The sequence below is a fragment of the Jatropha curcas genome, unplaced genomic scaffold, assembly GCF_041381405.1.
Source record: "Jatropha curcas cultivar XTBG-Jc1 unplaced genomic scaffold, XTBG_Jcur_1.0 HiC_scaffold_691_pilon, whole genome shotgun sequence".
In the NCBI taxonomy this organism is placed as follows: domain Eukaryota; kingdom Viridiplantae; phylum Streptophyta; class Magnoliopsida; order Malpighiales; family Euphorbiaceae; genus Jatropha; species Jatropha curcas.
This window is the reverse complement of record NW_028322523.1, coordinates 1-67,953: the sequence shown is the minus strand read 5'-3', so window position 1 is coordinate 67,953 and position 67,953 is coordinate 1. Positions and strand designations below refer to the sequence as shown.

General features: G+C 35.8%; 1 protein-coding gene and 1 pseudogene across 8 annotated transcripts; both read left to right on the top strand.

The window, feature by feature from the left end:
* The first annotated feature begins 50,747 nt into the window (after window positions 1-50,747).
* On the top strand, window positions 50,748-56,006 carry LOC149491746 (uncharacterized). 8 transcript variants are annotated; one of them, XM_089717064.1, is made up of 5 exons: window positions 50,748-50,902; window positions 51,672-52,300; window positions 54,275-54,335; window positions 54,539-54,615; window positions 55,675-56,006. In XM_089717064.1, exons 2-5 carry the CDS (start codon window positions 51,692-51,694, stop codon window positions 55,942-55,944), a joined length of 1,017 nt encoding a protein of 338 aa, XP_089573190.1. In that variant the 5' UTR covers window positions 50,748-50,902; window positions 51,672-51,691; the 3' UTR covers window positions 55,945-56,006. The 8 variants fall into 8 exon arrangements, 7 of the variants coding, with proteins under 7 accessions (XP_089573190.1, XP_089573191.1, XP_089573194.1 ...); XM_089717065.1 differs by having other exon boundaries at window positions 50,749-50,902; window positions 55,709-55,765; XR_016319291.1 differs by having other exon boundaries at window positions 50,750-50,902; window positions 54,525-54,615; window positions 55,675-55,782.
* A 10,391-nt stretch (window positions 56,007-66,397) lies between these two features.
* Window positions 66,398-67,246, top strand: LOC149491745 (uncharacterized; annotated as a pseudogene).
* The last annotated feature ends 707 nt before the right edge of the window (window positions 67,247-67,953 follow it).

The following is a 67,953-nucleotide window of genomic DNA, read 5'->3' as shown; positions in this document are numbered from 1 at the left end:
CCACCGGAACAGTCCGTTTGTCGCCTAAATACAGCCTCGGGCCTCCTATTTTCCACACACAGTCTGTATTGACGGACGCTCCCTTCTCCCTCTCGCTCCTTGCGATTCTTTACTGCTTTTTTTGCATTTTAATTTAGCTTTTATTGCTTTCTTTCTTTGTTAAGTGGTCATTAAAATTAAATTAATTAATTTCCCTTAACGAGGAGCTTAACCTGGAGTTAAGAAGTGGCCGTCGACTAAATCAGGTACACAAAACTAAACTCTGTCTTTTTAATTTTAGCATTTCATGCATGCTTCTTTTCTACTCCTCTTAAATTCTATAACTGCATAAATGCATTCATACCATTAACTAGGCAAATAAATTGTCTCAATTAAATAAATTTAAGCTAAATACCACGGTTAATTAATGATCGTGGTATTAAAGCTTAAATTCGACAATATTGGCTAAAAGCCTAGTTAATCAATAACTATGGTGAAATTGTCTTTATTTCGAACAAGTTTTGGCTTAAGTCTAATTAATCAATAATTGTGACCAAAAGGCCCTAATTAAACACTTTTTCTTATTATGGCAATAATTGCCTATAATTCAATTTAATTAATCACTTTAGGCAAACAAATTGCCCATAAGTGAAAATTAATCTTTTTAAAACGACCCATCGCTTAAATCAAAAATTTGGCTAAAAGCCTTTGATTAATCACTTTAGGCAAACAATTGCCTATAAGTGAAGATTAACCTTTTTTTTTTGTAGCGACAAATCGCTTAAATTTCGTTTGGCACAATGCCTTAAAAATCATCTTTTGGCAAGAATAAGCCCAAATTAAATTCTTTTGGCTAAAAGCCTCAAAATCAACATTTTGGCACCAAGTGCCTAAATCCTTCAACCTTTTTGGCAAAATGCCTAAACAAAATGCACAAAGCATACACACACTCATGCATAAAGCATCCCATTCAAAGCCCTCTAAAAGAGGCCTATCGAACTACGTTGACTTTGATCTTCCATTCAAACGGAAGTACGTAGGCACGTTCGGGATCTAACCCCGGGCGGCAAGTCGAATCACATAAACATCTTTTTCATTGGTCTAAATTATTTCATCTTCCTTGCAAAACATTCATTCTTAGGTTAGTTTCATCAGCATGACATAGTCTCGGGATCCACCTCGGGTTCGAAGACCATGCCTTAGACATTGGGCTAATTAATCTAGTAACTAGGTTAATTAAAATTGGAGTCACTTAGGGTTTTTCCTAGTTTACCCTAAAACAATTAAACAAGGTGGCGACTCATACATTCACGTGCATTTCTTCCTTTAGTCACATGCATTCACATGCCTATGATTTTGGGGAGGGGTTCACAGTTTGGCGACTTCTGGGGAGAGTAATGCAATCATTTTGCATAAAGTGGACTACTATTGTTGTGTAAACTAACCTGTCCTTCTTTAGGGCATTATTTTACAATACTTTGTTTTGCAGGGTACCTTAGCACAAATCAAGTATTCTTTCTTTAAGAATACGAGATGAGGAATTTAAACTCAAGTTGTACAAATTGATTAAGACATTTTAATTTGTTGATTTATTTGCACGAATTGAGAATCCTTTTCTCCATTGCATAAAAAATGAATTTCAAATGAATTTCTTCTCTCTCTGTTCAAACTTCTGAGTCTGGATAGCAAGTAGCGCTGATCGGCAGGTCTCCTTGATTATGTCGACGGACAGCCAAAGCGTCCTCCCTGTTGCCGCAAACCATCCCTAATCCTTTTGGGGATGGCCTATGGGCATGCGTACCGTTGGACCCACGCGAAACTCTTTGTTTCACATGTGGTTAGGTATATCCATGCTCAAGGCTCAAGGGTCCCTTTATAAGCCTATTCTCTATTTGTGTCATAGCCTATAGAACCTATCCTTTAGGACTGTATGCACCCAATGATGAAAATCATATCATAAACAGATTATGGTGTGTTGTTGTGCGCATTCATGGCATATCATAAACATTTGGGTAAACACAAAGAAGCAGAAAACACCTTTTATCTTCAATCATGCACAGTTGGACAAAGAGTCAATCTACCTCATATCACTCCCATGATACACCAAACACTATACCTAATCCAACTACCCTTATCCTTACAGGTGCCCACTGTTCAAGTGCCCACACACCTACAGTGCTATCACCAACTTCACCAGCTTCACCAGCTACACCGGTTACACCTACGACTCCTGCAATTTACCTTCACCAATGGCATCACTGTCTGACATCCAAAACCTCATTGAACAACTGGAGGCTAGAATGGAGGCCAGAATGAATGAGGCATTGGCCGCTCAAAGGGCTGCCCTGATAGCTGAATTGGGGAATGGTAATGGTAACGGAAATGGGGCCTCGGCCGGAGGAAGTGGGCCTGCCGCTTCCAATCAGGGTCCTGCTGCTGCTGAACCTACAAACCCTGCCTTGAACTTGGATGACGTACCCTCCAAAACTGCTTCTGAGCTGGAAGCTCAGAGAATGAGAGAGAAGCTAGAGCTTTTAGAAAGGTCAATCACTGCCCTCAAGACCCATAAGGAAGTGGTGGACATGGACTCCTTGTCTTTGTTCCCTGAAGCCAGATTACCAACTAAGTTCAAAATGCCCAACATGGACAAGTTTGATGGAACCACTTGTCCTAAAACTCACCTGAAGATGTATGTGGGTGCCCTTAACCCATTCGGATTGAGCAGTGAGCTCCTTGCTCAGTTGTTCCAACAATCTCTCACCGGTGCTGCATTGAGATGGTTTGTCAGCTTAGATCGGTCTAAGATGAAGACCTGGGAGGATATCTGTAATGCATTTAATTCCCAGTATCACTACAACATGGAGGTGGATGTTACCCGAAGGGAATTAGAGACTACTAAGCAGAAAAATAATGAACCTTTTTCCTCGTTCCTTACGAGGTGGAGGGCCAAGGCCGCCCAAATGATTAACCGGCCTTCAGAACAAGAACAGGTAGACATAATAATAAAGAATCTGCAACCTGTCTACCAACAACGGTTACAAACCCAGTACTTGCCAACGTTTCAGTCGCTCATTGCTACTGCTACGAAGGTAGAAGACCTGATCCAAATGGGGCAACTGAAAGACGACGCAGGAACCTCTAAGTACAAGAAACCCAGCCAAGCTGGCAAAGTCCACGAAGTGGCAAGCATTACCCCCACTAACCCGTTACGTGTGGGGAACATGAGAAATGGCAGCCAGTCAAGAAGAACATACACTGATCTCGGGATGCCAATCCTTTTGGTTTTCCGAGAAGCTGTCAAAGCAAATTACATCAAGCCTTTGGAAGCAAGGCCCCCACCAAATCCTTTACCAAGGAATTACAAAGCAGATGAATACTGTGAATACCATCAGGGGTACGGGCATAAGACTGAAGCGTGTTGGACACTTAGGAACCGCATACAAGATCTGGTGGACAATGGCTCAATCATCCCGAGAAGTAAACCAAACATTAGTACTAACCCCTTACCAAATCATGGGGTAAATGCTATTATAGATGACCAGGAACTGATCGATCCTTTCGAACTGTTCCTAGAGATGAATAACATATGTGTCCTGGATCTGAACGACCTAAGTGAAGAGGTCGATGCTATTACCAGGAGCGGGAGACAGTATGAGCCACTGGTTTTGGATAAAATCCACAACAAGCCCTACCAGAGGGCAGAGGAGCCAAAAGAGGACCCGGTACTCTTACAATTGAAAAAGACACAAGCTAGGGTATCAATCTGGGAACTGTTGGCAGCATCCTTTCCTCATTGCCAAGCTCTTTGCAAGGCTTTGAGCCAATTACAGACGTCAGTGGAGGTTAGCCCTGAAGTACTAGTCTCCACCCTCACCCAGTCATCCAAAGTACGAAGCATCGGGTTTTCTGATGAGGACCTGCCTAAAGAGGGAGGCAGTCATAATAATGCTCTGTATGTCACGGTCCAGGACCAGAGACAAAACGGTGCCCATGGTTCTCATTGACAATGGGTCAGCTCTGAATGTCTGTCCACCTAAGGGTAGCCAGCTGCTTAGGGTTGGAGGAAACAGACTTCACTCCATCAGATCAAATAGTGAAAGCAATCGACAGTACCCGGAGGGAAGTATTGGGGGTTGCCACACTGAAATTAACAGTTGGGCCAACTGTGATGGAAGTTCCGTTTCAGGTAATTGATGTACCAACTAGCTTTAATCTGCTTCTAGGTAGACCATGGATACACCACACCAAGGCAATACCCTCGTCCTTGCACCAAAAGGTCAAGTTTCCCTATGAAGATAAAGTTGTCACCATCCAAGGGGATGACTACAATCAGCTGAAAAAGCCAAAGGGCCAGCCTCTCTTTGAGGTCAGTCCTGAAACTGCCAATCTACCTCTCTCAGGATTTCAGTATGACACCGTGCAATGCATAGAGGGAAATCCTGCCAATTCTCGAATTCTCTTTGATTTCGGGACAGTACAGATAAACTGCATAGTGCCTCTGATGCTGAAGATGTCCTACCTGCCAGGAATGATTATGGCAAGGTCAGGAAAAACATACCCCGCACTGCAGGCCTAGGAGTGTCCGGTAAATGAAGGAACTTATGGACTGGGTTATGAGCCTACCGAGGAAGACCCGCGCTGAAAGGATAAGGCGAAGGAAGAAGGGAGGCATACAAATGCGGCCATATCATCTGACTTTGAATGGCTATTTCTGTAAACCGGGAGAAACAATTCCTTATTGTGGCTTCCCGGAGCCATTCCCCTGCCCGACTGCTAAGAAGATGCTGCCTGGGTTAGAAGTATTTGCCGATGTCTGGGGCAACGGGCCCGAAACCATCACTACACTGGAAATCGAAGACTTCATGTAGCCTAGTCTCTTTGATGAGGTTGCAGTCATCACAGGAAATGACGGGAATCAAGATCTGCTCAGCCTGATCAAGCCGAACAGAGGGCCTCTTACCAATTGGTACGTCGAGGAGGAGCGCACTGCTGATAAACCCCTTCCCGAGTCAAACCTAGCACCAGAGTCCATAGTCAAGTCCTGTATTGAGTCCGAGTCTGAGTCGAAAACCGAGTCAAGAACCAGTTCCACTTCTGAGTCGTCAGTGTCGGATCTAGAAGATCCAGATGTCAAATTCGATGTAACCTTTGAAGACGATTCCGTCATATGTAATAAAGGCCTGCAAATTCTTGATTACCCCGTGTGTTTATTTTTCCAAGCATTTCCAAGCAAAAATAATCAGATAAATGAAGTAAAAAATGAAAAAGTAAAAATAATAATCGGCAAAGAAGAAAATGAACACACATACATTGCATCTGATTGCATGAACAGGGAACAGGTCAGTGACTGTTTGAAGAAATTTGCTGATTGTTTTATGTGGAGGGCCAGTGACATCACGGGAATTGACCCAGCAATAGTGGTGCACAAAATTCCAGTATATCCAGAGGCTAAGCCAGTGAAGCAAAAGCTAAGGAGGCTAAAGACGGAGTGGTCCTTGAAGATCAAGGAGGAAGTAGCTAAGCAATTGGAAAACAAGTTCATAGAACCCATTGCCTACCCGACCTGGTTAGCAAACATAGTGCCAGGTCCTAAGAAGGATGGAAAGGTGCGAATGTGTGTGGATTACCGGGACTTGAACAAAGCATGTCCGAAGGACGATTTTCCCCTGCCACATATCGATCTATTGGTGGACCGAATGGCTGGACATGAGATGGTCTCCTTGACTGATCTCGCAGTCGGATATAACCAAATAATGATGCATCCGCCAGACAAAGAGAAGACGGCATTCATCACAGAATGGGGGACTTACTGTTACAGGGTTATGCCTTTTGGGCTCAAAAATGCCGGGGCAACTTACCAAAGAATGGCAACGACCATCTTCCACGATATGATTCACAAAGAGGTAGAAGTGTATGTGGATGATATGGTGGTTAAATAAAAAACAACTGAAGACCATACAACAGCACTTGAGAAGTTCTTCTTTAGACTTCGAAAGTACAACCTAAAGCTCAATCCAGCAAAGTGCCTCTTTGGAGCTACATCTGGAGTGTTTCTGGGGCATTTGGTCAGTCACAAGGGCATAGAAATTGATCCGTCGAAAGCCAAGGCCATTTTAGGAATGCCAGCACCACGGACCGAGAAGGAAGTGCGAGGTTTTCTGGGTAGGCTACAATACATCAGTCGGTTCATCAATCAGTTGGCTGATACTTGTGGTCCTATTTTCAAACTACTCAGGAAAGGGAGTAGCGGTCAAATGGAACGAGGATTGTCAGAAAGCTTTTGATCAAGTCAAGCAATACCTGCTATCCCCACCAGTTTTACAACCACCAAGGCTAGGAAAGCCTTTGCTATTGTACCTATCAGTGACAGAAGAAGCTATGGGTGCAATGTTAGCTCAGCAAGCAGAAGATACAAGGGTAGAAAATGCCGTGTATTACCTCAGCAAGAGGATGCTAGAATACGAATTGAAATATAATAAAATAGAGAAGCTGTGTTTGGCTCTAGTCTGGGCATGTACAAAGCTGCAGCATTACCTCTCATCTTACACTACGCACGTTATTTCTGAATCGAACCCCTTGAAATTCCTTATGGAGAGGCCGGTTCTAGACTGTAAGATGGCTAAGTGGGTGTCAGTGCTCGCAGCCTATGACCTGAAATTTGTACAAAGAAAGGCAGTGAAGGGCGGAGCCTTAGCTGATCAATTAGCGGAATTACCGGTCGAAGACCAAATGCCGGAGGTGGAATTTCCCGATGAGGACTTGTTAAGCTTGGAAAGCGAAGCCTGGGAGATGTACTTCGATGGGGCTTCGAACTATCATGGAAATGGGGTTGGAGTTGTATTCAAAACTCCCTGTGGAGAATACATCCCAATTGCAGTTAAACTAGATTTCGCTTGCACCAACAACGAAGCCGAATATGAAGCTTGCATCAAGGGGTTAGAAGCGGCCCTTGAAAGGAAATAAAATTCCTCAGGGTTTTCGGAGATTCCAACCTAATAGTCTCCCAAGCCCTAAGGAAATGGAAGATTAAAGAAGAACGTTTGGTTCCTTACCTACAACGTTTGGACGAATTGGCTCAGCAGTTTGAGGAGTTATCGTTCCACTACCTGCCGCGAGCCAAGAATCAGTTTGCCGATGCCCTAGCTACTTTGGCCTCCATGGTTAATGTAGAGGGAGACCAAGTCATTCGACCTCTGACAGTCCGGCTACAGAAACAGCCAGCACATGTTATGAATTTGGTGGATGACAAGCCTTGGTACTGGGATATACAGAATTATCTTCAGGGTGAAGCCTATCCGGGGGGATCCACTAAAACTGATCAACGGACATTGAGACAGTTAGCATCTAGATATTTCCTTACTGAGGGAATTCTGTACAAAAGAAGTTGGAATGGCTTGCACCTGAGGTGCGTTGACGAAGAAGAGGCTCAAACCATCATGGATTCCTTACATAATGGGGAATCTGGTCCACACATGCATGGGATGGCCCTGGCTCGGAAAATTATGAACCTGGGTTATTACTGGTCAACTATGAACGAAGATTGCGTGAGACACACACGGAAATGCCACGAGTGTCAAATCTACGCTAAACTGCAAAGGCAGCCTCCGGTCAATCTGAATCCCATAGCCTCACCATGGCCTTTCGCAACTTGGGGCATAGACGTAATTGGAAAGATCCATCCGAAGGCCTCTAATGGCCACCAATTTATCCTGGTTGCTGTTGATTATTTCACAAAGTGGATCGAGGCAGCCTCCTATTCGGTTTTGAATGCCAAGAAGGCAGCACAGTTCGTTCGTACCAACATCCTTTGTCGGTATGGAACACCATTCGAGATTATCACTGATAATGGATCTCATTTTCAAAATGAGTTTTCAGACTTGCTGAAGCGAAAGAAGATCCAGCATCATAAGTCCTCTCCCTACCGTCCACAAACAAACGGGGCCGTTGAGGCTGCAAACAAGGCCATAAAAGTCATTTTGCAGAAGACGGTGCAGAAGCATAGGGCATGGCACGAACAGTTACCATTTGCCTTGTGGGGATATAGGACCTCCATCAGAGCGCCCACCGGGGCAACCCCGTATTCCTTAGTGTATGGTATGGAAGCAGTGCTGCCTATTGAGCTGGAAGTTCAGTCGGCAAGAATCATCCGAGAAAGCCGGATCAGCGAAGCAGATTGGGCTGAGAATTATCATATGCAACTCTTGGGTATGGACGAAAAGCGATTGCAAGCAATCCACCAGATTCAAGTTTATCAAAGGAGGATAGCGCGGCATTTTAATAAGAAGGTTAAAAATTGGAAACTCGAAGAAGGTTGTTTGGTTCTGAAAGAAATTAGACAGCCAATCATAGACCCACGTGGGAAGTTCCGTCCTCATTGGGCTGGGCCCTATGTGTTGAAGAAGATATTATCCGGCGGAGCCGTCGTCTTGACTGATTTAGATGGTTTGGAATTTACAAATCCATGTAATTTAGATCAGTTGAAAAGATATTATGTGTGATCATTGCATGATGTAAATGAACTACATTAGGCCTGATTCTCTTTGGAAAAAAGAAATTATATATCGGAGATATGTAGGCAACCCTCATTGGGTGCGGTCTAAGCATTAGTAAAAAAAAATCATCATTTCACAAATTTCATGCTTCTTTGCCAAAAAAAAAAAGGAGAAAAGGAAAATAAGAAAAAACCCGCTAAGTTGAAAACCCGAAAGGGCGACTTAGGCAAAAGTCGTGGCCCGCTAAGCTGAAAACCCGAAAGGGCAGCTTAGGCAAAAGTGGGTAGCTCGCTAAGCTGAAAACCCGAAAGGGCGGCTTAGGCAAAAATTAGAGCTTAAATAAATAAAGTTGGAAAATGCTTGGAAAGCTAAACAACATTCTCAATTTAAGCAATAAAGTCAAGAAAGTGAAAGAATCCAAAATAAAGCTAAGTCCAAGACAAAAGTATAAAACATACATCCAAAATCCAAAATTCCAAATAAAGGTCAAACAACAATGAAAGTCCAAAAAGCCTATAGAAGTCTAGGCATCCCGTCGCCTCCGCGGGGCGGCATCCTCTGAGTCTCCTATCTGCCCAGCCTCGCCGGTCTGAGGAGCCAACACAATCTCCTCACCAGTCCCAACCTCATCCTCAGCATCAGCCTGAACCCAACCTTCGAGTACACTCAGCAGTGCAGTCCTCCTTGGTCTCTCAATTGGCCAGACAGTAGTAATGAACCAAGCCCGATACTCAGGAGAAGTCTAAACACTGGCAGGGTTAGGCAAAGGCCTAACCATTTGATGATCTCTTACCCAAGCCGTAAGGACAGCTCGGGTAACACCTGGAGTGATGGCCGAATCAGCTGAAAAGTCATCCATAACCGGAACAGTTTGATCTATCCCCATTTGTCTCAAAACGTGCAAAGCGCAGTACCAAGTACAATGGGTGAGGCCCAGAAGATAAACCCGAGAATGGCGAAAGCTGACCTGGATGAAACGGGTAACATTGTACCAAGGAACGAACCACAATATCTCATCGGGGCCCAACTCAATCAGCCATGAAGTCCATGCATCAATAGAAGGGCGTGTGATCAAGATCCTCCGGGTACGATACTGAGAAGGATTGTAGGGTAAAAGAGTAGGAGCGGCAACCACTTGGAGATGGTCCCTCAACCATACCTGAGTAATGGATCCTTTCTGTTACAATGAAATAATAAAAGGAAAAGGAAATGGGAAAGATAGTAAGGGGAAATACCTGGAGGATGATGGGAGAGACTGTCCATTCCTCAAACCCTAAAGCAGCCCTGTCGAGGCTCCTAATAGTCTCTGCCAGTACGAGACCACCGATGCAACCCATGTCTTCCATTTGCCAAACCATGGGGCAAAGGCACAGATCCCCGAAGCCTGGGTCCCGGTTAAACAAGAAGCCAGCCAACAAACAGAAAACTAAAGCCCGCATCCTCAGCCTCATCCGGTCTGGGTCATCTGGTTGAGCCTCTGAGAACTCATCAATCAAGGGCAGCAGGATCGCTTTCTGGTCATTAACGATCATAGCTCTAGCTTGGGGCCGGCTGAATCGAAACAGGGTCTCAAACGATCTAATATACCCAGCTTTTATCTCATGCCTGACCAAAGGGGCATTAGGGTCACATCCCACAATGGCACAAAACTCCTCAAAAAGAGGGCACATCTCTTCCATCATGGCCCCGAACCGGAAAACGTGGGCCTCAGGGTCCCAAAATCTAATGCAGGCCCTCAAAAAATCCCAATCAATTACCACACCTCTGAGAGTAATGGCAGGAGAAAGACCGTACCTCCCCAGATTGATCTTTTCAACTTTGGAGAGACTCCTAGTCCAGCTATGCATGCTATGGTTATAGAAGGGATTCATTGTTCTTTTCTTTTTTTTGTTTTATGTTATCTTTCCTAAAAAGAAAAATGATAAATAAATAAAAATAATGAAAGACTAAAAAAAAAATAAAAATAAAAATAAAGAAAAAAATAATAAAAAAATAAAAAAAAAATAAAAACTGACCGAAATTGGATTTTCTGGCACAGAATTCGAGAAGAGAAGAGTTCAAAAAAAAAAAAAAAAGGCTGAAATCCAGCTTTTATAGAAGGAAATTCAGAATCGGTGGCCCGGCCCGGCGGCCCAGCCGCCGAGCCAGTGGCTCGACCCGGTGGCCCGGCCGCCGGGTCAGCGACCAAGCCGCCGAGCCGGCGGCCCGGAATGGCGGCTCAGCCGCCGAGCCGGCGGCCCGGAATGGCGGCTCAGCCGCCGAGCCGGCGGCCCAGCCCGGCGGCCAGCCGACGGCCCAGCCCGGCGGCCAGCCGCCGGCAACAACAAAAAAAAAAAAAAAAAAAAAAAAAAAAAAGAGAGAAACTGAAATAAAATCCTTTTTGTTTTTTTTTTTTTTTTTCTCTTTTCCTCTCAGACCTAATAAACCATGCATACATTTTTTTTTAATACTAATCAAGTTTTTTTAGTGCTGATCAAGTGCAGGTACAAAAGTTCAGTACAAGATACATATCAAGTGCAGGTACAGACAAAAGTTCAGTACAGAAATAAAAGGTAGAGCAGATGCTATCAGTGGCGGGGCCTCCTCCTCCTCTGATCATCAAAGGCCATCTGAGTCCAGGCCACAGCCACTTCTTGCTGCAATCCAAGAATCAGCTCCATCATCTGATTAACCAACCCGACAGGAACCTGAAAGTTATACAGAGAAAGACACGAGTCAATATCAAAGCTCTTACAAATCCTTTTTGTGAGAGATGTATCAGGTTTTACCTCAGTAATGTCCTCGGAAGGAAGAGCCAGGCGATCCACATTCTCCAGGGAGACTTCTCGAGTAGCTGGAGGGCCGTCGGGTACAAAGTGGGAAATACTGTAGGGTAGGCGGAGCTTAACCAGATCCGGATGAAGCGGCCCGGTAGCCTCCAGAATGGCCCGGGGAGCCCTAGAATGGCCCGCCGATCGGCTAGGCCCGGCCTGCGAAGAGCCACCAACCGGAGTAGAAGAAGTAGGATCAGTCACAGGCCTCCTCCTTGGAGTCCTAGTTGAGGGACCCGAAGCTCGGGAAGAACGAGTGCCGAACGGCTGAGAAGGAGCCGGTCCTTGGAAATCATCAAGACGAGATCCAATGGGCTGCATTAAAGTAATGCGGCAGAATTCATCATAATCTCCCTCCATAATGAACTCCAAGTATGGAATGCCCTCGGTATGAGTAGCAGTGAGCACCATCTGTTTGCCCGCTCGCATGTCAGTGGGAGGGGGATAAGGGACAGAACGGCAGCCTCTTATTTGGATGTCCACTCTTTCGCCCAAGTAATATCGTCGTAAGAATGGATGCGACAGAACCACCCTCCGCTGAGTCAAAGTGTCTGACCGCTGGAAGCCAGAATCAGCCAGAATCCAGCTCTGTAGATAGGCAGTCATTGGCCCCGCTTCAACCTACAAGATTTTTATGTTAATAAATCATTTTTTATTTAACATATCTAAAATCATTAAAGCACATACCAGTTCCAAAGAGCATGTATCAAAGAAGGCTCTCAGCTCCTTCAGCGATTTCTTGCGCCGAGCAGCGTGAAGACGCGATTTGTACCATCTCCAAGCCAGAGGTGCCAGCCCTAATTCAAGGTCAGGCTGAAGCAGCTCGAGGCGAGTGTAAGAAAAGTATTCGAATGCCCAAGTCTGTGTAAAAGAAGAAAGGGAAGAAAAAAAAGAAGAGTCAGTGAAAAAAAGAAAAATCCAGATGTAGGAAAAGGAGAATGTTCCTTACATTACCTCCCAGAAGTAGTAAGTCCCGCTGAGTTTGCAGTGACCTCGACTCAGAGCACACATATCATCATACATGCGGCTCAGAATAGCACCGGCCCAGTCATACTCCTTTAAATGGGCCAGATTCTCCAAACTCTTCAAGATAGAGGGGTTAAATCTCTCTTTTCTGTTGGACCAGAAGGTCGAAGCAAATAATAGCAGCAAGGTAAATCTGGCTACCTGAGTAGCCGTCATCTCTCCCCGCCCAAATCTAGCATAGATGTCAGGGGCCTGGAGGGATAACCAGCGCCTAGAAACGCTCAACGCGGGAGAAACCGTGCCAGACTCGACAATCCGGGGCAGGTCCAGCCCAATCAACTCCAACATTCGGTCAGAGGGGATCTCAGACCTCCAATCATCATACAGCTCAATCGGTCGAACTCCGAAAGGGATTCCGGAAATCACAGAAAAATCCGTAGGGGTCATTGTCAGCTCGCCCCAAGAAAAGTGGAAGGTGTTGGTAGTGTCCCACCACCTCTCGGCCAAAGCACCCAATAATTCCTTGTGATTGTTCCGAGCCATGTCAAGGTGTCTTAGATAACCCAGATAAGACGGGCGGATAATTGCACCCACCGGGTGGCTGTAATCAAGAATTTCGGGCGGAATTCCAGCTATTGAACTCTCGCCGACATCCAACTTAATACGACAATCCTAAAAGGTAAAATAACCTGAGAGTTACTCCTCGGTCCCTTACTAAGGGTAATATCTTAGTGCTTTCCTAGCATGCATACTGATAAAGATAATAAGCAAAAAATTACCATTTTGGCCCAAGGCCCAATAAAATTCATTGTTTGGCCTAAGGCCCAAAAAATTACAATTTTGGCCTAAGGCCCAAAAAATCACAATTTGGCCCAAGGCCCAAAAAATTCACATTTGGCCTAAGGCCCAATAAAATTCATTTGGCCTAAGGCCCAAAAAATCACATTTTGGCCTAAGGCCCAAAAAAAATCACAATTTGGCCCAAGGCCCCAAAAAATTCACATTTGGCCTAAAGCCCAATAAAATTCATTGTTTGGCCTAAGGCCCAAAAAATCACATTTTGGCCTAAGGCCCAAAAAAATCACATTTGGCCTAAGGCCCAATAAAATTCCCCTTTGGCCTAAGGCCCAAAAAGTCACAATTTGGCCTAAGGCCCAACAAAAAATTCACATTTTGGCCCAAGGCCCAAATAAACAAATGAGAAATGAGCTTACCTGGGCAAAGATGCCGGTCACGGAGGCGTGGGTATCCGCTTCCACCGCCAGATTGGCATCGTCAAGGGAGATCCCCAGAGACTCCAGAAAGTCTTCATCACTGCTATAGCCTGCCATGGTGAGAAAGTTGAGAGAATTGGAAGTTTGGAATGAATGAAAAATGAATTCTTCAGCTATTTATAAGGAAAAGGCTAAAAGGCGGGTCTTCCGGACGCGTCTGATTTTCGCCTCCAAAATTTGGTCTTCAAACAACCACCGACGACCATAAATCATTTTTATGGTTGCCGGTGGGGGGCAACTGTGAACACTCAAATTTTGAGGCTCAAAAGCCTGTTTTCTTCCGGACTGCGAACAGTCCGGCCGGACCGGAGGCCTTTCGGAAAGTTCACCGGAAATATGCCAATATGGTACTTGAAACGTCCGGAAAATTACGAGGATCACGGAACTGGTCTCGGAATATTTTTTGGAGGTCCGGAACTCCCGGAAAAGCCCCCGGAGTGAACTTGCCTGCCCCGGTGGCTCAGCCACCGGAGCCAGCCGCCGACCCTGCGGCCCAGCCGCCGAAGGACCGGCGGCTCGGCTGCGGAAAGGCCGCCGAGTCGGCGGCCCATCCCGGCGGCCCAGCCGCTGGGAAGGCCACCGACCCGGCGGCCTATCTGGGCGACCCAGCCGCCGGGCAGGCCGCCGACGGACCGACGGCCCGGCCGCCGGGCGGGCCGCCGAGACCCGGCGGCCCGGCCGCCGGGAGGGCCGCCGATCCGGCGGCCCAGCCGGCGGCTCGGCCGCCGAGACCCGGCGACCCGACCGCCGGAAGGGCCGCCGGGAGGGCCGCCGATCCTGCGGCCCGGCCGCTGAGACTTGGCGGCCAAGCCGCCGGGCGGGCCGCCAAGCCGGCGGTCCATCCGGCGACCCGGCCACCGGAAACAGTCCGTTTTGCGCCTATAAATACAGGCCTCGGGCCTCCTGTTTTCCACACACAGTCTGTATTGACGGACGCTCCTTCTCCCTCTCGCTCCTTGCGATTCTTTACTGCTTTTTTTGCATTTTAATTTAGCTTTTATTGCTTTCTTTCTTTGTTAAGTGGTCATTAAAATTAAATTAATTAATTTCCCTTAACGAGGAGCTTAACCTGGAGTTAAGAAGTGGCCGTCGACTAAATCAGGTACACAAAACTAAACTCTGTCTTTTTTAATTTTAGCATTTCATGCATGCTTCTTTTCTACTCCTCTTAAATTCTATAACTGCATAAATGCATTCATACCATTAACTAGGCAAATAAATTGCCTCAATTAAATAAATTTAAGCTAAATACCCGGTTAATTAATGATCGTGGTATTAAAGCTTAAATTCGACAATATTGGCTAAAAGTCTAGTTAATCAATAACTATGGTGAAATTGCCTTTATTTCGAACAAGTTTTGGCTTAAGTCTAATTAATCAATAATTGTGACCAAAAGGCCCTAATTAAACACTTTTTCTTATTATGGCAATAAATTGCCTATAATTCAATTTAATTAATCACTTTAGGCAAACAAATTGCCCATAAGTGAAAATTAATCTTTTTAAAACGACCCATCGCTTAAATCAAAAATTTGGCTAAAAGCCTTTGATTAATCACTTTAGGCAAACAAATTGCCTATAAGTGAAGATTAACCTTTTTTTTTTTGTAGCGACAAATCGCTTAAATTAAATTTCTTTGGCTAAAAGCCTTCAAACAATTTTTTGGCAAATAAACTGCCTTAAATCAATCAACTTTGGCGACAATCGCCCAATTAGCATCATTTGGCAAATAATTGCCTAAACCAATGTTTTGGCTTTAAAAGCCTTAAAACAATTTCGTTTTGGCACCAATGCCTTAAAAATCAATCTTTTGGCAAGAATAAGCCCAAATGAAATTCTTTTGGCTAAAAGCCTCAAAATCAACATTTTGGCACCAAGTGCCTAAATCCTTCAACCTTTTTGGCAAAATGCCTAAACAAAATGCACAAAGCATACACACACTCATGCATAAAGCATCCCATTCAAAGCCCTCTAAAAGAGGCCTATCGAACTACGTTGACTTTGATCTTCCATTCAAACGGAAGTACGTAGGCACGTTCGGGATCTAACCCCGGGCGGCAAGTCGAATCACATAAACATCTTTTTCATTGGTCTAAATTATTTCATCTTCCTTGCAAAACATTCATTTTTAAGTTAGTTTCATCAGCATGACATAGTCTCGGGATCCTCCTCGGGTTCGAAGACCATGCCTTAGACATTGGGCTAATTAATCTAGTAACTAGGTTAATTAAAATTGGAGTCACTTAGGGTTTTTCCTAGTTTACCCTAAAACAATTAAACAAGGTGGCGACTCATACATTCACGTGCATTTCTTCCTTTAGTCACATGCATTCACACGCCCATGACGTTTTGGGGAGGGGTTCACAATAACAACCTCTTTTGAAAAACAGTTCTATTTTCTAAATGATTTTCTAATCTGAAAAACTGTTTTTCCTGTGCTTATATTTTCATTTCTGTCTGTCTATTTAGATTCTGTAATCTTTAGTAGACAGGTTTCTATTTGATAAACAGTTGTGTAATAGCTTAGGTGAGAAGCTATTGTGAAAGAGGTTATCAAGCAACCTTCTCCGTGAGAGAGATTCTAATGTCTTGAATTGAGTTTCTGTACTCTGCCAAAAATAGAAAGAGTTGAGGTCAACTAGAACCTTTGGAAAATCTAGTGGGATAAAGGGTAGATCTAGGTGTTGATCTATTGCTTTGTACTGTTTGTTTGTCTCTTACCCTTGAAAAGAGATAACATAGTTGAGGATCTCAAGATGAGCTTGGAGAGTGGATGTAAGCGAGTTAGTGCCGAACCACTATAAATCACTGTGTTGATCTTTTTAATTTCTGAAGTTTTGCTTGATACTATTTTATTCACTCTCCTTTTTATACTTCAGAAATGCTAAAGTTGTTAATGGTTTCAATGTTCTAAAACTGAAATAAGTCTTATCTTCTCTTAAAATTAGAACTCTGGAATTCTGATAAGTGAATATACTAAGTTCTAAACTATTCTTCTATTTACAGTATATTTCACTACTTGGGTTTCTAATCAGTTTTCTAAACTTGATTAAAGCTTTGTGAAGCAATTCTGATTTCGATAATTGTCTTTCACACAGTCTTATATGATTTTCTAAACTTTATGAGGAAGTTCTAATCACAATAGATTTCCATCATAAAGCTATTCTAATGTTAAATAAGATATTGTGGAGCAGTTCTAGCTGCACTTCGCAAAGTCTTTTTATTTTCTATAAATAGAACATTGTGAAGTAGTTTTAATGAATAACTTACTTTCACAAGCTTATTACATTTCCGCTGCACTTAAAATTCTAGTTTTGTTTTCTTTTTTAAAGCTAAAATTTATATTTTTAGAAAACCCAATTCACCCCCCTCTTGGGTTGTGCCATACATATACGGGACCCACATTCTCTAACTCGACCTTTGTTCTAAATCTTTATGAGTTTACTTTTCCTCCTTGATTGAACCAAAATTCGAGGACGAATTTTTCTAAGGGGGAAAGCTTGAAATGACCTGAAATTCTATTTTCAAAATCGATCAAGTTAAATTTAATTTTAAAAGTCACATAAATGTTGTCCCTTGAATCAAACCATTTTAACCGGATCAATTCATATAAACCAAATGAATCCAAATAACTCAAACCTATAATGAACCCAAACCAACTTTCTAAGGAACTTCATAAAAATCAAGAAAAGAATTTAAATAATAATAATAATAATAATAATAAAAGAAAGAAGAACCTAAACTACTAGCACGTGAACCCCCCTTTGCATTTTTTATTATTTCTTTCTTTCTTTCCTTAGTTTTCTTTTCTTCATTTCTTTTCCTTTTCATTTTATTTCATTTCTTTCTCTTTCTTTTCTTTACTTGCACTATGTCTCTCCTTTCTCTTTCATGGTTCATTGTCTGTCACCGATCAACGCAAAACCCTTAACTCCAGCCAACGAAACTGACTCTCTCCCTCTCTCTCACTCTTTTGACTTCATTTAGTAGTTCATCGAGCCTTTACTTGCTTAAGTGTTGTTGTGCGATTATGGTAACCTCTCCAACCAACTCCAATGTTTTTTGTGACTCCTTCCATCTCCGTAGGCAATATTCCTCTCCTTGATGATTATAAAAGGCTACTTTGCTTAATTTGTGAGTTAATTAGAAGTTTGGAAATGATTTGAACCTAGATCTCCATTAGATAAAATTTGGGATATTGATTAAATTAGGCGTGATTAGTAGAAATTGATTTCGAATATGGATTCTACATAAAATTTAGATTGAAATGATGATTTTTCCCAATTCCACTTTACTGCCTCCCCCCCCCCTCCGGCCACGTCGATGGCGGCAGCGGGGCCTGCGGTGACTCCGATGAATGGAGTTCCCAAGAAGCAGAATCTTGCACTTTTCGCAAAGAATATGAATATATAATTGCTTTTGTAATGCAACTTAATTTGACCTTTGAATAATTATTTGGCACAAATTTAAAATTTTGACTTTAAAGCCAAAAAATTGCATAAAGTTGGCTAAGCAAGCTTTAATTGATCTTAGAAAAATATAATCAATTAGCTATCCAATTAATTATGCTTTGTTAGTAGTAAATTAGACTTTTTATATAGATTGGTCAATAATAGAATATTTTAGTCTTTTATAGTTAGATTAGTTAGTTATTAAAGTAGATATATTTAAATAGCAACAAATTGGATTATTAGAATAGAGTAACATAAATAGAATATTTTAGTATTTTTAAGAATAAACTAGTTATGACTAGTGTATGATATTTATGTTAATTGAAATTTAATTGGTTATTGATTTAGAATGTCACATCCATATTTTCTAAACATGTCATTAGCATGTATTAAATCGTTTTAAAGTCTAATTACATATTATTATGATTTAATTATGTTTTGGTGAATTACAGTTTCATAAGGGCATTTTAATAATTTACCATATATAGAGACTGTCTTTTGATAACAAAATGCAGTTTATGTTAGACACTCAGAATTTATATGATGCATGTGTGTAGTGTCAAATTCTAGACATTGGATTGAAAAAGACCAAATTAAATATACACATTTATGTAATAAAGACAAAATTGGTGTGTGCACCTATATATTCTTTACCCAATGGTTTAAGACTAAAGATTTATGCTTTAACTACCATGCAAAGACCAAAGGATATTATTTTAAAAAGATTCTTTTGTACAAGAGTTAAACCACCAATACTCAATGGACAATACCCTTATTCACATTATTAACCTATGGACTAAAGTTTAATACACTCTTTTACCCAAAGGAAATCACTCACCACTCACATCACTCCCCATACCCTACGCCAGCTCTCTTCTCCCTCTCTCTTTTCCTTCTTCTTTCTTTCTTCTTCTTTCTTTTACTCTGTTAATGACCAAATCTCACACACACCCTTTCCTTCATTAAACTTCATATTTTCTCTTAAAAATCAAGTATATTAGAGGATAAATTACCCCCTTAAGCTTGGATTTAGAGTATATTTCTCAAGATTCAGACTCAAAAGTAAGATTCTTACACATTTTTACTTCTTTGTCTTTCTTTATCTTCAAACCCTTGTTCATTTTCATTCTCCATGGCTAGTCTTGCATAAAACATGCCATTTGCATCTTTTTAGTATAAAAATATTTTCATTTTCATTTTTAATTTAAAGCTCCTCATTTTTCCTTGATTTAGAGGGAGAGATCTCCAAATCCTAGAGAAAGGAGAAGATTGGAGGATAAAAAATTTGAGGTTTGTGGTTATTTCCCTTATTTTAGATATTCTAGGAATTTATGTTTGATTTCTTTGTTTCCATGCTTTAAGACTTAATTTTTGAGTTATAAATAAGTTGATCTATGCTTTAAATGTTCAATATTTGTAAATATGTGCATTGTGTAAAATTTTAGTGCATGGGTGTTGATTTGGCCGAACCTAATAATGACTTTTCTTAAAAATTTAAGCTAGTTTTTAGGAATTTGGTGCTTAAATCTACATGTATGAATGCTGTAAATGTTAAATATGAATTTTTGTGAAATTTAAATACAGGAGAAGATGGTGAGGGGACTTTAGTCACTCATGATGCAGATTGTTGTCATGTTAGAGATGCAGATACCGAGTGGATAGTAGACTCCAGTGCTTCATACCACTGTGTTCCAAAAAGGGAATACTTTTCCACTTATAAAGCAGGAGATTTTGGCACTATTAAAATGGGAAATAATAGTGTCTCGCAAGTGGTGGGAATCGGTGATATCTGCATAAAGACAAGTGTCGGGTGCACATTAACACTTAAAAATGTGCGACATATTCCTGATCTTCGGTTGAACCTGTTATCTGTGAGTGTACTGGACAAGGAAGGCTATCACCATCATACAGGTGGCGGTAATTGGAAACTCACCAAAGGGTCTTTGGTGGTGGCGAGAGGAAAATTATGTTGCTCGCTGTATAAGACGCATGCAATAATATGTGCGGGTCAACTAAATACAGTTGCAGATGATGCTTCACCAAATTTATGGCATAGGCGGCTGGCGCACGTTAGTGAGAAAGGGTTGAATATGTTGGCTAAGAAGTCCCTCATACCATTAGCCAAAGGTAAAATAAACCCTTGTGATTATTGTTTATTTGGGAAGCAACATCGGATCTCATTTTTGAAAAGCTCTAGAAGGAGAGACAACAAGTTGGAGTTGGTACATTCTGACGTATGTGGTCCCATGGAAGTAGAATCACTTGGAGGAAGTAGGTATTTTCTTACCTTCATTGATGATTTCTCACGAAAAATATGGATATATTTGTTGTGCACAAAAGACCAAGTATTCAAGCACTTTCAGCAATTCCACGCGATGGTGGAAAGGGAGACTGGAGTGGCATTGAAGTGTTTGCGCATGGATAATGGTGGTGAATATATCTCCAAGGAGTTTAGAGATTATTGTAGTCAGCACGGTATCAGGCTAAAAAGATAGTTCCTGGTACGCCTCAACACAACAGCGTTGCTGAATGGATGAATCGCACCATTATTGAGAGAGTTAGATCCATGCTCAAAATGGCCAACTTACCTAAGCCATTTTGGGGAGAAGCTGTCAATACTGCTGTCTACCTAATCAACCGACTACCTTCAGAACCATTGGATTTTGATATCCCAGAGAAAGTCTGGACAGGTAGAAATATTTCATACTCTCACCTGAGGGTATTTGGCTACTAGGCATTTATGCATGTTCCGAAGGAGCAGAGATCAAAGCTTGACGACAAGTCAGTTTCTTGCACTTTTGTTGGTTACGAAGACGAAGAGTTTGGCTACAGGTTATGGGACCCAGTGAAAAAGAAAGTTGTCCGGAGCCGAGACGTAGTATTCCACGAGAATGAGATCGTGGCAAATATAACTTGTGAAAAATCCACAAGTGATGGTGTTATTGATATTACACCAGGAAGCATTCCTACAGATAATGCCATAGGAGGAGGAATGCCAAAATCAAAACGAGAAGAAGAAAAAGAGCCAATCGTAGGGGATCAAGAGACAATTGTAGATGATAACAGTGATGCAGAGGGTGTTGAGCAGGGCGAGCCAGAGAACCCCATTACACCAGAAGGAGTTGAACCTCAGTTAAGAAGGTCAACCAGAGAGCGCCAACCATCTACAAGGTACCCTAGTTCTGATTACATTTTGATTACTGATGAGGGGGAGCCAGAGAGCTTCCAAGATGTGCAATCTTGAAAAGATAAAGATTGTTGGACAAAAGCCATGCAAGAAGAGATGTATTCTTTGAAAAAGAATAACACATATGAGTTGGTGAAACTTCCAAAAGGGAAGAGAACACTTAAGAACAAATGGGTGTACAAACTGAAGAAAGATGATGGCAACTTAGTGAGATACAAAGCTTGATTGGTCGTCAAAGGCTTTACTCAAAAGAAAGGTATTAACTTTGATGAGATTTCTTCACTAGTTGTGAAAATGAGTTCTATTCGAGTTGTGCTAGGTCTTGTAGCCAATTTGAATATTGAGTTAGAGCAGCTTGATGTAAAGACCGCATTCTTGCATGGGGATCTAGAAGAAGAAATCTATATGGAACAACCAGAAGGTTTCAAGGTCAAGGGAAAAGAGGACATGGTTTGTCGCTTGAAGAAGAGATTGTACGGGTTGAAACAAGCGCCGCGACAATGGTATAAAAAGTTTGATTCTTTCATGGTGAATCAAGGCTACAAAAGGACAGATGCAAATCCTTGTGTATATGTACAAAAAATCCCTGATGGTAAATTTATCATCCTTCTCTTATATGTTGATGATATGTTAATCGTTGGACCAGATGCACATATGATTAGCAAGTTAAAGAGTGATTTGTCAAAAGCATTTGACATGAAGGATTTGGGATTGGCAAGACGAATTCTCGGAATGGAGATTATTCGAGACAGAAAGTCCTGCAGGTTATGGTTATCGCAGGAAAATATATTGAACGAGTTCTAGAGAGGTTCAATATGAAGAATGCTAAACCAGTTAGCACTCCGCTTGCCGCTCACTTCAAGTTGAGTAAGAAATCCTACCCATCAATAGAGAAAGAAAAAGGAGATATGCCAAATGTTCCATATTCTTCAGCGGTCGGAAGTTTAATGTCCGCAATGGTGTGTACGAGACCAGATATCGCTCATACAGTTGGCGTTGTGAGTCGATTTCTGTCAAATCCCTAGAAGACACATTGGGAAGCAGTGAAGTGGATTTTCAGATACCTGAGAGGAACTTCAAAGTTATGTTTAACATTTGGAGGTGAAAAGTCTGCACTTGTTGGTTACACAGATGTAGATATGGCCGGTGATCTTGATGAAAGAAAATCTACATCAGGATACCTATTTACATTCTCAGGGGAGCTATTTCATAGCAGTCAAGATTACAACAATGTGTTTCGTTATCAACGACTGAAGCAGAGTACGTTGTAGCAATGGAAGCAGGAAAGGAAATGCTTTGGTTAAAGCGATTCTTTCAAGAATTGGGTGTGTAGAAGGAAGAATATATAGTTTATTGTGATAGTCAAAGTGCGTTAGACTTGAGCAAAAATACTATGTATCATGCACGAATGACGCACATTAATGTAAGATATCATTGGCTTAGACTTGCCATTGAAGAGAAGCAGTTTCAGTTGTGGAAAATCCACACAGATAGAAATGTTGTGGATATACTGACAAAGGTCGTTCCGAAGGAGAAGTTCGAGCTATGTGTCAAAGCAGTAGGGATGGAGAGTCCCACCATGTAGTCGAGACGGGAAGAATTGTTGTGGGGTCCCTCCGACATGTGGGACCCACACAAGTTTGAAAGAAAAAAAAAAGAGAAGAAGATGTGTGGTGTTGTGGACCCACACAAGTTTGAAGAAAAGAAAAAAAAAAGGAAACAACAATCATGTATTTTTATTGTTGGTCAAATGAGGTTGCGTACAGAGAAAAAAAAAGGGAAATTGTTGAAAGTTTGGACGCGTGATTAACGCATCCATTCGGTGGACGCGTTAATGACGTGTCCCCTTAGGAGAAGGATTTTCACTTCACAATGTACAAAAGCAAAAACAAAAAACGAAGATTATAATTTTAGGAAAGGGTTCCTAAAATTGGGAAAGAGAGAAAATAGTGAGGATTCTAATTTGGGGTTTTTTTTTTTTTTTTGTGAAACACTTAGAGTGCCACTATTTTTGTAATCTCTTTTTGCACCTACTATTTTTAGTAGAAGAATTATTCAGAGTTTTTGTCCCGTGGACGTAGCCCATAACAGTTGAAGGGTGAACCACGTAAATCTCAGTGTTCTTATTTTTCATCTGGCATTTATGGTAATTATTTAATTTTTACGGTGATTATTATTTCTAGTGGATTCGATCGTCAATAGTCAATACTTAATTATTGGAGGTATATGTGGTAATAGTAATTTTATTTTACTTTTACCACCGGTATTTTTCTGCGGGCCCACTCGGGATCAGTTATAATCCCAACAATTTGAAGTCTTGAATCCAGAATCAGTGCAATACTTTTGGTCCTGCAAATCAAGAAAAGCTCAATCCAATCATATATTTAGGTGGTTAATTATATTTTTTTGGCATAGCATTTCATATAATATATATCAACTGCAGATAGCACTTACCCAAGCAAAAAGAAGTTTGCTTTTCGAACTTCCCATGACAAACTCTAGGGCATTATTCAAGTTCTTTCTGTTTAATTTTCAAGAAATGAAGCAAAACCATTTATTTAAAAGAGAACAAAACACAATATATAAGGGATGGTGGGAAGCTAAATCCACTAGCTCTATCACGGTCGACCAAATTCCAACTTCAAATCTTTGAAAACAAAATTTCAGGAAATCTTCACAATGGGGTCTCTTGTAAACTGAAGAAAAGAGAAGAGAAGCGAAGAGAAGGAATATTAATAAGCACTAAATATGTTAAAATTAACATAATCAATGGAAAAAAAAAGCATAAACTTGCAATATTCACATTTAGGCCCGTATTTGTTGGATACCCTGCCCCTGTAATACAAGACTCCTGGAGAAAGTACAAGAAGCTTTTTCTTAGGGCCAAGATTCATCTTTTCTTCTAAACTTTTACGAATAAAATCTACTTATGTATCATCTTCACTATCACTATCACTGTCATTATAGTAACAAACAGACTTTTGCTTCAGGTTGACAATACTTTCATCCATTATTTCTTGGTTGTTCTCTAACCCCTAATTATTTGTTAGTCAATTGGAGAACTGTTGTTTTACATGCTTATATAGTAGTATATGTGAATTTTATGGGGCTTCAACTCTTGAGCTTCTCTTATAAGTATTAATTAGTAGTGTTAGTTAATTAAGTAGTTTGTTTTTTCCAAAGATTTTTGGAGGAGATAAATGGACATTTTGGCTTTCACATTTAATTGTTAAAAATTCGAAACGTCTAATACTCAACTCAACGTTTCTTGTATGATTTGATTCGACTCGACGAGTTTGATGATTGCAGCGTAGTACAGAGTCTAATGTCCAAAGGATTTGGGGAGCCACAAATGTAGGAGTGATGGAAAGAGGAGGCTTGGACAAACCCAATAAGAGGTAATATGAGAAGCTAAAATCCACATATATGACTCGTCTTCAAAAGACGAAACACAAAAGATTCCAAATATAACAATCACAAAAATTTTCAAAAGCCTAGTTATTTTAGTCCTCTATAGCTAATTAAAGCTAAAAAGAGACATTATATTTGTAGAGATTTTTATTTTCCCGTAGCTTCGGATTAAGGTGTCGTATCAACAGCAAACGACTAAGTTTCTTTTTATTTTAAGCTAAGTGTATATTGTTACTTTCGTCCCTTTGAATGGAAGTACAAGAGGGATCAATTGAAAGAGTGGGAATAGACCCACCCAGCTTTCCTGAAGTCAAAATTAGATGTGTAAATTTATTACACGCAGAGTCCTTCGAAAAAGTCTTGAATTGTTACTTTTTAATCTCAATATCAGCATTGACATTATTAATACGATTGTTTTAATCAATTCATTCGCTAGTGTTGAAAGGAAGTGAAAAATTGAAAGAGTAATGCTAAATGGATCATTTTGATCCAGATCAAATCCACCGTTTCCATTTAAATTATCGTAATTGCCCTTCTCAATTTTTTGAGGCTTTCATTCTTCCTCTTTACAAGCATTAAATGTATTGTTTCAATGAGTGCATTGAGTTGTGTGAGTTAATAATGACTAACATAGGAAAATGAAAATTGAAAACAATCATTGGAATAAGAAGCATTAATCAAAGATCTTTCACACAACTCTCGAGTTCAAGTTCCAGATGAGAAATAATCAACATTATACCATATTTATGTACATATGATAACTTCAGAAGAAATTAAAATTTACTTAATGATTTCCATCAAAGGAGGATATATATTATTGAACAAAAAAATTATAAAGTTGAGTTTTTTTTTTTAATACATTTCTTCGTTTTATCTTCTTCTTTTTCCTTTATTTATCTTCTATCTTACTACAATAATATATAAATTTAGAACACTTTTCGATGCAGACTAAAAATGAAAATTTTGTATGCCTAAAACCTAATAATAAGAAGATGTTAGAATTTAATTTCATTAGTGTAACAAACTATCTTTATAGTATTATGATTTTTTTATTATAATTAAAAATAAAATTAATGCATATGATTTGGATTGTGTATATAAAATATAATGCAAGGATAATTTCACACAGATGAAAAATGAGTGATTTAATATCATACCGAATGTCCAAAAAAAAAAATTTTAATTTATTTATACATGTAAGTAAATTTGTTACATCATGCTGCTAAGTTATAACCAATTAATTTGTATTTTTAAATTTTTGATTGGCAATTCTTTTTTATGTTTTTAATTATTTCCGTCATTATTGTTAGTGTTAAATTAAAAAGCTCTCATTTTTCATTTCTTGTAGAGAAAAAGAGTTTTTCTCTTAGGCTCCGTTTGTTTACGTAAAGTAACTTGCAGAAAAATATTTTCCATATTTTTCTGTTGTTTGGGGAATTAAGAAAAATAAATCAACAGAAAATATTTTCCTGGTCAAAGAAAAATTAATTCATTTTCAAATAAAATGACTTTCCATTTTTAAGAGCTTCCATTTTTAAGAGCGTAAAACATTTTCCGAAATTTGATAAACTTATTATAACCTTATAGATCTATTTTATTAATTTATTAATCATTGGTAGACATTACCACTACCACCACCACCGTCGACCACCACCACGGGTCAATGGCGACTTTCATAATTTACCATTTTTTTTTTTTGCATTATTCTTATATTTGACAATAAAATTTTCAAAAATACGAAATTTATATTATTAGTATTTTTATTTCTATTTTTATGATCTTATAAGTTAAAAAATTCAATATTTTTAACTAATTTTCAAATTATAACCAAACAACGGAGAATAAGCCATTTGAAAAATATTTTTAATGAATGTTTTCAAGATTTTCCAAAGATAAGTTATTTTTCGGAAACAAATGGAGCTTTAGATTAATGTTAAAAGTAATTTTCATATATTTTTTTTAATCTTTATATCCAAAAATATTTACATTTAGAATTTTTTTTTTTGCGGTAAATTGAAAGACCATTTTGTTGACCTTCAAGCCTTAATAGATAAAAAATACATAAAGGGTGGATGAGTAGACCAAACCACCCGGTCTGTCAAACTAGTGACCGCTCTTACTAAATTATGAGCAACACCATTAGCAGACCTACTAATAAACTCAAGACTCACATCTCGTAATTCAAGTAAAAGAGACTTACAGTCCTAAATAACTAAACCGAAAGTAGAGTTATCACTATAGCTAGGATCAATAATAGCCCAAACACAAGGTTGAGCATCTGACTCCACAACCACAGTAGACCACACTACCTCCTTTACCCAGCTTAGAGCTTCTCGTATTGCCATGGCTTCAACCACATGTGCTTCATGATTTCCTTGAATAGAAACTTGCAAGGCCTCAATAAAATCACCACCGCTATCTCGTGCCACCTGACCAATACCAACACAATTTCCATTGAAAATTGCATCATCTAGATTAACCTTGATAATGTTGTGTCGGTGCCCACTCAAGTGGGACCCACACACATTTTGAAAAGGAGTCAAAGTTGGCATGCATTTTTGGACAAAATGTAAAGTGGCTGTGCAACTTGAATGAGTTGTACATGGCGCATTAAACGCGTTAACCTGCCTATAAATAGAGGCAGATGCAGCTCACAAAACACACAATAAAAAGAAGAAAAAAATGTAAAGAGAGAGTTATCTAGTTTTAGGAAGGGTTTCCTAAAACTAAGAGAGAGAAAAATAGTGAGAAAATTATTATGGGGTGTTTTTGAGAAACACTTGGAGTGCCACTATTTTTATATTACTCTCTTTGTATACCTAATATTTTTAATAGTGGAAGAATTATTCGGAGTTTGTCCCGTGGACGTAGCCCTAAACAGTTAAGGGTGAACCATGTAAATTTTTGTGTGTCACAATTTTTATTATTCCGCTACGTAATTATTCTCGTAATTTTATTGCCTAGGCCTAACAAGTGGTATCAGAGCCGAAGGTTTCGGCAGGTCCAGCCGGTCAAATAGTGGTACCGGATCCGTGGATATATTTTGAAAATAAATATACCATGATGAAGAGAAAATTACATGAGTCCATTGATGCTGTTCGCTCGGAAAGACGTTGCAGAATCGACTTAGTGATGAATAATAAAATAGTAACTCAACGTTGATGTGAACAGTACTATGGGCGTTATGATTGCTGAGTCCACTTCAAGGAAGCCCAGCACTATTCACGCATAGTACTATTTACGTGTACAGTTACTATTTACGCATATAGTTACTATTTATGTATACTGTTACTATTCATGGTCGTTATTCACGTATACAGTTTCTGTTGGTGATAATATTCTGCGCAAGTCAAAATGGAGAAGCAAAATGATCAGTCTAAATGGCGGGAATTAGCATATATGGAGAAATGAGAGATCTCCTTATGGTAATCAAAAGGAATTTGCCCGCATTTAGTTCAACTAAACCGGAAGACAAGACTGATGAGGAATGAGTTTTTGAGCATGCGTCCAAATCTCGATTGACATATTTGATGATGAAGGTTTCTGTAGCACCTTCAGAAATGGTCAGTGGAAGCTCACAAAAGGTTCATTTGTGGTAGCTAAAGACCGAAAGCTGTACGTGATGCATGCGATACTCTCCCAAGACACTTTGAGTGTAGTGGAGAATGATAGTATAGTTGAATTGTGGCATAAACGACTACGCCACATGAGTAAGAAAACTCTGCCAAGAAAGAACGTACTACCTGGATTGGATGAAGTTCACCTAGATAAGTGTTCTGATTGTATGGCGGGAAAGCAAAACAGAGTAGCTTTCAAGATTACCCCTCCTTCTAGAATGAAGAATGTATTAAATCTAATTCATTTAGATTTATGTGGACCATTCTAGGAAGACCTAGGTATACACATCGAAGTCTTCTAAACTTGGTTGAGAGATAGACAGGCAAGAAGGTGAAGTGTATCAGGACAGATAATGGTGGAGAATACACTGGGCCATTTGATGCTTTCTGCAAAGAGCATGGCATTCGACATCAAACGACACCTCCCAAGACGCCGTAACTGAACAGTTTGGCTGAGAGGATGAACATAACTTTGATGGAGAGAGCCAGATGTTTACTCTCACATGCAAAGTTGTCTAAAAGATTTTGGGATGAAGCTTTACTCAAAGTAGTTTATCATTCACCTTGTTTCCCTCTATAGTATGATACTCTAGAGAGAGTATGGTCAGGAAAGGATGTTTCCTATGATCATTTGCGGGTGTTTGGTTGCAAAGCCTTCGTGCATATCCCGAAGGATAAACGGTCTAAGCTTGATGTCAAGACTACACAGTGTGTATTCATTGGCTATGGCCAAGACAAATTTGGCCATAGGTTCTATGACCCAATCCAGAAGACGATTATAAGAAATCGTGATGCTGTATTTGTTGAAGATCAGACTATTGAAGATATTGAAGCAGAGTGCCAATAAATCTGATGAAGACTCAACAGACATACAGAGAGTCCCTTTAATAGAACACAGACAAATTGGAGATGAAAAAAATGTTCCACAAGAACAAGTGCCAGAGTTAGAAAATCCAGAAGTTCCTAATGAAAATGAACCAGATGAAGATTATGGTGTTCATGTTCAACCACCAGCACCGGAAGGTTCTCAAACGTTAAGAAGATCTAGTAGAGTCTGACAACCATCTACTAGATATCTAGTCAATGAGTATATACTAATGACTGATGGGGGAGAACCTGAAAGCTTTGAAGAAGCTATGGAAAATGAACCCAAAAGGAGCTGGATTGAAGCCATGCAAAATGAAATGAAGTCCTTGCATGAGATGAAACATTTGAGCTGGTGAAGTTGCCCAAAGGCAAGAAAGCTTTAAAGAACAAGTGGCTGTTCAGGATCAAGCAGGAAGAACACAGCTCTCAAGCATGATTCAAAGCGAGACTAGTTGTGAAAGGATTCAATCAAAGAAAGGGTATTGATTTTGATCTTTTCACCAGTTGTGAAATGGCATCCATTTGGACAGTGCTCGGAATGGCCGTCAATTTTGAACTGGAAATAGAGCAAATGGATGTATAGACTACCTTCCTACATGGAGATTTGGAAGAAGAAATATACATGGAGCAACCAAAGGGTTTCTTAGAAAAAGAGGATTGTGTTTGCAAACTGAGGAAGAGCCTGTACGGCTTGAAGCAAGCACCGTGACAGTGGTATAAGAAGTTTGAGTCTATTATAGGGAGCATGGCTACAGAAAGACTACTTTAGATCACTGTGTTTCTATGAAGAAATTCTATGATGATGACTACATTATTTTTGCTCTATGTGGTTGATATGTTGACTGTTGGTCAGAATTACTACCTTGAAGAAACAGTTAAGTAAGTCTTTTGCTATGAAAGACTTGGGACCAGCAAAGCAGATTCTTGGCATGAATATTACAAGGAATTGAAGAGCCAAGAAATTACGGTTGTCACATGAGAAGTACATTGAGAAAGTACTTTAACGGTTTAGAATGGAAAACGCTAAAGTGGTTAGTTGTCCTCTCACTAATCACTTTAAATTGAGTTCTAAACAGTACCCTTCTATGGATGGAGAGAAGGAAGAAATGGAAAAGATTCCATATGCTTAGTAGTTGGAAGCTTGATGGATGCCATGGTTTGTACACGGCCAGATATTACTCATTCAGTTGGAGTAGTGAATCGGTTTCTTTCAAATCCTGGAAAGGAACATTAGACTATAGTGAAATGGATTTTCAAGATATCCAATTGTTGGCTCAAGGGTCAATTTCTAATCTCGGAATTTGATGATTAAAACAAAACAAATAAATTTAAAATTATGTTATTTGTGCTAATATTATTTTATGCAGAATTTCTTATGGAAAGAAAACGAACAAGGCAAGTCCTACATAGTGTGTGAAGATATCCGAAGACCCTAGTGGTTAGGTATTTAGGATACATTGTAGAATAGAGAGAAAATTCATATATAAGCACATAAATTAATTTTTTCTTTCATCAAAAATATTTTTCAGAAATTAGATTCTTCAAAAATAAACTCTCTTATTTGTTTTCGAAAAATATCCTTTAAAGTCAAAATGATTCAATTACCTAAAATTAAAGAGATTATGTCTCTAACGATTTTGGTAATAAATCATACACTTTCTTTTTCGAAAATTTCTTTTGAAGATCTAAAGAATTTTAATTTATTCTCTCACCTAAAATGAAGAAAGATTGTATCTTTTCATTTTTAGAAAGTAGTATCTCTTCGAAAAATATTTTCCAAATAATGCTTTCGAAAATCTTTACGTTTGAAGGAGAGTAAAATCGTCTTTTATTCTCTTACCAAAAAGAATAAAATAAATTTTTGGTAACTAAGATTTTCGTATCTTCTAAATAAGGAAAGCAAATATTCTGATTTCAAAATGAAATATCCACTTTCCAAAAGCAAGAGACACGAAGCTCTCTATATAAAGGAATTCTTCACACTTTGAACGTCAGGAAGAAAGAGTTTTCGTTTTAAGAGTATTCACCAATTGATCACATCTTTTGTCTCTCAAAACTTACTCTCTACCCCCATTTTTCTTTTCTTCTTTACACTTAACGTTTTTATCTTTAAAGTGAAAAGAATTTTTTTAACTACTTTTGAAAAATAGTTCTGTGTTCTAAACAATTTTCTAATCTGATAAACTGTATTTCCTGTGCTTATATTTGCATTTCTTTCTGTCTATTTAGATTCTGTAATCTACAGTAGACAGGTTTTTATTTGATAAACATTTGTGTAATAGCTTAGGTTAGAAGCTATTATGAAAGAGGTTATCAAGCGACCTTCTCCGTGAGAGAGATTCTAATGTCTTGAATTAAGTTTCTATACTCTGCTAAAAACAGAAAGGGTTGAGGTTAGCTAGAACCTTTGGAAAATCTAGTGGGATAAAGGGTAGATATAGGTGTTGATCTATTGCCTTGTACTGTTGGTTTGTCTCTTACCCTTGAAAAGAGATAACATAGTTGAGGATCTCAAGATGAGTCTTGGGGAGTGGATGTAGGCGAGTTAGTGCCGAACCACTATAAATCACTGTGTTAATCTTTTTAATTTTTGAAGTTTTGCTTGATACCGCTTTATTTACACTTCTGTTTATATTTTAGAAATGTTAAAGTTATTAATGATTTTGATGTTTTAAAACTGAAATAAGTCTTGTCTTCTCTGAACATTAGAACTCTGAAATTCTGATAAGTGAATATACCAAGTTCTAAACAGTTCTTCTATTTACAGTATATTTATCACTACTTGGGTTTCTAATTAGTTTTCTAAACCTGATTGAGGCTCTGTGAAGCAATTCTAATTTCAATAACTGTCTCTTACACAGTCTTATATGATTTTCTAAACTTTATGAGGAAGTTCTAAATACAATAGCTTTCCATCATAAAGAAGTTCTAATATTGAATAAGACATTGTGAAGCAGTTCTAATTAATAGTTGCACTTTGCATAGTCTTTCTATTCTTTATAAATAGAACATTGTGAGGAAGTTCTAATCCATATTCTATTCTCACAAGTTCTTTGTTTTTCCGCTGCACTTAGAATTCTATATTTTGTTTTAAAATTCTAAAATATTTTTAGAAAACCCAATTCACCCCTCCTCTTGGGTTATGCCCATACATATACGAGACTGACAATCTAGTATCAGAGCCTTGGCTCTTGACTTACCGAAACTTAACAGCTTAAGAGATAAGATCCCATGGCAACCTCACTTCCTCTTACTTCTTTAGAAGGTCAATCTGTTTCTAGACCTCCTTTGTTCAGTGGTTCTAATTACTCTTATTGGAAAACTAGAATGGAGAACTTCATGAAATCAATTGATATAAACTGTTGGAGGAATGTTATCACTGGTCCTCGTATTCTTATGAAAGTTGTAGGAGATGAGATTGTTAGAGAAATAGAAGAAGAATATACAGATGCTGATTGGAATGACATTGCTATAAATGCAAAAGCTATCAATATTCTTCATTGTGCTTTAGATGCAACATAATACAACAAAATTTCTGGATGTAAATTTGCGACAGAAGTTTGGGAAAAACTTAAGTCACCTATGCGGGTACAGATAGAGTAAAAGAATCCAGAATAAATATCCTTTGGAGAGAATATGAAATGTTTAGTATGAAAGAAGGAGAAACTATTGCAGAGTTAAATTCTAGATTTACTAATATAGTTAATCCTTTGAGAACTCTCGGAAAGGAAATTTCAGAAGATGAGCTTGTTAAGAAAATCCTTAGAATTCTACCTAAAAAATGGGATTCTATAGGAACTGTCATGAATTACAAAGAGACTCCCGTTACTTATGATTATCTTATAGGAGCTCTTGTTTTAGAAGAAATGAAATCTTCTTTGACTGTAGAAGATAAGAAAAAGAAAGGACTGACTTTGAGAGTAGATTCTAGTGAAGAAAGTTCTTCCGATCTTGATAGTGATGATTTAGCACTTGTTGCTAAACGATTCAAAAAGTTCTATAGAAAGAGTGGAAGGCCACAAAAAAAGTTTAACGAAAAGAACTTTCTACCCAAAAATGGTAACTTACCTAAGAAAGAACCTTCTGAAGTGGTTTATTATGAATGCAACAAACCTGGACATATCAAGCCTAATTGTCATAAATTGAAAAAGAAGTCAACAAAAGAGAAGCTGAAGCAGGCTTTCGTAGCTGCTTGGAGTGGTTCAGATAATTCTAATTCTGAAAGCCACAGTGATCAAGAAGAAATTGCTAATATATGTCTAATGGCTACTATCGATTCTGACTCCAAAGAAATTAGTACTCTGACTTCAACACAGAAAGCTGAGATCAACGAAACAAATGCAACGGTCCAGAAAAATGAAGAAAGCACTGTAAGTATTTCTGAACTTGAATCAGAAAATGATCTTCTAGATACTTACAATAATCTTTGCAATGAGTTTGAAAAGCTTGTTAGAAAGCATAAAGTTTTAAAGAAAGATTTCAGAAAGTTAAAATCTGAAAGTAATAATTTAAAAGATGTTTTTTATCAAAAAGTTACATGCAAAGATCTTGTCATAGAAATCAAAGATCTTAAAAGTTGTAATAATCGATTTTCTGAAAATCTGACACATCTTGAAGAAAAATGTAAAAATCTAAATTCTGAAAATGAATCTTTGAAAACTAAGATTAGACTTCTAAAATCAATTTCAGAATCGTTTTCTAAGGAAAAGACAAGTTCTAGCTATGATAGCATTTCTAAACTGAATCGTGTTTCTAATAAGAAAAATGATGTTTCTAATGTTGTGACTTTAGAATATCAAAGTTTCAACGGAAAGAAAAATCATAGTAAGCTAAATGCACTGTTACCACTAACCCTCCAGGACCCAATATGAGTTGGGTACCTAAATCTGCTTGATCTTTTCAGGTGTGCCTAAGGAGTGAGCTGAAGACAGAAATGTGGTATATGGACAGCGCTTACTCTAGATATATGACTGGTGAGAAAAAGAAGTTCACCAGATTAGAAAAGAAAAAGGGAGGTACAGTAAGCTTTGGAGACAAAGAAAAAGGTAAAATCGTTGGTATTGGTGTGGTAGGTTCTAATCCTTCAATAGAAGATGTATGCTTAGTAGAAGGATTACACTATAACTTGTTAAGTGTGAGTCAGATTTGTGATAAAAATAAAAGAGTGATCTTTGAACCTTCTCATTGTGAAGTTTAGAACATGCATGATAATAAAACCTTATTCGTTGGAAAAAGGTTTGGAAATATATACCTAGTAGATCTCTCTGATATGCATAACCAAAATATATGTTTAGTTTCTGTTGATAATTCTAGTTGGTTATGGCATAGAAGACTTGGACATGTAAGCATGAACCTTATTTCTAAACTGTCTAAGAAAGATTTGGTTAGAGGTTTGCCAAAGTTGAAATTTGAAAAAGATCACATTTGTGATGCTTGTCAAATGGCAAACAAACTAGAACATCTTTTAAATCCAAGGGCATGGTTTCTACTTCTAGACCTTTAGAATTACTACACCTTGATCTATTTGGTCCAATTACTCCTTCTAGTCTTGGAGGAAAGTTCTATGCATTTGTTATTGTAGATGATTACTCTAGATTCACTTGGAAACTCTTCCTTAGAAATAAGGATGAGTCATATGACATGTTTGTTCATCTTTGCAAGAGAATACAAAATGAGAAAGGATACAACATCACGGCAATTGGAAGTGATCATGGAGGAGAATTTGAAAATCAGAAATTCAATGCTTTTTGCAATGAGTCAGGAATCTTCCATAACTTCTCAGCACCTAGAACACCTCAACAAAATGGAGTGGTAGAACGCAAGAATAGAACACTTCAAGAAATGGCCAGAACCATGCTAAGTGATTCTAAACTACCAAAGTATTTCTGGGCAGAAGCAGTTAACACTGCCTATTATATTCTAAACAGGGCTTTGGTAACATCTAAACTTAAAAAGACTCCATATGAGCTATACAAAGGTAGAAAACCAAATATTGGTTATTTTCATATCTTTGGGTGCAAATGCTTTATTCTAGATAATAAGAAAAATCATCTTGCTAAATTTGATGCTAAATCTTATGAAGGTATTTTTCTGGGATATTCTAGTAATAGTAAAGCATATAGAGTATTTAATAAAAAGACTCTAGCTGTAGAAGAATCTATTCATATTGTGTTTGATGAATCTGACTCTACATCTAGAACATTAGAAAGTGATGATGTTATAGATTCTAATCATAAGAAGCAGAATGAACAATCAGAACAACTAGAACAGCCAAAAAGCAAGCAGAACACTGATAATCAGGCTGAACCAGAAGTAGAACATGAAGATCAGAACATCATTGAAAGTCAAATGCCAAAACAGAAAATGAAGATTCTCAATTACCAAAAGAATGGCAATTTCATAAGTATCATCCTCAAGAAGACATTATGGATAATCCCTCAGAAAGGATGATGACTAGAGCTCAACTTAAAAGATATTTTGGTAATGTTGCTTTCGTTTCTCAATTAGAACCTAAAAATTTAGAAGATGCTCAAAATGATGAAAGTTGGATTCTTACTATGCAAGAAGAGCTAAATCAATTTGAGATAAACCAAGTTTGGAAACTTGTTTCTAGACCTAAAAACCATTCTGTTATTGGAACAAAATGGGTGTTTAGAAATAAGCTTGATGAACAAGGTAATGTTGTGAGAAATAAAGCAAGATTAGTGGTTCAAGGGTACAACCAAGAAGAAGGCATCGATTTTGATGAAACCTTTGCCCCGGTTGCTTGACTTGAGGCCATTAGAATGCTTTGTGCATTTGCATGTTTTAAAAACTTCATGTTGTATCAAATGGATGTGAAAAGTGCTTTTCTAAATGGTTTTCTAAATGAAGAAGTGTATGTAGAACAACCTCCTGGCTTTGAACTTTTTGATAAACCTAATCATGTTTACAAACTTACTAAAGCTCTTTATGGTTTGAAGCGAGCTCCTAGAGCTTGGTATGAAAGATTGAGTAAGTTTCTATTGAAAAATGGTTTTTCAAGAGGAAAGGTTGATACAACACTATTTATCAAAGATAAAGCACATGACATTCTAGTTGTACAAATTTATGTTGATGACATAATCTTTGGCTTTACTAATGATCTTCTTTGTAAGGAATTTTCCAAGATTATGCAGGGTGAGTTCGAAATGAGTATGATGGGAGAATTAAACTTCTTCCTTGGACTTCAAATCAAACAATGTGAAAATGGAATTTTCATTAATCAAGAAAAATATACTAGAGAATTGTTGAAACGATTCAAAATGGAAAATGCCAAGGTATGTAGTACACCAATAAGTCCATCGTCAAAATTAGAAAAAGATGAAAAAGGTAAGGATGTGGATATCAAGCTGTTTAGAAGTATGATTGGTTCTTTGCTATATCTAATGGCAAGCAGACCAGAATACACTTTAGTGTTTGTCTATGTGCTAGATTTCAATCATGTCCCAAAGAGTCTCATTTAATTGCTGTAAAGAGAATATTAAGATATCTTTGTGGAACTTGTAATCTGGATCTGTGGTATTCTAAAGGTGATACATTTGATCTTGTTGGGTATAGTGATTCTGATTTTGCAGGAAGTAGGATAGATAGAAAAAGCACGTCTGGGACTTGTCAATTTCTGGGTAGCGTCCTTGTATCATGGTTTAGCAAGAAATAAACATCTGTTGCTCTTTCTACTGCAGAAGCAGAATATGTTGCTACTGGAAGTTGTGTTGCACAAGTTCTATGGATCAAACAACAGTTGGCAGACTATGGACTGAAATTAGAAACAGCGCCAATCAAGTGTGATAACAGAAGCGCCATCAATTTATCTAAAAGTCCAGTTCAGCATTCTAGAACCAAGCACATAGAACTCAGGCATCACTTCATATGTGATCATGTACAAAAAGGTGATATAGTAATTGAGTTTATTCCCACAGAAAAGCAATTGGCAGATATCTTTACAAAACCTTTGAGTGAAAGTCGATTCTGTGCAATTAGAAGAGAACTTGGTATGTTAGTTCTAAACTCGTAACTTTAGAACTCTGTAAGTATGTTCTAAAGTGCTTTCTATATTCGAAAATGAAAAACTTGCTATGTTCTAATTCTTGTTCTGTGTGAAAAGCATTTTTGTCTAAAAAGAAACGCATACTACTTTGATATGACTTTCTAATGTCATTATTAGAATCTTGCTTTAGACTAAATCCAAAAAACTGTTAATTTATTGTGTGTATTTATTTTATTAGGTTTTTAGTGCTTTGGCGGTTTTATTTTTTTATTTTATTTCTTTTATTCTATTTGTCGTTTTGAATTCCCTTTAAAAACTGTTCTTTATTTTCTTCCGCCACTTAAGTGCTCTTGTTTTTCATTAACTGCTTCATATTCCTTATTGCGCTTTCTTACTAACAAAACCTAAGCTGCTCTGTGTTTCGAAAATCTCAACAATGGTCGAATCTAGTTCCAGCTCCTCATCCGACTCCCTAACTGAGCAAGAACTTCAACTCCTGAAAAAGCTTTCGAAGAAGTATGAGCAAAAAGAGTCGAAACAGAAAAAGCAAGAAGAGGAACCAAAGAAAGTAAAAACCAAAACTGCTACTTTAAAGAAACAAGCAGTTAGGGCACGCGACAAAGGTAAATCTGTCCTCTCACCATATCCTCTCATGCGTTCATATGTGATTGATTGGAAGTTCTTTAGTAGCAATGAGTTTGATTTTAAGGTACTCTTTGAGTTTCAAGGATGGATGAGTTTCTTGTCATTAAATCGACCGTGTTATGAAGATTTAGTTAAAGAGTTCTACGGCTCTCTTAAAGTTAGTGGAACAGAGTCGATCTCTGTTAAGCTTAAGGGTGAGATCAAAGCGTTATTTTACGCTGACTTGGGTAAAATTTTTGATGTGCCAAATACTGGGTCTAGGGTGACAAAAATTAAGGATATTTCTAGGGTCAGTGATTATAAAAAGAAAGAATTTATGAAGAAGATAGTAAAAAAGGGTTCTGCAGACAAACAGGGTGCAATAGAATGCTCAAACCTGACAGATAGTATGAAATGGTTATACAAACTTATTGTACATTACATTTATCCCAAGAGTGCCTCACTCACATATGTGAACCAGGTTGAGTTGTGCATAATGTGGCACATAGTTGAGAAGAAACCTCTCAACCTATGTCATATTATTTTGGACAAGATGCAGAACAACCCTAAGAAGTTGCCCTACGGAATGATACTTACACTAGTGTTTGAGTCTCTTAATGTTGATTTAAGGGAGAGTGATGGCTCTAGTGTTTCAAAGCTGGACAGTGGGTCAATAAAAATGAAAGATGAAGAAGGAGGAGAAGAGAAGGAGAAAGAAGAGAAAGAAAAAGAAGAGAAGGGAAAAGAAGAGATTGAAAAAGAAAAGAAAGTGAAAAGAGAAGTTGGGAAAGTTGAGAAAGAAAAGGAAAGAAAAGAAGAGATTGAGAAAAAGAAGAAGAGAGAAGACAAAGGAAAAGCAAAGTTAGGAGAAACAGAAGAAGAAGAAAAGAAGGAGGAAGCAGAAGAAGAAGAAGAAAAGAAGTCAGAAGAAAAAGCAAAAGAAGAAGAAAAGTCAGAAGAGGAAGCAGTAGAAGAAGAAAAGAAATTAGAAGAAGAAAGATAAGAGGAGACAGAAAAAGAGAAAGCTGGTGTAAAAAAAGCAGAATTAGAGAAAGAAGAAGAAAAAGAAAAGAAAAAGGAGTCTGAGAAGATGGAAAAAGGAAAGAAAGTTGAGGAAGTCAGTGATGCTGAGACAAAAAAGCTAGAAATAAGTGATGAAGAGAAATCTACTGAGGTTAAAACAAAGAAAGAATCTAAGATGTTATCAGCTCAAAGGAGTAGGGAAGCTATGCTAGGAAGGATGGACAGAGAGCTAATAGAAGAGCATAACAAGGAAATTGATGAGGCAATAAAATATTGCAAGACTGTGATTGGACAGAATCAGTCTCTCATTGAGACATTGGAAAGAATGAAGGATGTGAATGAAAGGAAATTAGGTACTCTAAAAGTTAAAGGAACACCCTATACTCCTACCTCAGAGAAACCAAAGAGGGTCAAGCACACTGCTGGCAAACATAGGACTCATGGAAGAAAGCCTCCATTGCATCCGTCTTCAAAAAGGCCAGAAAGTTCTTTTGAAACTGCTGCAGCTCAGAATTTAAGAAGTTCTAAGAGACTTAGAACTGATCTTAAGCCTCTCTAATCAGTCTTTCTGTGTTGTGAACAATATTTTTTTGCTTTATCTTTGTAGGTTATATTGTTGGAATTCTATTCTAATTTTCTTTTATTATGCTGACCTTTTCTAACCCTTTTGAATGATGACAAAAAGGGGGAGAACGCAGGTATTTTAGTGGTATTTTGGTACGTACTTGGTGACCAAAGTACTTATATCTTGTTATCTTCTAATATGTGATGCTTATTTTATGATTCATGATTTTCTATATCTATATGTTCTATTTCTTCTATTTTGGTGAGCTATATGATAAGCTGAGTGTTTTTAGAACTTAGATTCTTATTCTAACGATTGTTCTGTAGGTTGGACATAAGATTTTTTGCTCTATTTCTAATATCAGTTTCTATTCTATTCTTTTGCTCTGATCATATGCTCTAATTATTAGAACTTAGAATGTCATGTCTCTCTTTGCTAGTTCTAATACTTGTGCTCTGATTATTAGAACTTAGAATACCTTGCCTTTTTTTTTGTTCTAAAATCAGTTTTCTAAAATGTCTTCCTAGTTCTAATTTTCACAAATATTTTTATTGCATCTATTCAAGGGGAGCAAAATACATGTTCTAATTTCAATTCATATTAAGATCTTTTGGCATGATTAGAACTTATATGCATAAAATTTAGGGGGAGCACATGTTTTATGTTTGCAAAATTTATTGGTTTTGTCAACATCAAAAAGGGGGAGATTGTTGGCTCAAGGGTCAATTTCTAATCTCGGAATTTTGATGATTAAAACAAAACAAATAAATTTAAAATTATGTTATTTGTGCTAATATTATTTTATGCAGAATTTCTTATGGAAAGAAAACGAACAAGGCTATATAGTGCGTGAAGATATCCGAAGATCTTAGTGGTTAGGTATTTAGGATACATTGTAGAATAGAGAGAAAATTCATATACAAGCACATAAATTAATTTTTTCTTTCATCAAAAATATTTTTCAGAAATTAGATTCTTCAAAAATAAACTCTCTTATTTGTTTTCGAAAAATATTCTTTAAAGTCAAAATGATTCAATTACCTAAAATTAAAGAGATTATGTCTCTAACGATTTTGGTAATAAATCATACACTTTCTTTTTCGGAAATTTCTTTTGAAGATCTAAAGAATTTTAATTTATTCTCTTACCTAAAATGAAGAAAGATTGTATCTTTTCGTTTTTAGTAAGTAGTATCTCTTCGAAAAATATTTTCCAAATAATGCTTTCGAAAATCTTTACGTTTAAAGGAAAGTAAAATCGTCTTTTATTCTCTTACCAAAAAGGATAAAATAAATTTTTGGTAACTAAGATTTTCGTATCTTCTAAATAAGGAAAGCAAATATTCTGATTTCAAAATGAAATATCCACTTTCCAAAAGCAAGAGACACGAAGCTCTCTCTATATAATGGAATTCTTCACACTTTGAACGTGAGGAAGAAAGAGTTTTCGTTTTAAGAGTATTCACCTATTGATCACATCTTTTGACTCTCAAAACTTACTCTCTACCCCCATTTTTCTTTTCATCTTTACACTTAACGTTTTTATCTTTAAAGTGAAAAGAAATTTTTTTAACTACTTTTGAAAAACGGTTCTGTGTTCTAAACGATTTTCTAATCTGATAAATTATTTTTCCTGTACTTATATTTGCATTTTTTTTCTGTCTATTTAGATTCTGTAATTTACTGTAGACAGGTTTTTATTTGATAAACATTTGTGTAATAGCTTAGGTTAGAAGCTATTGTGAAAGAGGTTATCAAGCGACCTTCTCCGTGAGAGAGATTATAATGTCTTGAATTGAGTTTCTGTACTCTGCCAAAACAGAAAGGGTTGAGGTTAGCTAGAACCTTTGGAAAATCTAGTGGGATAAAGGATAGGCATGGCCGGTTCAATGAACCGCCGGTTCGAGATGTTTAAAATTTTGAACCGGAACCGACCCTTGAACCTCCAGTTCCGGTTCCGGCACGGTTCAGCACGGTTCCGGCGAACCGATGGTTCAAATTACTGTTCCGATTCGATTCCGGCATTACGCAAATTTTTAAAAAAAACAATAAAATTTTGATTCCGAATTCATGAATAAATATAATTTTAAAATGTTTAAATTTTATTAACTAAATAAATTATTATAAATTTTAAAACAAAAACTTCTATTAACGTAGAACTATTATTACATTAAATTTACAAATTTTGCTAACTCACTAATATAGAAAATTATAATTTTTTATTTTGGGCTTGAATTAAATTAAAATTGAAAAATTTTAATTTAATTGCCTACGTATCCTCTTGACAATTAGAGAAAATCAAAGCCCACGTAGTTCTTTTTTTTATTACATTGGAAAATAACCTCCCAATTATTACAATTAATTTTAGTCATCGGTGCCACTAGTCCCCGTTAATGAGTCGGAATCATCATCATCGCTAGAATTTTGCTGTTCTTGAGTTCTCAATGCCGCTCTAGTCCAATCGTCAACACACTCTTGCAGTTCCACACTATTTGGGGATAATCTTGACCGTGCTGGATTTAAATTTGTCCACCCGCACTAAAAGCTTGTTCCACTGCAACAGTAGAAATTGGACAAGCAAGAATATCTTTTGCAATTGAAGCTAAGACTGGAAAGCGATTTGCATGCTTTTTCCGCCAACCCAAAATATCAAATTTGTTGGGTCTTCATCCGCATCATCACCTAAAAACTCAAAATCTGTGCTAATTTATGTCTCAATTTCTGTGTATGAATGTGGACCCTCCTTTGATTTTTTTGAAACATTTTGCATGAAGGTAAATTGTGTAGAATGAAATTTAGCGGATTGTGTAGTTTGTGGATCTGATACTTGAGGAAGTGGAGATACTAATTTAGAATACTCATCATACAATTGACGGACATACCTTAAAATATTATTAGTAAGAGAAAAATAATCTGCCTCAATATTAAAAGATCCATAATAAAGATGAAAAAATTCTTGTAATGCAACTAACTTAAATCTAGGACAAAGAAAAAATACAACTAAATTTAAATCCGGAATTTCAGTATAATATTTTAGCCATTTAGTTTTCATCATGAATATACATTCTTGTAAATCATCATCATTTTCATTTTCAATTATGGCACTACTTATGGCCAAACAATGAAATGGAAATAAATGGGAGGTAGGATAATAAACACCACTAAAAATTCTCGTACAATTTTCAAAAACTTGCAAAATATCTTATATTTTTTTACAAATAGTCCAAAGGGTTGGATAAAGTTGAAAATGTGATGCATGCAATTGCATAAATGAAGAAAGAATATCTTTATATTCATAAGACTCATTTAACATTTTATAAGTTGAATTCCACCTTGTAGGAATATCTCTTGAAAATTTTTATATTTTTTTCCCATAGAGTGACAAAAATTTTTAAATTCTTTTCTTACATATCCATGTGTCCATAAATGATTTAAAGCATTTTTTATTGGACGTAAAAATACATTTAATGTTGTTAATGCATCTTGAACACATAAATTTAAAATATGACATGCACATCTAGTGTGAAAAAATTGTCCACCAAAGTTAGGTTGACAAGAGTTTTTAATTCATTTATTGATGTCGTATTGCACTGGCATTATCAAAACCAATTGTAAAATTTTTTAGTCAAACCATATTCTTCTAAAATAATATTTAACATGGTAAAAATATTATGCGCGGTGTGAGAGTCATCAAAAACTCTAAGTGCAATAATTCTTTTTTCAAGTTTCCATTCAAATCCAATGGGACGTAACACCCATATAAGAATGAGTTTGCCAAGCATCACACCAAATATCACAACAAATGGCAATTTTAACCATTAAAATTTGCAAATAAATTTTTTAAAATTTCTTTTTCTTTTAAATAAATAGATAAAATAGTCCTTTTAAGTGTATTCCTAGGTATCTTTTTTGCTAAAGGATTTAATGTTTTTTACAATAGTTATTAAATCCAATTTTTTCACCAAATGAAAAAGATAATCGTTCCATACAAACCATTTTAGCCATTTCAATTTTATTAGTTTCATCACTATATTTAAATAGAGGAGTGTTAGGATCACCATACCTTGATTACGATAATTGAGTTTGAGTTACATCCATTCCTACCTCACTTGGATGATGTGATTTTAAATGCCTATTGAGAGTGCCATAGCCTCCTCCAAGCTTGAATGCATATTCTTTTTTGCAATAATTACATCGAACTGCATTGATTTCTCCATTATCTTGAACAATTTTTGCAAAGTGCTTCTTGAAAATATCTGATTTTGGTGGTTTACATATTGAAATATTAGGAGATATTGCTTCTTGTGGTGAAAAATCAATCAATGGATCGTTTGAATCAATTTCTTCCACGCTTTGAGCAACTCGCTTTCCCTTGGAGCTTTGTGAATTGTGTGCCATAATTTTAAATGGAATTATGGAAAAAAAATGAATAAATGGAATATGAAATTAATGGAATTTAGAATTGGATGTATGAAAATAAAGCAATATTAAGAAGAGGAGAGATAGGATATAATTGGTTGTGAAAAAAAATAATCAAATCATCATATTTATACATATTTTTCATTTATGTAGTTTCCCAAATTGTCCCTTATAACAGAAAAAAAAATTATATTTTTGGATAATTTAGTAAATTATAATAAATGAATAAAATTTATTTACCAAAACTAAAAAAATTAAATGTCATTGACACCTCAAACTACTGACTAGCCGTTTGAACCTTGAAAAAAATTGTGTAAAAAAAAAAGGTTCAAACGGCTAATTAAGTGATGATGTTTTTTATAAATGATGATGTTTTATAAAAGGTTCAATGATGATGTTTTTTTCACTACTTTTTATAAATTAAGTATTATTGCAACAAATAATTTTGTTTGTGAATCAGGTTCGAACCGGACCGAAACCGCCGGTTCCGGGCCGGTTCAGGTTCATTTTTTAACATTCACATGAACCTTAACCGCCCTTGAACCGCCGATTCCGGTTCAAAATTTGAACTGCCGGTTTCGGTTCGTCTACAGTACGGTTCAGTTCCGGTTCGATTTCGGTTAGAACCGAACCGGTGGCCATGCCTAATAAAGGATAGATCTAGGTGTTGATCTATTGCCTTGTACTATTGGTTTGTCTCCTACCCTTGAAAAGAGATAACATAGTTGAGGATCTTAAGATGAGTCTTGGGGAGTGGATGTAGGCGAGTTAGTGCCGAACCACTATAAATCACTGTGTTAATCTTTTCAATTTCTGAAGTTTTGCTTAATACCGCTTTATTTACACTTCTGTTTATATTTTAGAAATGCTAAAGTTGTTAATGATTCTGATGTTCTAAAACTGAAATAGGTCTTGTCTTCTCTGAACATTAGAACTCTGGAATTCTGATAAGTGAATATACCAAGTTCTAAACAGTTCTTCTATTTACAGTATATCTCACTACTTGGGTTTCTAATTAGTTTTCTAAACCTGATTAAGGCTCTGTGAAGCAGTTCTAATTTCAATAATTGTCTCTTACACAGTCTTATATGATTTTCTAAACTTTATGAGGAAGTTCTAAATACAATAGCTTTTCGTCATAAAGAAGTTCTAATATTGAATAAGACATTGTGAAGCAGTTCTAATTAATAGCTGCACTTTGCATAGTCTTTCTATTCTTTATAAATAGAACATTGTGAGGAAGTTCTAATCCATATTCTATTCTCACAAGTTCTATGTTTTTTTCGCTGCACTTAGAATTCTATATTTTGTTTTAAAATTCTAAAATATTTTAGAAAACCCAATTCACACCCCCCCTCTTGGGTTGTACCATACATATACGGGACCCACACCAATCACATTTACAGGGGGAGCCGTGTTGTGGCAGTCAAGATTACTGAAGCATGCAAGGAGTTGCTGTGGTTGAAGAAATTCTTGAATGAACTCGGAATTCATCAGAAAGGTATCAGATATTTTACGACAGTCAAAGCTCAATTCACCTTGGAAAGAATTCCTCCTTCCATTCAAGATCAAAACACATTGGTGTTAGATATCACTGGATCAGTGATGTATTGGAGATGAAGTTGTTACAGCTTGAGAAGATCCATACAGAAGAAAATGGATCAGTCATGTTGACGAAGATTCTTTCAAAGGAGAAGTTCGAATACTGTCAATTAGGTGCAGGGATGATGATGGCTAACGTCCCCACTTGAGTGTGCAGTGGGATATTTGTTGTGTTGGTGCCTACTCAAGTGGGAACGACACACATTTTTAAAAGGAGTCAAAGTTGGCAAGCATTTTTTGACAAAATGTAAAGTGGCGGTGTAACTTGAATGAGTTGTACACGGGTCATTAAACGCGTTCCTACGCGTTAACATGCCTATAAATAGAGGCAGATGCAGCTCACAAAACACACAGCAGAAAGAAGAAAAAAAAAGGTAGAGAGAGAGTTATCTAGTTTTAGAAAGGGTTTCCTAAAACTAGGGGAGATAAAAATAGTGAGGAAATTATTATGGGGTGTTTTTGGGAAACACTTTGAGTGCCACTATTTTTGTATTACTCTCTTTGTATACATACTATTTTTAATAGTGGAAGAATTATTCGAAGTTTGTCCCGTGGATGTAGCCCTAAACAGTTAAGGGTGAACCACGTAAATTTCTATGTGTCACAATTTTTATTATTTCGCTGCATAATTATTCTCGTAATTTTATTACCTAGGCCTAACAGATAACACCTGCAGAAGGTTTCGACCAAAAAGCAATAGCTGCAGAATTCCAACCCATGGATGATGATCCTTAGCATTCAACAAATATGTTAACAAGTACTTTGCCTTGCGATAGACTTGATTTGGACGCATCCGAACCTACTTCCAAATCGCTGCATTGTGTGCCTCCCATAATGCCCATAACATCATTATCACCATTTGCAAAACCTCACCTGAATAATTCTCAACACAGCAAGCAAACCAATCTTGTAAAGTTGGACCTGTTGGAGTTCGATAACCCACATCAGACGTCAACCAGCATTCCTTTGCAAACGGACAAAGAACAAACAAGTGCAACTTAGTTTCATCACTACCATGGCAGAAAACATAAGATCCCTGAACTGAAATTTGACGATGCTGTAAAGTCGAAATCAAAGGAACAACAGAGTTGCAGACTCGCCATGCCAAATTCAAACATTTTGGTGGAGCAAAAATGTGCCAAAATTTTTGCCACAATAACCTATATTGCTGCTGCATATTTGTGATAGGAATATAGGTCAAATGCCTATAGACACTCTTCACAGAATAGTTACCCTTCTTGTCGAATCTCCAACTTCCATTCATCATTCACACAACAGCGGCTTAGAGGAATGGAAGTAATGGCAGCAGCATCTTCAACGTTAAACACTTGGGAAATAACATCTAACCTCCACCGAAAATTGCCAATTAAATCCGAACAAGGAACAAATCACAATCAACTGTTCTCGGAGTTGAAATTTTCATAGATGACTTAGATGGTAGCAAAGTATCCTCCCATATTAAAATAGATGAGTCCGTTTCCAACTCTCTTTACAAGATCCCAACTTTTGCCATAGTCTCTCTTTAATAAAATCGAATACTTCTTGGTTATTCAAACCCACATGAGTAGGCAAACCCAAATAAGTTCCCAAGTTAGCCTTTTCCTCAAAACCCAGAGCTCCACATATTTGAAGTCTCAAAGCTGCACTGACATTCTTTGAAAAAAAAGAGAAGACTTGTTCATATTGATTTGTTGCCTGAAGCTGAGCATAAATCTCATGACTTCTTTTACAAACCCTTGGCCTCACTGTTTTACCGCCTATAAGCCAATAAACTGCTATCTGCAAACACAAATGATGAATAGACGGTGCACCACGCGCCAATGAAAAACATATACTTAAAATCCGATTCCAATTCTTCATTTTTGAATTTTTCAGTTTTTGAAATTTTCAGTTTTTGAAACCAGACTTCGCGTTCTGATTAAAACTATGAAAAACATGTTTTGAAAAGAACTTCGATTATTTTTTTAATTTTCATTGTGATTTTTTAAAGTATTTTTTAAGAATTTTTATTACACTGGTTAGTTTTTCAATATAAGATTTATTATTATTATTATTATTTATTCAAGCTACAAATCTAAAAAAACATTTTAAAAAGTTTGAAGTATATTATCTAATTTCGGTTCAAAGTCGAAATAAAACAAGAACCAGCAATTTCAAACTGTGTAAAAGTGGTTCGATTTTGGTTCCACTTTTTTTTATAACCGGAACCTGCAATTCTGAAACCAAAATCAGTGATTCTGAAACCATGGTCATTCCTACTCACAATGAAGAGATAAAAAATATCAAATATGAAGATAAAACAACAATAACAAAAATAAAGAAAACATAAATATAAGTTTATTAAAGTGAATGAAATTAAAAGGGAAAGAAAGAATAGAAAGTAGGAGCTATTGATATGACTAGAGAGAAAAAAGAGAAAAGGATTCCAAAGCCAAACATATCATGGTTACTTTTATTGTATTGTCTTAACTATTTAGACAAAGATAATAATAATAAAATAATTACTGACACTTTAATTACTCTTTTACACTTTATATTTACAAACTATACTATTAACGAAAACATATATTAAATTGATTTTACTTTTGGTACTCGCCTCAAGGTGGAGCATACAAATCTTTTATGCTCAACTTGCTTAACAGCAGCTTGTTCAAGCTGAAGGCCGGTTAAGGATTCTTCATGGAAGCAATGTCCTTCTCTAATGTTTCAACTCGGTGTCCATTCTGGTTTTGGTTCGAATCCAGCAGGTCAGACCAATGATAGAGATGAGAACATTGAGAAGCAGAGGAGATAACAATAAAGAATATGAACTCAATAAGGAAATCTGAAGAGAGTTTCTATTGATTGTATATTCTGGTTACAAGATTTCTAACTCGTTACTTGAAGAAGGAACAAAGGAAAATAACAGATATCCAAAGAAAAAGAAAGATAATGGCTGACGAATCAACACCCAGGCAATTGCTCGTGCAGAGAATTCTGCCAAACATACCATATGCCAAAAGATACCTTCCCTCTCCAATTGGTCCACAATTCTGCTCCATCAGCAGACCTGCATCTGTAGAATACACTAAAAGGGGCCTTGGGCCTGGATCATTTCTATCAATTTGTCCTGGATATAGAGCTATAGTGAACAAGTCTGCAACCTGTTGATCAGTCTTAATATACTCTGCTTTGATAATTCCATTGATGATATTTTCTCTTACAAAATGACAATCTATTTTTATATGTTTAATTCTTTCGTGAAAAACAGGATTGTTGGACATATGCAAAGTAGATATGTCATCGCAAAATAGAGAGACAAGATCTTTATGAAACATAAATGAGTTTAAATGATAATCAAAAATTATTATCACATGCTACCTGACGAAAAGGATAAAGAAAATAACTCTTACATATGGAGGAATCTTGAAAGGAAGATAATCAATAGCCAAGTGAGCCGAATGGAGAATATAAAGCAGCAAATCAACTACAAAAACTAGTAGGCAAAAAGACTTGAAAAACATATCAAAAGACAAAATTTGATACAGTAAGATGAAATATTATCACAGAAGTTTTCACTTCGAAAGGGAGAGAGATGGTAATGGACATGAAGCCATGATATGGAAAATGCAAAGACAGATCGATGCAATGCAATAGTCTTGAGGAGAACAATTTTCAATGCCAGCAATCAAGGAGAAATCAATCAAAATCAATAAATTCACTTTGTTGGTGCAAGTGTCGTGTTACTTGAACCACAAAAATCAATAGAATGAAGCAGTCCAGAAGAAAGAAGAAACAAAATAAGACCAAAAGAGAGATCTCAAGTAGACAGGCAGGAATCACGATTGAGTTTTAAGGTTATTTTGTTTTAGCAATCCTTTAGTTATTGTACTTGCAGCTTGACATGAACAAAATAAATGAGGATTGACAGTTTGATAACAAAGTACAAATTTAATTCTGATAGTTTGATCAAGATGAGTATGACTATATACCACAAAAAGCCTCAAATATACATAATTTTGCAAGCAAAAACAGTAAAACTTCAAAATTTTCACAAAAGCATCAGTCTGTTTACAAACAAGCATTCATCACATATGGAGAATCTATGATTGAAGACATAACACTAAAAACATTAGCATAGAGCCCATGCATTAGTAAAAAATAGTAATTTCAATAGGAATTAAGTATCATAAGAAATTAAATACTAAAAAGGGTCAGTCTGACCTTGTATTTAGCAACCTCTTCACTCCCTACCTTGAGATCACCCCTGGTGAAATCGTGATAATTCATCTTATGTGAATCTGGGTTAAATTTACTGTAAAATTAAAGACAGGTTTGATCATTCATAATCAACATATTCAAATAGTGATTTTTCCAATTATTACTATAACAGCAATGCCAAACAGATCAACTAACAAAATTGAAAAGTTCTTTTGCAGAATCTATAATAAAATTATAGCTTTTGGGGACCAATTACTTGAACTGGCCATCTAGCATCAATACCATGTTGTTCCAAGCTCTTGCATAGTTCATCTATCAACAACTTTGAGCTCCACATATTTCTGATCAAACAAAACAAAAGGAAAGAGTAAATATATCACTTTGTTCAAATTCTCTTACTGAAACCTTTAACAAAAGAAGACAGCAATATTGGTTTCTAATGCATCAATGTCCACTCTTAATTCTTTAATCTGATTCACTCCCTCTGGAAAAGGAAATTTTCAAGAACTTGCATAACAAGGGAAGGGAATTTAAAATGAAGCATATGGATGTTAAATTATTATATATAAAATAGCAACTAAATCAGCAGCACAAAGCATATTATAGGTCAGAATTTATGTATAAAATTATTATGATTTCTTCACATCTGCAGCCTCTAGTAGTTATTGTAATTGCTCTTCCTGAAACAAAAAGACAGCGAATTAATTTACCATTTATATAGATTTAAATGTTATAATTGAATTCTTTTAGCTCTGTTTATAGCTAATTTCTTCAAAATTAGAATCATAGTACAATTTATATGCTTTCTACAAATTTAGAATCATAGTACAATTTATATGCTTTCTACTGAACCATCTGCAACAAACTTCCAAGATTAAATACCTGAAATTTTTATGTCTGTTTAAGTTTTTCAAATCAAGCCTAAAATATATCCCGTCAATGACCACATCTAATGCAAACCAACAATGCTACAAATAGTTACTGAACAAAACATTAATTTCAACAGAACACCAAACACTAAAATCCCCAAATCCCATATAATCAAAGATTGAAAAAAAGAAAATTATTGAAATTGAGCAGCAAAATCCGTGGAAACTGATGAATGCTGATCAGCGTTAGCTATTGCGTCGATTTTTTTTGTGATATGTGGGAGCAGTCTATTCTCTCACTGCTAACTTTTAATATATTTTAAAGCTATTACCTTTTAATATATTTTTTTTGTGATATGTCTTGACGGCGTCGTAACAAACTTCTGAAAAACCCTAAGCCCTCTTTCCTTTTATTCATTTTCTCTTCCGCCGAGAGTAACGAGACAAGAAAGGACTCGGCCCCTAACTCCCAAGTCATCTAGTCGCTCCCCATTACACTCAAACGAAAGCATTGATAAAATCTTGCTATATCCGCGTTTGGTGAGTAAGGAATTTTCTTTGATTTTATTTTCAGTTCTCGTTAATTCAGTGGTTTTAAAATCGAATTCAATGGTATGATAGTTCTTTGATTCTTGCTTCCAAATTTATGATTGTTTTATTATTTTCAGTTGAAATTATAAACTTGTGATTCCAATTGCACAGTATGAATCTGAGTGATGGCCTTTTGGATCATAAAATCAGAGTTGGTTTACAAATAGCTGTTGATTAATGAAATTTGGTGTGCTGTTGCCTTCAGCTTCATTTTGCTTGTGAGACTTTTATTCGAATCGTTTCCATGAATGTTTTGGTGAAGTAATTCCTTGAAACTTTTGAAAGGAAAGGATGTTTTTCTTTGTTTTTGGGTTGGGGGGTTCAGTTAGTATAGCTCAGATTTCGTACTGAAGTAGGATTATATTAGTCAGTTCTGGAATGGTTTGGATTTTGTGAATGGCAAAAGATTGTCGGATGGGGCAATTTTTATTCCCGTTATTCTGTTCCTATATTCTGTTTTTCAATTAGATAATAGTATTCTACAAAGAAAACAGAGAAAAGATCATGGCCTGAATTTACATTGATTATTGTGATTTTGCTGTTTATGTGTTGAATTTCATGCCACGGAATTTATTCGCTTCTTTTATAGTCTGTTATCATGTTCGTATTGGACCTCTTTTTCATGGGTTTATGATGTTAGGATTATATTGTTAGAACTTTTTGAATGGCATTTTTGAATGAATATATTACATCATAATCAAATGTTTTGTTATTCCAGAACTTGGGTGATCAATCACAATGCAGTCTGGTGAAGCTTCTTGTTCAATGGAAGTAGAAAAGGTTATAGATGAAACATCTTTGCCGGTGAAGCCAAAGTTTGAGCCTTTGAAGGCTCATGAGATGTCTGATGGTCGAGTTCAATTTAGGAAGGTTTCGGTTCCACCACATAGGTATTCACCTCTTAAAAAAGCGTGGATGGATATTTACACTCCTATATATGAGCAAATGAAGATTGATATCCGTATGAACCTCAAGGGTAGAAAGGTTGAATTAAAAACCAGATCTGATACACCAGATGTTAGTAACCTGCAGAAATGTGCAGATTTTGTACACGCCTTCATGCTAGGCTTTGATGTTATAGATGCTATTGCACTACTGCGATTGGATGAACTATATGTGGACTCTTTCGAAATCAAAGATGTTAAAACCCTTAGAGGTGAGCACTTGTCTCGTGCCATTGGAAGACTCTCGGGTAAAGGAGGCAAAACAAAGTTTGCTATTGAGAATGCTACGAAAACAAGAATTGTGATAGCTGACACTAAAATTCACATATTAGGATCTTTTCAAAACATTAAAATTGCTAGAGATTCTCTGTGCAGCCTCATTTTAGGGTCTCCTGCTGGAAAGGTATACTCGAAGCTTAGACAAGTTACTGCTAGATTGGCTGAGAGGTTTTGATAATTTTATTTGTCATTATAGCTCCATTTGAGATTTTATGTGCTGAATTTTTGTGATTTTAACTGTCATTTACATTTTTGTCTTGGTGACCTTGTTGCCACTTGCTGAAATGATTCATTATGAAGAATAACAATACCATCTGTTGTTTTCAGTTGCAATTGGAATTGATAATGCTTTTGATTCAGCGTCTTTTGTTTCAATCTTTTGTTGCTTCTCCCATTACTACTACTGCTACTCTAATTAGGCATGGCCGGTTCAGTGAATAACCATTGACAGGCAAGTCAGCATCTCAACCTGAATGATGCATCTTGCTTCGCATTTCGAGATGTCATTTTCAACATATAAATCTATTTTTTTCCAGTGATCAGAATCAGATATATTGTCAAGGTAACAGGAGGAATGATTAGAAGTCTCGTTACATAATCAGTCAGTTTTTACATAAGAATATCACTGATTTATGCACGCATGAAAAATGTAATTAAGACACAATGTAGTGGAAAGGTAGAGCTCTGTAACCTTCGTTTCTTATTGGGTGATCTGAATCTTGAAGCTTAAAACCAGAACCAGACGTTAATTTTCTAGACTCAGAATTTCCCATTTCCCAAATAGTGTATACAGGGGGTAACATGTTGCGAGGCAAGAGTTTGTTTTCACCTGTCCTTGACACGAGACGGGTTTAAAGAAGGGTTTATGTGGGATTATGTTTTCACCTATCCTTCTAATATTAAGAGTAATCCTATTTGCATTTGCCCTCACGACAGGAAGTCACTACCATCAGATCAATATGAGGCTGAAACAAAAGAATTAGATGATTATCCCACCCATTTAGCAAATAGAATTTGGCTTAACATTGCGAATCAATGCAGCTGGGAAATATAAAATTAAACCATAGCCTTCCACCAAATGGGGAGTGACTAGATGACTTGGGAGTTAGGGGCCGAGTTTCTTGTCTCGTTACTCTATTCGGCGGAAGAGAAAATGAATAAAAGGAAAGAGGGCTTGGGGCTTTTCAGAAGTCTGTTACGACGCCGTCAAGACATATCACAAAAAAAAATATATTAAAAGGTAATAGCTTTAAAATATATTAAAAGTTAGCAGTGAGAGAATAGACTGCTCCCACATATCACAAAAAAATCGACGCAATAGCTAACGCTGATCAGCATTCATCAGTTTCCACAGATTTTGCTGCTCAATTTCAGTTATTTTCTTTTTTTCAATCTTTGATTATATGGGATTTGGGGATTTTAGTGTTTGGTGTTCTGTTGAAATTAATGTTTTGTTCAGTAACTATTTGTAGCATTGTTGGTTTGCATTAGATGTGTTCATTGACGGGATATATTTTAGGCTTGATTTGAAAAACTTAAACAGACATAAAAATTTCAGGTATTTAATCTTGGAAGTTTGTTGCAGATGGTTCAGTAGAAAGCATATAAATTGTACTATGATTCTAAATTTGTAGAAAGCATATAAATTGTACTATGATTCTAATTTTGAAGAAATTAGCTATAAACAGAGCTAAAAGAATTCAATTATAACATTTAAATCTATATAAATGGTAAATTAATTCGCTGTCTTTTTGTTTCAGGAAGAGCAATTACAATAAACTACTAGAGGCTGCAGATGTGAAGAAATCATAATAATTTTATACATAAATTCTGACCTATAATATGCTTTGTGCTGCTGATTTATTTGCTATTTTATATATATAATTTAACATCCATATGCTTCATTTTAAATTCCCTTCCCTTGTTATGCAAGTTCTTGAAAATTTCCTTTTCCAGAGGGAGTGAATCAGATTAAAGAATTAAGAGTGGACATTGATGCATTAGAAACCAATATTGCTGTCTTCTTTTGTTAAAGGTTTCAGTAAGAGAATTTGAACAAAGTGATATATTTACTCTTTCCTTTTGTTTGTTTGATCAGAAATATGTGGAGAGCTCAAAGTTGTTGACAGATGAACTATGCAAGAGCTTGGAACAACATGGTATTGATGCTAGATGGCCAGTTCAAGTAATTGGTCCCCAAAAGCTATAATTTTATTATAGATTCTGCAAAAGAACTTTTCAATTTTGTTAGTTGATCTGTTTGGCATTGCTGTTATAGTAATAATTGGAAAAATCACTATTTTGAATATGTTGATTATGAATGATCAAACCTGTCTTTAATTTTACAGTAAATTTAACCCAGATTCACATAAGATGAATTATCAAGATTTCACCAGGGGTGATCTCAAGGTAGGGAGTGAAGAGGTTGCTAAATACAAGGTCAGACTGACCCTTTTTAGTATTTAATTTCTTATGATACTTAATTCCTATTGAAATTACTATTTTGTTACTAATGCATGGGCTCTATGCTAATGTTTTTAGTGTTATGTCTTCAATCATAGATTCTCCATATGTGATGAATGCTTGTTTGTAAACAGACTGATGCTTTTGTGAAAATTTTGAAGTTTTACTGTTTTTGCTTGCAAAATTATGTATATTTGAGGCTTTTTGTGGTATATTAGTCATACTCATCTTGATCAAACTATCAGAATTAAATTTGTACTTTGTTATCAAACTGTCAATCCTCATTTATTTTGTTCATGTCAAGCTGCAAGTACAATAACTAAAGGATTGCTAAAACAAAAATAACCTTAAAACTCAATCGTGATTCCTGCCTGTCTACTTGAGATCTCTCTTTTGGTCTTATTTTTGTTTCTTCTTTCTCCTGGACTGCTTCATTCTATTGATTTTTGTGGTTCAAGTAACACGACACTTGCACCAACAAAGTGAATTTATTGATTTTGATTGATTTCTCCTTGATTGCTGGCATTGAAAATTGTTCTCCTCAAGACTATTGCATTGCATCGATCTGTCTTTGCATTTTCCATATCATGGCTTCATGTCCATTACCATCTCTCTCCCTTTCGAAGTGAAAACTTCTGTGATAATATTTCATCTTACTGTATCAAATTTTGTCTTTTGATATGTGTTTTCAAGTCTTTTTGCCTACTAGTTTTTGTAGTTGATTTGCTGCTTATATTCTCCATTCGGCTCACTTGGCTATTGATTATTCCTTTCAAGATTCCTCCATATGTAAGAGTTTTCTTTATCCTTTTCGTCAGGTAGCATGTGATAATAATTTTTGATTATCATTTAAACTCATTTATGTGTTCATAAAGATCTTGTCTCTCTATTTTGCGATGACATATCTACTTTGCATATGTCCAACAATCCTGTTTTTCACGAAAGAATTAAACATATAAAATAGATTGTCATTTTGTAAGAGAAAATATCATCAATGGAATTATCAAAGCAGAGTATATTAAGACTGATCAACAGGTTGCAGACTTGTTCACTATAGCTCTATATCCAGGACAAATTGATAGAAATGATCCAGGCCCAAGGCCCCTTTTAGTGTATTCTACAAGATGCAGGTCTGCTGATGGGCAGAATTGTGGACCAATTGGAGAGGGAAGGTATCTTTGGCATATGGTATGTTTGGCAGAATTCTCTGCACGAGCAATTGCCTGGGTGTTGATTCGTCAGCCATTATCTTTTTCTTTGGATATCTGTTATTTTCCTTTGTTCCTTCTTCAAGTAACGAGTTAGAAATCTTGTAACCAGAATATACAATCAATAGAAACTCTCTTCAGATTTCCTTATTGAGTTCATATTCTTATTGTTATCTCCTCTGCTTCTCAATGTTCTCATCTCTATCATTGGTCTGACCTGCTGGATTCGAACCAAAACCAGAATGGACACCCGAGTTGAAACATTAGAGAAGGACATTGCTTCCATTGAAGAATCCTGAACCGGCCTTCAGCTTGAACAAGCTGCTGTTAAGCAAGTTGAGCATAAAAGATTTGTATGCTCCACTTGAGGCGAGTAACAAAAGTAAAATCAATTTAATTATATGTTTTCGTTAATAGTATAGTTTGTAAATATAAAGTGTAAAAGAGTAATTAAAGTGTCAGTAATTATTTTTTATTATTATCTTTGTCTAAATAGTTAAGACAATTATCAATAAAAGTAACCATTGATATGTTTGGCTTTTGGAATCCTTTTCCTTTTTTCTCTCTAGTCATATCAATAGCTCCTACTTTCTATTCTTTCTTTCCCTTTTAATTTCATTCACTTTAATAAACTTATATTTATGTTTTCTTTATTTTTGTTATTGTTGTTTATCTTCATATTTGATATTTTTTATCTCTTCATTGTGAGTGGGAATGACCATGGTTTCAGAATCACTGATTTTGGTTTCAAAATTGCAGGTTCCGGTTATAAAAAAAAAGTGGAACCAAAATCGAACCACTTTTACACAGTTTGAAATTGCTGGTTCTTGTTTTATTTCGACTTTGAACCGAAATTAGATAATATACTTCAAACTTTTTAAAATGTTTTTTTAGATTTGTAGCTTGAATAAATAATAATAATAATAATAATAAAATATTACTATTGAAAAAACTAAACCAGTTTAATAAAATTCTTAAAAAAATACTTTAAAAAATCACAATAAAATTAAAAAAAATAAATCGAAAGTTCTTTTAAAAACATGTTTTTCATGGTTTTAATCAGAACCGCGAGTCTTGGTTTCAAAAACTGAAAATTTCAAAAATTGAAAAATTCAAAAAAGAAGAATTGGAATCGAATTTAAGTATATGTTTTTCATTGGCGCGTGGTGCGCCGTCTATTCATCATTGTTTTTGCAGATAGCAGTTTATTGGTTTTTCAGGCGGTAAACAGTGAGGCCAGGGTTGTAAAAGAAGTCATTGAGATTTATGCTTCAGCTTCAGGCCAACAAATCAATATGAACAAGTCTTCTCTTTGTTTTTCAAAGAATGTTAGTGCAGCTTTGAGACTTCTTCATAAAGTTTAGAAAATCATATAAGACTGTGTAAGAGACAATTATTGAAATTAGAACTGCTTCACAGAGCCTTAATCAGGTTTAGAAAACTAATTAGAAACCCAAGTAGTGAGATATACTGTAAATAGAAGAACTGTTTAGAACTTGGTATATTCACTTATCAGAATTTCAGAGTTCTAATGTTCAGAGAAGACAAGACCTATTTCAGTTTTAGAACATCAGAATCATTAACAACTTTAGCATTTCTAAAATATAAACAGAAGTGTAAATAAAGCGGTATCAAGAAAAACTTCAGAAATTGAAAAGATTAACACAGTGATTTATAGTGGTTCGGCACTAACTCGCCTACATCCACTCCCCAAGACTCATCTTGAGATCCTCAACTATGTTATCTCTTTTCAAGGGTAGGAGACAAACCAAGAATACAAGGCAATAGATCAACACCAAGATCTATCCTTTATTAGGCATGGCCACCGGTTCGGTTCTAACTGAAATCGAACCGGAACCGAACCGTACTGTAGACGAATCGAAACCGGCAGTTCAAAATTTTATAACCGGAACCGGCGGTTCAAGGGCCGGTTAAGGTTCATGTGAATGTTAAAAAATGAACCTGAACCGGCCCGGAACCGGCGGTTTCGATCCGGTTCGAACCTGATTCACAAACAAATTATTTGTTGCAATAATACTTAATTTATAAAAAGTAGTGAAAAAAACATCATCATTTATAAAAAACATTATCACTTAATTAGCCGTTTGAATCTTTTTTTTTTACACAATTTTTTTTCAAGGTTCAAACGGCTAGTCAGTAGTTTGAGGTGTCAATGACATTTAATTTTTTTAGTTTTGGTAAATAAATTTTATTCATTTATTATAATTTACTAAATTATCCAAAAAATAATTGTTTTTTTTCTATTATAAGGGACAATTTGGGAAACTACATAAATGAAAAATATGTATAAATATGATGAGTTAATTATTTTTTTTCACAACCAATTATATCCTATATCTCCTCTTCTTAATATTGCTTTATTTTCATACATCCAATTCTAAATTCCATTAATTTCATATTCCATTTTCATTTTTTTTTCCATAATTCCATTTAAAATTATGGCACACAATTCACAAAGCTCCAAGGGAAAGCGAGTTGCTCAAAGCGTGGAAGAAATTGATTCAAACGATCCATTGATTGATTTTTCACCACAAGAAGCAATATCTCCTAATATTTCAATAGGTAAACCACCAAAATCAGATATTTTCAAGAAGCACTTTGCAAAAATTGTTCAAGATAATGGAGAAATCAATGCGGTTCGATGTAATTATTGCAAAAAAGAATATGCATTCAAGCTTGGAGGAGGCTATGGCACTCTCAATAGGCATTTAAAATCACATCATCCAAGTGAGGTAGGAATGGATGTAACTCAAACTCAATTATCGTAATCGAGGTATGGTGATCCTAACACTCCTCTATTTAAATATAGTGATGAAACTAATAAAATTGAAATGGCTAAAATGGTTTGTATGGAACGATTATCTTTTTCATTTGGTGAAAAAATTGGATTTAATAACTATTGTAAAAAAGCATTAAATCCTTTAGCAAAAAAGATACCTAGGAATACACTTAAAAGGGCTATTTTATCTATTTATTTAAAAGAAAAAGAAATTTTAAAAATTTATTTGCAAATTTTAATGGTAAAATTGCCATTTGTTGTGATATTTGGTGTGATGCTTGGCAAACTCATTCTTATATGGGTGTTACATCCCATTGGATTGATAATGAATGGAAACTTGAAAAAAGAATTATTGCACTTAGAGTTTTTGATGACTCTCACACCGCGCATAATTTTTACCATGTTAAATATTATTTTAGAAGAATATGGTTTGACTAAAAAAATTTTTACAATTGGTTTTAATAATGCCAGTGCAAATACCGCATCAATAAATGAATTAAAAACTCTTTGTCAACCTAAATTTGGTGGACAGTTTTTTCACACTAGATGTGCATGTCATATTTTAAATTTATGTGTTCAAGATGCATTAACAACATTAAATGTATTTTTACGTCCAATAAAAAAATGCTTTAAATCATTTATGGACACATGGATATGTAAGAAAAGAATTTAAAAATTTTTGTCACTCTATGGGAAAAAATATAAAAAATTTTCAAGAGATATTCCTACAAGGTGGAATTCAACTTATAAAATGCTAAATGAGTCTTATGAATATAAAGATATTCTTTCTTCATTTATGCAATTGCATGCATCACATTTTCAACTTTATCCAACCAATTGGACTATTTGTAAAAAAATATTAGATATTTTGCAAGTTTTTGAAAATTGTACGAGAATTTTTAGTGGTGTTTATTATCATACCTCCCATTTATTTCCATTTCATTGTTTGGCCATAAGTAGTGCCATAATTGAAAATGAAAATGATGATGATTTACAAGAATGTATATTCATGATGAAAACTAAATGGTTAAAAGATTATACTGAAATTCCGGATTTAAATTTAGTTGCATTTTTCTTTGTCATAGATTTAAGTTAGTTGCATTACAAGAATTTTTTAGTCTTTATTATGGATCTTTTAATATTGAGGCAGATTATTTTCTCTTACTAATAATATTTAAGGTATGTCCGTCAATTGTATGATGAGTATTCTAAATTAGTATCTCCCCTTCCTCAAGTATCAGATCCACAAACTACACAATCCGCTAAATTTCATTCTACACAATTTACCTTCATGCAAAATGTTTCAAAAAAATCAAAGGAGGGTCCACATTCATACACAGAAATTGAGACATATTAGCATAGATTTTGAGTTTTTAGGTGATGATGCGGATGAAAACCCAACAAAATTTGATATTTTGGGTTGGTGGAAAAAGCATGCAAATCGCTTTCCAGTCTTAGCTTCAATTGCAAAAGATATTCTTGCTTGTCCAATTTCTACTGTTGCAGTGGAACAAGCTTTTAGTGCGGGTGGACAAATTTTAGATCCAACACAGTCAAGATTATCCCTAAATAATGTGGAAATGCAAGAGTGTGTTGACGATTGGACTAGAGCGGCATTAAGAACTCAAGAACAGCAAAATTCAAGCGATGATGATGATTCCGACTCATTAACGGGGACTAGTGGCACCGATGACTAAAATTAATTGTAATAATTGGGAGGTTATTTTCCAAATGTAATAAAAAAAAAGAACTACGTGGGCTTTGATTTTCTCTAATTTTCAAGAGGATACGTAGGCAATTAAATTAAAATTTTTCAATTTTAATTTAATTCAAGCCCAAAAAAAAAAATTATAATTTTCTATATTAGTGAGTTAGCAAAATTTGTAAATTTAATGTAATAATAGTTCTACGTTAATAGAAGTTTTTGTTTTAAAATTTTATAATAATTTATTTAGTTAATAAAATTTAAACATTTTAAAATTATCATTTATTCATGAATTCGGAATCAAAATTTTATTATTTTTTTAAAAAATTTGCGTAATACCGGAACCGAATCGGAACAGTAATTTGAACCATCGGTTCGCCGGAACCGTGCTGAACCGTGCCGGAACCGGAATCGGACCGAAACAGGAGGTTCAAGGGTCGGTTCCGGTTCAAAATTTTAAACATCTCGAACTGACGGTTCATTGAACCGGCTATGCCTATCCTTTATCCCACTAGATTTTTCAAAGGTTCTTGCTAACCTCAACCCTTTCTGTTTTTGGCAGAGTACAGAAACTCAATTCAAGACATTAGAATCTCTCTCACGGAGAAGGTCGCTTGATAACCTCTTTCACAATAGCTTCTAACCTAAGTTATTACACAAATGTTTATCAAATAAAAACCTGTCTACTGTAAATTACAGAATCTAAATAGACAGAAAGAAATGCAAATATAAGTACAGGAAAAATAGTTTATCAGATTAGAAAATCGTTTAGAACACAGAACCGTTTTCAAAAGTAGTTAAAAAAAATTCTTTTCACTTTAAAGATAAAAACGTTAAGTGTAAAGATGAAAAGAAAAATGGGGGTAGAGAGTAGAGTAAGTTTTGAGAGACAAAAGATGTTATCAATAAGTGAATACTCTTAAAACGAAAACTCTTTCTTCCTCACGTTCAAAGTGTGAAGAATTCCTTTATATAGAGAGAGCTTCGTGTCTCTTGCTTTTGGAAAGTGGATATTTCATTTTGAAATCAGAATATTTGCTTTCCTTATTTAGAAGATACGAAAATCTTAGTTACCAAAAATTTATTTTTTCCTTTTTGGTAAGAGAATAAAAGACGATTTTACTTTCCTTTACACATAAAGATTTTCGAAAGCATTATTTGGAAAATATTTTCAAAGAGATACTACTTACTAAAATGAAAAGATACAATCTTTTCATTTTAGGTAAGAGAATAAATTAAAATTCTTTAGATCTTCAAAAGAAATTTCCGAAAAAGAAAGTGTATGATTTATTACCAAAATCGTTAGAGACATAATCTCTTTAATTTTAGGTAATTGAATCATTTTGACTTTAAAGAATATTTTTCGAAAACAAATAAGAGAGTTATTTTTGAAGAATCTAATTTCTGAAAAATATTTTTGATGAAGAAAAAATTAATTTATGTGCTTATATATGAATTTTTTCTCTATTCTACAATGTATCCTAAATACCTAACCACTAGGGTCTTCGGATATCTTCACACACTATGTAGGACTTGCCTTGTTCGTTTTCTTTCCATAAGAAATTCTGCATAAAATAATATTAGCACAAATAACATAATTTTAAATTTATTTGTTTTGTTTTAATCATCAAAATTCCGAGATTAGAAATTGACCCTTGAGCCAACAATCTCCCCCTTTTTGATGTTGATAAAACCAAAAATTTTGCAAACATAAAACATGTGCTCCCCCTAAATTTTATGCATATAAGTTCTAATCATGCCTAGGCATGGCCACCGGTTCGGTTCTAACCGGAACCGAACCGAAACCGAACCGTACTGTAGACGAACCGAAACCGGCGGTTCAAAATTTTGAACCGGAACCGACTGTTCAAGGGCCGGTTAAGGTTCATGTGAATGTTAAAAAATGAACCTGAACTGGCCCGGAACCGACGGTTAACCGGCAGTTTCGGTCCGGTTCGAACCGGATTCACAAACAAAATTATATTGAAATAATACTTAATTTATAAAAAGTAATGAAAAAAAAACATCATCATTTTGGTTTAAAAAAAAGGAAGCATCATCATTTCACTTTTTTTTTTTGAAAGCTCATCATTTCACTTAGCCTTTGAACTTTATTTACAAATACCTATTTTTTCTTTTTACAAATTAACTATACTATTAACAATTTACACAACACAAGGTTCAAACTTCAAACGGATATAATTGTTTTATTAATTTAATTAATTAATTATTATTTATTATAATTTACTAAATTATCCAAAAATATAATTTTTTTTCTGTTATAAGGGACAATTTGGGAAACTAATAAATGAAAAATATGTATAAATATGATGAGTTGATTTTTTTTTTTCACAACCAATTATATTCTATCTCTCCTCTTCTTAATATTGCTTTATTTTCATACATCCAATTCTAAATTCCATTAATTTCATATTCCATTTATTCATTTTTTTTTCATAATTCCATTTAAAATTATGGCACACAATTCACAAAGCTCCAAGGGAAAGCGAGTTGCTCAAAGCGTGGAAGAAATTGATTCAAATGATCATTGATTGATTTTTCACCACAAGAAGCAATATCTCCTAATATTTCAATAGGTAAACCACCAAAATCAGATATTTTCAAGAAGCACTTTGAAAAATTGTTCCAGATAATGGAGAAATCAATGCGGTTCGATGTAATTATTGCAAAAAAGAATATGCATTCAAGCTTGGAGGAGGATATGGCACTCTCAATAGGCATTTAAAATCACATCATCCAAGTGAGGTAGGAATGGATGTAACTCAAACTCAATTATCGTCATCAAGGTATGGTGATCCTAACACTCCTCTATTTAAATATAGTGATGAAACTAATAAAATTGAAATGGCTAAAATGGTTTGTATGGAACGATTATCTTTTTCATTTGGTGAAAAAATTGGATTTAATAACTATTGTAAAAAAGCATTAAATCCTTTAGCAAAAAAGATACCTAGGAATACACTTAAAAGGACTATTTTATCTATTTATTTAAAAGAAAAAGAAATTTTAAAAAATTTATTTGCAAATTTTAATGGTAAAATTGCCATTTGTTGTGATATTTGGTGTGATGCTTGGCAAACTCATTCTTATATGGGTGTTACATCCCATTGGATTGATAATGAATGGAAACTTGAAAAAAGAATTATTGCACTTAGAGTTTTTGATGACTCTCACACCGCACATAATATTTTTACCATGTTAAATATTATTTTAAAGAATATGGTTTGACTAAAAAAATTTTTACAATTGGTTTTGATAATGCCAGTGCAAATACGCATCAATAAATGAATTAAAAACTCTTTGTCAACCTAAATTTGGTGGACAGTTTTTTCACACTAGATGTGCATGTCATATTTTAAATTTATGTGTTCAAGATGCATTAACAACATTAAATGTATTTTTACGTCCAATAAAAAATGCTTTAAATCATTTATGGACACATGGATATGTTAGAAAAGAATTTAAAAATTTTTGTCACTCTATGGGAAAAAAATATAAAAATTTTCAAGAGATATTCCTACAAGGTGGAATTCAACTTATAAAATGTTAAATGAGTCTTATGAATATAAAGATATTTTCTTCATTTATGCAATTGCATGCATCACATTTTCAACTTTATCCAACCAATTGGACTATTTGTAAAAAAATATTAGATATTTTGCAAGTTTTTGAAAATTGTACGAGAATTTTTAGTGGTGTTTATTATCCTACCTCCCATTTATTTCCATTTCATTGTTTGGCCATAAGTAGTGCCATAATTGAAAATGAAAATGATGATGATTTACAAGAATGTATATTCATGATGAAAACTAAATGGTTAAAATATTATACTGAAATTCCGATTTAAATTTAGTTGCATTTTTTCTTTGTCCTAGATTTAAATTAGTTGCATTACAAGAATTTTTTCGTCTTTATTATGGATCTTTTAATATTGAGGTAGATTATTTTTCTCTTACTAATAATGTTTTAAGGTATGTCCGTCAATTGTATGATGAGTATTCTAAATTAGTATCTCCCCTTCCTCAAGTATCAATCCACAAACTACACAATCCACTAAATTTCATTCTACACAATTTACCTTCATGCAAAATGTTTCAAAAAAATCAAGGGAGGGTCCACATTCATAGACAGAAATTGAGACATATATTAGCACAATTTTGAGTTTTTAGGTGATGATGCGAATGAAGACCCAACAAAATTTGATATTTTGGGTTGGTGGAAAAAGCATGCAAATCGCTTTCCAGTCTTAGCTTCAATTGCAAAAGATATTCTTGCTTGTCCAATTTCTACTGTTGCATGGAACAAGCTTTTAGTGCGGGTGGACAAATTTAGATCCAACACGGTCAAGATTATCCCAAATAATGTGGAAATGCAAGAGTGTGTTGACGATTGGACTAGAGAGCGTTGAGAACTCAAGACCAGCAAAATTCAAGCGACGATGATGATTCCGACTCATTAACGGAGACTAGTGGCACCGATGACTAAAATTAATTGTAATAATTGGGAGGTTATTTTCCAATGTAAAAAAAAAGAACTATGTGGCTTTGATTTTCTCTAATTTTCAAGAGGATACGTAGGCAATTAAATTAAAATTTTCAATTTTAATTTAATTCAAGCCCAAAATAAAAAAATTATAATTTTATATATTAGTGAGTTAGCAAAATTTGTAAATTTAATGTAATAATAGTTCTAAATTAATAGAAGTTTTTGTTTTAAAATTTTATAATAATTTATTTAGTTAATAAAATTTAAACATTTTAAAATTATTATTTATTCATGAATTCAAAATCAAAATTTATTATTTTTTTAAAAATTTGCGTAATGCCGGAACCGAATCGGAACCGTAATTTGAACCGTCGTTCGCCGGAACCGTGCTGAAACGTGCCGGAACCGGAACCGGAGGTTCAAGGGCCGGTTCCGGATCAAAATTTTAAACATCTCGAACCGGCGGTTCATTGAACCGGCCATGCCTATGTGGGAGTAGTATATTCTCTCACTGCTAACTTTTAATATATTTTAAAGCTATTACCTTTTAATATATTTTTTTGTGATATGTCTTGACGGCGTCGTAACAGACGTTACTGAAAAACCCTAAGCCCTCTTTCTTTTATTCATTTTCTCTTCTGCCGAATAGAGTAACGAGACAGAAAGGACTCGGCCCCTAACTCCCAAGTCATCTAGTCGCTCCCCATTACACTCAAACGAAAGCATTGATAAAATCTTGCTATATCCGCATTTGGTGAGTAAGGAATTTTCTTTGATTTTGTTTTCAGTTCTCATTAATTCAGTGGTTTTAAAATCGAATTCAATGGTATGATAGTTCTTTGATTCTTGCTTCCAAATTTATGATTGTTTTATTATTTTCAATTGAAATTATAAACTTGTGATTCCAATTGCACAGTATGAATCTGAGTGATGGCCTTTTGGATCATAAAATCAGAGTTGGTTTACAAATAGCTGTTGATTAATGAAATTTGGTGTGTGTTGCCTTCAGCTTTATTTTGCTTGCGAGACTTTTATTCGAATCGTTTCCATGAATGTTTTGGTGAAGTAATTCCTTGAAACTTTTGAAAGGAAAGGATGTTTTCTTTGTTTTTGGGTTGGGGGGTTCAGTTAGTATAGCTCAGATTTCGTACTGAAGTAGGGATTATATTAGTCAGTTCTGGAATGGTTTGGATTTTGTGAATGGCAAAAGATTGTCGGATGGGGCAATTTTTATTCCCGTTGCTATTCTGTTCCTATATTCTGTTTTTCAATTAGATAATAGTATTCTACAAAGAAAATAGAGAAAAGATCATGGCCTGAATTTACATTGATTATTGTGATTTTGCTGTTTCATGTGTTGAATTTCATGCCACGGAATTTATTCACTTCTTTTTATAGTCTGTTATCATGTTCGTATTGGACCTCTTTTTTCATGGGTTTATGATGTTAGGATTATATTGTTAGAACTTTTTGAATGGCATTTTTGAATGAATATATTACATCATAAATCAAATGTTTTGTTGTTCCAGAACTTGGGTGATCAATCACAATGCAGTCTGGTGAAGCCTCTTGTTCAATGGAAGTAGAAAGGTTATAGATGAAACATCTTAGCTGGCGAAGCCAAAGTTTGAGCCTTTGAAGGCTCATGAGATGTCTGATGGTCGAGTTCAATTTAGGAAGGTTTCGGTTCCACCACATAGGTATTCACCTCTTAAAAAAGCGTGGATGGATATTTACACTCCTATATATGAGCAAATGAAGATTGATATCCGTATGAACCTCAAGGGTAGAAAGGTTGAATTAAAAACAGATCTGATACACCAGATGTTAGTAACCTGCAGAAATGTGCAGATTTTGTACACGCCTTCATGCTAGGCTTTGATGTTATAGATGCTATTACTACTGCGATTGGATGAACTATATGTGGACTCTTTCGAAATCAAAGATGTTAAAACCCTTAGAGGTGAGCACTTGTCTCGTGCCATTGGAAGACTCTCGGGTAAAGGAGGCAAAACAAAGTTTGCTATTGAGAATGCTACAAAACAAGAATTGTGATAGCTGACACTAAAATTCACATATTAGGATCTTTTCAAAACATTAAAATTGCTAGAGATTCTCTGTGCAGCCTCATTTTAGGGTCTCCTGCTGGAAAGGTATACTCGAAGCTTAGACAAGTTACTGCTAGATTGGCTGAGAGGTTTTGATAATTTTATTTGTCATTATAGCTCCATTTGAGATTTTATGTGCTGAATTTTTGTGATTTTAACTGTCATTTACATTTTTGTCTTGGTGACCTTGTTGCCACTTGCTGAAACGATTCATTATGAAGAATAACAATACCATCTGTTGTTTTCAGTTGCAATTGGAATTGATAATGCTTTTGATTCAGCGTCTTTTGTTTCAATCTTTTGTTGCTTCTCCCATTACTACTACTGCTACTCTAATTAGGCATGGCCGGTTCAGTGAATAACCATTGACAGGCAAGTCAGCATCTCAACCTGAATGATGCATCTTGCTTCGCATTTCGAGATGTCATTTTCAAACATATAAATCTTTTTTTTCCAGTGATCAGAATCAGATATATTGTCAAGGTAACAGGAGGAATGATTAGAAGTCTCGTTACATAATCAGTCAGTTTTTACATAAGAATATCACTGATTTATGCACGCATGAAAAATGTAATTAAGACACAATGTAGTGGAAAGGTAGAGCTCTGTAACCTTCGTTTCTTATTGGGTGATCTGAATCTTGAAGCTTAAAACCAGAACCAGACGTTAAATTTCTAGACACAGAATTTCCCATTTCCCAAATAGTGTATACAGGGGGTAACATGTTGCGAGGCAAGAGTTTGTTTTCACCTGTCCTTGACACGAGACGGGTTTAAAGAAGGGTTTATGTGGGATTATGTTTTCACCTATCCTTCTAATATTAAGAGTAATCCTATTTGCATTTGTCCTCACGACAGGAAGTCACTACCATCAGATCAATATGAGGCTGAAACAAAAGAATTAGATGATTATCCCACCCATTTAGCAAAATAGAATTTGGCTTAACATTGCGAATCAATGCAGCTGGGAAATATAAAATTAAACCAT

Excerpts from the sequence above, each read along its gene's own strand:
- LOC149491746 (XM_089717064.1), top strand. The coding sequence starts at position 51,692 with ATGCAGTCTGGTGAAGCTTCTTGTTCAATGGAAGTAGAAAAGGTTATA. Across the intron at positions 54,336-54,538 it reads CAAGAGCTTGGAACAACATG|ATTCACATAAGATGAATTAT; the intron begins GTATTGATGCTA and ends AATTTAACCCAG. Across the intron at positions 54,616-55,674 it reads AAGAGGTTGCTAAATACAAG|GTTGCAGACTTGTTCACTAT; the intron begins GTCAGACTGACC and ends ACTGATCAACAG.